At 62.3% G+C, this 66446-nt stretch overlaps 3 protein-coding genes across 3 annotated transcripts; 1 reads left to right on the top strand and 2 right to left on the bottom strand.

Moving 5' to 3' along the window:
* Positions 1-14385: 14385 nt before the first annotated feature.
* PLCH2 (phospholipase C eta 2) lies at positions 14386-41012 on the top strand. The gene is made up of 22 exons (XM_061382990.1): positions 14386-14797; positions 16286-16432; positions 18704-18957; positions 19154-19282; positions 22633-22803; positions 24710-24803; positions 24964-25167; positions 25353-25473; positions 27121-27292; positions 27700-27807; positions 28821-28979; positions 31612-31698; positions 32045-32127; positions 32488-32585; positions 33000-33182; positions 33566-33673; positions 34161-34285; positions 34364-34448; positions 34804-34950; positions 35304-35383; positions 37450-37747; positions 39240-41012. The coding sequence occupies exons 1-22, from the start codon at positions 14674-14676 to the stop codon at positions 40523-40525; spliced, it is 4263 nt and encodes a 1420-aa protein (XP_061238974.1). The 5' UTR covers positions 14386-14673; the 3' UTR covers positions 40526-41012.
* A 2174-nt stretch (positions 41013-43186) lies between these two features.
* On the bottom strand, positions 43187-58781 carry PANK4 (pantothenate kinase 4 (inactive)). The gene is made up of 19 exons (XM_061382988.1): positions 58622-58781; positions 54595-54677; positions 54173-54387; positions 53583-53766; positions 53137-53229; positions 52643-52796; positions 52376-52557; positions 51774-51855; positions 51021-51121; positions 48776-48931; positions 47954-48066; positions 47631-47718; positions 46667-46818; positions 45654-45709; positions 45478-45527; positions 44973-45077; positions 44538-44638; positions 44359-44427; positions 43187-43749 (listed from the first exon to the last, which is right to left on the bottom strand). The coding sequence occupies exons 1-19, from the start codon at positions 58743-58745 to the stop codon at positions 43536-43538; spliced, it is 2322 nt and encodes a 773-aa protein (XP_061238972.1). The 5' UTR covers positions 58746-58781; the 3' UTR covers positions 43187-43535.
* Positions 58782-60678: 1897 nt separating this feature from the next.
* Positions 60679-63059, bottom strand: HES5 (hes family bHLH transcription factor 5). The gene is made up of 3 exons (XM_061382989.1): positions 62122-63059; positions 61865-62030; positions 60679-61641 (listed from the first exon to the last, which is right to left on the bottom strand). Exons 1-3 carry the CDS (start codon positions 62359-62361, stop codon positions 61364-61366), a joined length of 684 nt encoding a protein of 227 aa, XP_061238973.1. The 5' UTR covers positions 62362-63059; the 3' UTR covers positions 60679-61363.
* Positions 63060-66446: the final 3387 nt, after the last annotated feature.

The following is a 66446-nucleotide window of genomic DNA, read 5'->3' as shown; positions in this document are numbered from 1 at the left end:
TTTCATTCCCTGCGTCTGCCTCCTGTGTCCCTGGAGTCTTGCTGGGTTTGAATACTTGTGTGGATGTAAGCTTTGTCCCGCTGGTGGAAAGCTGATTGTCGGCAGTCTCATGGTGCTAGTGGCTAACTTCTTGCTCTGGGGCCCCCTCTCCCGGTGACTGGGGCGGCCCTTGGCCACTGGTCAGGATTTGGTGACACCCAGGGTGTCCTTGCCCACATGCCTACCATGGCTTCGTAGGACCTGGCTTCTCTTTGTAAAGGGTCAGTCCTGAAGGCCCCTTGTGGTCTGTGTCCAGACCGAGTTCAGCATGTGTTGTGGGAAAACTGGGAATCAGGCGGGTACCGCGAGCTTGCAGGGCGCTCTCCACTTGCCTGGAGCCCCTGGGGCTAAACCGTGAGCCGTTCCCTCCTGGCCCTGTCCCAGTGGCCTCACCTTCCCCCTACAAGTCATCAGGACAGACTCCACCCTCATCGTAAATCCTTTCTAATTTGCTTATTCAGTTTTGTGGTTGGAGACGCATGTGCTGGTGCCCAGGATTTTTAAATGGTTTCCATTCTACCAATGAACACCCAGCAAGTGGCCGTCTGGATATAGCAATGGAGTAAATTTAGAAATAATTTGTACATGAAATTGCACCTCCGGGAAGACTGGGGCAGGCAGCTTTTAGAGGACGGTTTCAGGCCAGCGCCAGTGACAGGACTGTCTGTTCGTCCTTGGCGGGAGCGGGGTGGGAGCTGATGGCCAAGGAGGGGTCCAATAACTCCTCCCACTCACCCACCTCCGGCTCCTCTGTGCCCTGAGCTGGATCCTGGGCCCAGAACTCATCTTACTGTGTGAATGTGGTCCCGCTGAAATCTCTGCTTCTGTTCTGGCCTCCTTGTGCCCTCAGCCCCCTCTCTGCCTGGTCTGGGCCCCGCCTGAAGAGCGGCTCCCCACCCCTGTCAGAGGCCCCCCCGCACAGTGCAGTGACCTGTCCTCTCCCAGGTTTTGCAAAAGCTGATGGCTCCAGGGGTCCCCTGCTCTGCATACCCAACCCAGGGCTCCCGCAAAGGGCCTGGGACTGCTGGCCACTCCTCCACCTTCCCTGAACTGCAAGCTCCCTGAGGGTGTGGGCTGCTTCCACTTCACTCATCACTCCCTCCCCAGCCCCAAGCGCAATGCCTGGCACATAGCAGGTGGTTAATAAACATCGGCTGTTGGCTGGGGTGGGGGTCGGTGTGTGGCAGTGGAACAGGTGGGGGGAAGGGCAAGGAAGGACAGCCCAGGGACACGGGTGGCCGAATGTGGCCGGAGCATGGGGATGCGTGCCACCTGTGCCCCTCTGGTCCAGGAGGATGTCCAAGGCTTGCGGGCCTGGTGGCCAAAGGCTGGGCTTGGCATGCACATGCTTCTAATTTCAAAGATGTGTGTAGTTTTAGTCGACGCAAGTGGCCAAATGGCTTTCCATCCCCGTGCTCAGGGGCACATGGGTGCCAAGATGGTGCACAGCCTGGCGAGGCTGAAGGGGATGCCCAGGTCCTGGGGGCTGACCCAGCCTGCTACAGGGTCAATGGTAGGCCGCTTCTGGGGTGTTGGGGGTTGCCTTGGGTGGGCTGGACCGGCGGCTCTGCAGCCACATTTAGCCTGGAAACCAGCCCACTGTCTTGGTGCCTGGCAGCCATGGCTCTGCCCAGCTCTGCATGAGGGCGCAGAATCTAGGTCAGATTGGTGCAGGGCAGCAGCGCCGGGCAGTGAGGGCAATGCTGTTCCCGTGGGCTGTGTCTGGGGGACCGCAGCAGCCTTGGGCTGGGCCCTGACCCAGTGACCTCGCCAGGCCCCTCTGGTGATCTGGGCACAAGGCTGTCCAGGGGAAGGGTTGGGGGAGGTGAGTGGATGTGTGTCGTAGCTGCGGTGCCCTTGCCTGAGTGGGGACTGGGCCCCTGGGCAGCTGGGGGCCTGCACGTGAGGGTGTGGCCTTGGCCATTCAGGCAGAACCTTCTGGGAACTCATCCTTCCTCCCCCATCTGTGCCCTCCTCTCTCTGCCAGCCTATTTTTCCTGCCTCCTCCCACGGGTTGACCTGAAGTTCTAGGGATCTGGCCACACTGGGGCCTTGGCCCTCATCCTGCCCGGTGACCCTCAAGGAGGCTGTGGCGATGGGAACCTCCCTGGTCAGTGAGACTCCACTGCCCCTGTTGCCCTCTGAATCCACCGACCTCAAACCCAGCCCCTCCTTGCTGTGTGTGACTCTGTTGTCCCTCTCCTGCCTGGGGATTGAGCGACGATGTTTCTTTCAAAGGGTCACCTGGCTCTGCCAGGCTTGGGGCCCCAAAAGACAGGTTCATGCCCTTGTAGGGGGCTGGCATGGGGGTGTGGGGGGTGGTGGGGATGCCAGGCCCAGAGCAGCACCCTTCCCACCCAGGACGTCTGTGTCAGGGTCTCCTGGGCTGTTCACCCTGTACCCCGTGATTCTGTCCAGTTCTTGGTTCCTTGGGTCCCATTTTCTCAGTCGTCTTCCCAGATGCTCTCTGGAGCTTGGCCTGAGCTGGCCGCACACCTCACTGCCACCTCACACCCTGCCCCCATCTCCTCCCATGGCCTGTGGTCACTCTGGGCAGCTGTGGTCACTCCAGGCAGCTTGGTGAGGCTGGTTGCCCTTAGTCAGTCCTCTCCAGCCAGGCCAAGTGCTCCTCTGTGACCGCAACCTCAGGCCCAAGCCCTGGGCTCAGCTCATCACAGGGGTGATCCCACGAGGGGATCAGGGCCTGAGGGAGCAGGAAATCTTCACAGGGGGACATCTTGGGGCCCAGACAGAGGGGCTGACCCCTGCCTGGCCTCCGTGTGCCACTTGCCTCTGCCTCCCCAGCTACTTCCCAAGACAGGATGTTGCTCAGTCCTTACTGGTGTGTTGAGTGCGTATATAAGATGGTGGGGTGCATCAGGTCACCCATGAAGGCCTCCCGGGCTTCTCAGTCCCTTTAACAGAAGCCATAACGTTTACAGAACTCTCAAACCAACCAAGAAAGTGACGCTAAATTGGCTTCATTGTTGAATAATTAATAAAACTTCCTCGGTGCCACTGGGCTGTGTTACTCCCAGTGGTGGGGCTGTCAGTACCGCCTTGTTGCCCAAGGGGCCGCCTTTCCATCTTTAAACAAGCGCTCAACTCCTTGCAGAGGTGATTAAGACATGCGTGTGTGCACTGGGCCACGGGGCCCACACTGGAGGCGGCAGCAGGGACCAGTGTGGCTGTTGGGGTGACCTATCTGGAACGGGTGCTGCCTGAAGTCAGGGCCTGGGTCCTGGTCTCTGCTCTGACTCTGCTTGGCCGTGAACCCTGGGCGAGACCCCTCTGCTTGGTTTTCCTTATGGAAAAGAAGAGAGGTTGGACCTGGTGCCTTGAGGGCCCTGCTAACTGGGACATTCTGAAGCAGCCTTGGAGAAGCAGAATCAGGGACCCAACCAGGGCCTCTCTGCTGTGCGCCGGGTCCCTGGTGCCCGTGGAGCCTCGGCAGAGCCTCACAGGCAACCAGGCTGTGGCCACACGCTGGCGTCCTGCAGAGGGTCCTGGGGCACATCTCCCTGGAGGTTCATGTAGGAGTCGGAATCCGGAACCTTGAGGTGCCCCGTGAAGGTTTCTGAGGGTTTCTTACTCCACCAGTGGCAAGGCGATTCCTCAAGGCTGTCTGCTGCTGAGGGCCGTCCAGCTCCGTGGCCGCTGCGGCCCAGGCTGCCAGCTGTCCTGCAGCCCAGGCACTGCTCAGGGCTGGGCTCTTCTCACAGCGGCCCCCACGAAGGGTGTTGCACTTGGACCTGTGGCACAAGATGGCCTGGTTGCAGCTGCGACCCCGCCTGGTGCCCACTGCTCCTCCCTGCCCTCCAGACCATCCGTGGCCTCAGCTGGGGCTCCAGGCTGGCCACCCCCTCAGAACTACTGGAACTTCCTCAGTTACAGATGGGGAAGCTGAGGCCAGAGGATCAGGTACAGGCTGCCACAGGCTGTGCACGGGAGTGCCCACCATCCTCAGGGCACACACACATGCATTCACATAGGCCCTTGGGGGTCCCCTGAACCTGAAGAGACCTTGTCCTGGTCATGGCCCAGGTCTCCAACCTAGCTCAGGGCAGGGCTGCCTGATGCATTTTTGGGGATCAGAGTTGTAGGACCTCTTCTGGCAGGACCACAGGACAAGGGCTGTGCCATCCCCTTTAAGTAAACCATGAAACTCTTAAGTGGGAGTTGGGTTTCAGGCTGTGGAAGGGCTCTGGTAGGTGGTGGGAGCTGGGGACCAGGTTCTGCCCTCTGAGACCCTGGGTGGCCCCGCCCCTCTCCGAGTCTCTGTCCAGCCTTTAGAGGCCCCCATCCCCCGCAGAGACAGAGCTAGGTGGAGACACTGTAGGGTCAGGGGTGATGGCAGTATACACATGTGACACCGAGCATGGCGTTAGCAGGAGGCGACCCCTGGTGCGTGTCTTGGGGGGATCAGGGCCAGCTTAGGTCTGGTCAGGGAGCCTTAGGAGGGGAGGATGGGCTCAACAGGGTCCTGAGGTGGCCCTGGCTATCAGGAGCTGGTAGTGAGTGGCTGCCCCCTTCCAGAGCCTGGTCCTAGGGGCACATGTGCAGTGTTTCCAGTTCGGGTAGGGAAACCAAGGTGACACGTGAGGTCTGCCCAACTTGCAGGCCTGCCTGGAAACCAAGGGCTCTGGGTCCAAGGCGCAGGCTGGCGCCCATGTCTTAGGGCACAGTCTCCTGGCTCCTCCCAGCAGTGCTTGGGAACCGAAGTTTGGACCCAGCTGGAGCTCATGGCCAGATCCAGCCTCAGACTGGCCCCTGCCGGACACAGCGTTTTGAGCTGGGAAGTGGCCCTGCCCCAGAGAGTGGGGTAGAGAGGTCACAGTGCTGGGCTTGGTCCTCCTTAACTGTTCTGACCTGTGGGGCCAAATGCACCGCCCAGCTCTGGGTGTCCAGGTCTGGGCTCCGTCCCCAGGGCTTGGGAAGCCCCTTTTTCCTTGTAACCCCAGGCCTGAGCAAGGCCCTTGGTCCCCCAGTCAACCCAAAGCAGGTTGAGGAAGCCAAGCCTGATCCCAAAGCAGGAGTATCACACATTGGAGGGGGGCAGGGGAGAGGGCAGTGTGCCCAGCCTGGAGGACAGAATTGAGGCTCAAGGGCACAAGACACCCGCCCCAGAGAGGGGGCTCAGGCAGTGGCCCTGTGCCCACTCCCCATCACCTGACTGTCCTGTTTGCTTCTTCAAACAAGAAGGAAATCAAACTCCTGAACTGGGGGCTGGTGGCCCTTCCTCCACGTGCAGTCCCACTCACACTAGCCAGGCCACATCACATGCTCCCAAAGGCAGAATTTTGCTTAAATGCCCAGAAAGGAGATTTAGGAGATCAGAATCTTAAGCAAATTAACATGTGCAGCAGGCAGCTTTTAATCACCGCCTTTAATCGCAGGCCCCAGTAACGGAAATCATCTCGCTGGGCTGAGCTCAGTGGGCGGGGCTGGCGACACCGATGGATTATTCATTAGAACCTGAACTTGAGTTTCATCCAGCTGCTCCGCAGGGGAGGGCTAAGGGGCCTTTGGTCCACTCCAGGGAGACGTGCTGGGCTTTCCAGAGCCCCTCCCCCAGGACCCTGTGGTTCCCCGACACCCCTACCCCCACCCTGTCCCCCACCTGGCGCGTTCTCCATCTCAGGTCTGCCTTTGGTTTAGCCTGTCATCTCCTCTCCCTTGTTCCCCACTTCCTGCCCCGGTTTCTCCCCTTCTGAGAGTTTGGGGCTGTTGGCCCATTCCCAGTGGGGACTGGACTTACCAAGCCCAGGCGTGGCTGCTGGACTGTCCCTCCTCGCTTTGCTCCCTGCCTTCTCATGGGGCTGCGGGTGACGCTGGGCCCTCCCTGGGTAGGGTCCAGGTGGTGGTGGTGATAGCCCACGTGGCTCCATTCCCCATCCGTACTTGGGGGCCTCGCCTGGCAGGAAGACATCAGCCCCTGGGGAGGCAGTGGCTCAGAGAGCCCCGAGGAGCCCCCAGTCCTCCTCCTCAGGCCCTTTGCCTGCCTGGGCCCAGGCCGGGCTCCCTCATCCCTGTAAACCTCCCCAGGATGCCCCTAGGCAGACGGGGTCAGCCCTGCCAGACGGGGCTTCGGGCAGAAGCAGCAGCTTTCAAAGCAGCACCTGAGGGAGAGAAACCCCTTGTGTTGACCTGGGAAGTGTTGTTTCCCTGCGATGGCGCTACAGCAGGTCAAACTGGAGCGCTGCCGGAGAGGCCGGCTTTGCTGGGGTCGGGGCTGAGGTGGGGGCGCTGCTCCACACTTGTCCTCCTGAGACTGTGCCCCTGCTTGGCTCCTGGCAGGGCCTGCCCCAGGCAGCATGCTAGGGGACTACTCTCTGGTACCCCACAGCCCCACCACCTCTCAGACCCCACAGACTTTCGGTAGGCAGGGGCGGGGACAGGAGGGATTTGGATGCTAAGAGACTGGGCTGTCACCAGGGGCTCCTGGACCCCCACTATTGTCATCCTGCACAACCCCCACCAGGACAGCCAGTGAAATGTCACCCCTGAAGTACTGAACCTTCATGGGGGCCCCTTGTGGAATGGGGTGACTTGTCCTGGATCCGGCCCACCTGCCTGGGAGGGGGCTGTTCAGTGATGTGGGGGATGCCAGCTGGGACCACACTTGGCTCCTGGGGCAGTTGCATGCAGCTGCCCCTTCTGGTAGAAGGCCTGGCTCGGAGGATGGGAGTGAGGTCAGGGACAGCCAGGGGTGGTGCCCCGAGCCTCTGCTGGAGAAGTGCCTCCCTCATGCCAACCCCCACTCCAACCCCTGCCTGGGGTGCTCTGTCCCACCCTCTGTGGTTCCCAGCCTGGCCGAGGCAGTGGCAGTGAAGGGTTAAGGCGGGCGGGGCTCCCGCGGGAGGGGCGGTCCCGGCAGCAGCGGCAGCTCTGGCAGCACTCAGCACTCAGCTTGTTGATCGAGTATGGGCGCGCGAGGGGCACTCGGTTCTGACGGACTCACGGGGCCAGCACGCTGCCTGGGGACCCCTCAAGCTGTTCTGGTAGTGGTGGGGGTGGCGCCTGCGGGCCATGGAAGCACCTGGGGACCCCGGCGGGCTCAGCCTGGACCAAGGTAAGGGGTCAGGAGGGGCTGGAGGAAGGCTGTGGTCAGCTCCTTGGGGAGCCTAGGACCAGGTGCTGAGATGCCCATTGGTGACCCTCTGACCCCACGTGGGCAATGTTTGACTCCCACCCACCCCCACTCCGATCGAAGATCTCTGGGGTGACCCCATTCACATCAACACCCACACATCCCTCCCTCTGCTTGCCCCTTGACCCACGTTGTCCCTACTTGTGCTGGCATCCCACTCCCATGGGCAGTGGGAAGAGGTCCCTGGCAGAGCCAGCACACTCCTCGGCCACCAACCTACCCCCGGTGGGCAGAAGCCTTGGTGGGGGGGGCAAATCTGGGGTGTCCTGACCTGAAGGACCCTGGGGCTGAGCCTGTTCACCCCTGCCCCCATCCAGGGTGGTGGGGGCAGCCCCACGCCTCTGTCAGCACCATGGACAGGGCAACGGTAGCCTCTGCCTGAGGGACCTGCCCATGGTTGCTGAACTCTGGCACCTATGTGAGCGATTTCCTGCTCAAATCTGTCATGCTGTGTTGACCTGGGGGCCTGGGCACTGCCCTGGGCAGACAGGACAGGTCAGCAGGGGTGGCAGGAGTCCTCTGGGGCTGCCCGGAGCTGCCTGGCACAAGGAGCTTGAGTGTAGAAGGGTCAAGTGCTGGGTGTCGCGGTCTATCCTGCAGGGATGGGATGGAAAGAACTTCTCCGAAGAGGGTCTCTGTGTATCCCCAGTGCAGCACTTGGTCTGGACCAGGGCTGGGAGAGGCAGGGAGGGAAGGGGGCCAGCCCCACGGCTGCAGCAGGAGTGTCTCTGGCCAGACAACACAAGAACTGGGATTCTAAGTTAAGGGATTCCAAGGACAGCAGGAGCAGCCTTCTGGTGACTTGTCTGGATCCGGTTGTTCTAGACCCAGTTTGTTCTGCCCTCTGATTGGCATGGGCATGAGGGAGGGCTGGGTGGGGGGGAGCCTTGGAGAGCCTGTGTAGAAGGCAGGGGCTTTATTGCCAGCAGACTGAGCATGGGTCCCTGGTGGTGCCTCTGATGAGCTGTGTGACCTCAAGCAAGGCACTGGCCCTCTCTGAGCTTCTCGTGGAAGAGAAGGACAGCATAGGATTGCCCTCATAAGGTGGCCTTGAGAAGAGTGTGCCTGGCCTGTGTGGCTACTCCAGGATTGCCTGTCCCCTCTCCTGCCCCTCCCCCCACAGCTGAGTTACCTTTTATGAATGGAGGACAGTGTGACTGGTGGTACAGATGGAATGGTGATATAGTTCCCGGTGCATGCTCATGCCACCCTGGGAGCACCCACTCCCTGACCGCAGCGCCCAGTGCACAGCAGGGCTCCCATGGGTGTGTGGTCCCTGCAGAGGTCCTGACCCAGCATGTTCCTGCCAGTCTGCCCTGCGGGGACCTCTGGTCTGGCCCAGCCTCCATCAGAGCCTCTGGGTGCAGGATGCCTACCTGCAGACTGTATGGACATGGCGCTGCCACATGGCCCCAAGGTCTCAAGGTTGAGGGAGCCCCGACACGGCCAGAGTATGCCACCAGCGAGGGAAGATCCTGGTCCTTGGAGGGGTGTGGGCTGTCAGCAGCAGGACCCACTGAGAGCCGCCCACCCTCCATGCCCCATCCTCTGGGCAGAGGGCTTGGCCAGCTCAAGTAGGGGGCATGCAGCATGGCCCTTCTCTGCCCTTCTCTCCCTCCCAGGGAGAGAACAGCCTCAAACGTGCAGCCGAGGATGGAGCAGATGGCTAGAGTCTTGGGTCCAGCTTCCATCTGCACAGCTAATGAGCGGATGGCGGTGGTTTGGGGCTCCTGGAAAGTCAGTGGCTCGGCCCCCCTCCAGGAAGTGTTCCTCTCCTGGGGTGGGGGCGGGTGGTTGAGGGACTCGAGGCCCCTCCTGTGCCGAGCCCAGACCGGCTCCACACACTGAGGGCTGTGGTGGGAGGGGCGTTGAGGAGGGGGATGAGTAATCGGAAACGTCTGTTTCTACCCGGGACTTCACTTTCTGCTCCGCTATGTGGGCTCCCACCGGCTGGACAGCCTTCCTGTGTGGTGCAGGCCAGTGGGCGTGGGCCTCCAGGTGGGACAGCCGGCTCCTTCCCCAGGACAGGCTGCTTCCCCACTCCTGGGAAGTGTGGGGAGAGGAAGTGGGCCAGGGTTTCCACCCCCGCCGGGCAGCCTGCGTGGAGGGGCCCAAGGTAGGGCCTTGTGCACCGGCCGGTCAGCCAAGGGGAGAGGTGAGCTGCTCTGAGTCCACCTGCTCCCATTGCACCAGGGCCCCTGGACCCCCCTCTAGCTCTGTGTCCCAAAGGCAGGGAACACAGGCGTGGTGGCCCAGGAAGTCTCCGAGCCATGAGGAAGTCACCCCCCACCAAGTCCCGGGGGGTTTCCTCAGCCTGCTCAGATCCAGGGACCCACAGACAGCTTCGAGGTGACTCAGGGTGGTCTCTATTTCACATTGAACAGGACCCAGCCTGGCCCAGGCCTCGCCTGCCTCAGCCAAGCTCTGTTTCCTTCAGAAACTCCTCCTGGAGGTCAGAGCCATGTGGTGGACCTGCCAGTGGGCCAGGTTCAGTGTCCTCCTCGGTCAGCGAGTGGCATGAATGTGGGGTCCACCGGGCCCCCAGGGTAGGAGGCAGGAGTGGGCTGTTGGGCCAGCCCCCGGTGGGGAGGGTGGGCAGCTTCAGGAAGTCAGACTCTGGGGGCCCACCCGATCCTGGGACATCTTCTCGGTGCCCAGGCCCCAGGGCTCTCGAGGAAGCCACCTGGAGGTGGCCGGTGCCCTGGCTGGGAAGCTTGGCTGGGCTGGGGGATGGGCCCGGGCATCCTCTGTTCTCTGCTCCTTCGTGGCTCTGTGCCCACTCTGCCTGGTGGCCATCCAGCCCCACCAGCTGCTGCGCGGCCTCCCCACGGGGCCTGGGTGGGTATGGGGTTGGGGCAGGACTGGCTCATCAGTACACAAGGACCCCTCCCTTGGAGCTGCCCCCCGCTCCCAGCCCGGCAGGAGTTTCCTCTCCTCCCCCCAGGCAGACCAGGTTCCATCTGGTGACTTTTCAGGAAAGTGCCCCCCTTCCAGTGCCGCTGTGAGTTGCTCTCTCCCCCTCCAGCTGCTCCCGGTGGCTCCCCGGGGCCCATCCTGACATGTGCTGGCCCACATGGCGTCCAGCCTTGCCCAGTGATGCCATGAGGGGACTCAGGAGCACCCAGAACACGGGCACTGGGGTGCCTTTGAGGGCTGGAGGTCATGAACACTGCTAGCGGAGTCCTCTCCCAAAATCTGTGGAATGGGATGAGCGCCATATAGCCAGGCAGGGGACCCGGGGCTTTCACTGTCCCTGGCTGGTGCGAAGCGACCCCGGCTCTGCTGCATGGGCAGAGGAAGGCTGAATGTTGGAAACCCCTGGCCCCTGTGGTGCTCAGATGGCTCCAGGACAATGTGGGGGCACACTGTGTGGGAAGGGGCTTCTCCAGGGGGCAGGTGCAGGGCACTGGACACCCCCTGCCCCAGAAAGTGTCCTGTCTACTGTGTCCACTGCCACAGGAGGCTGTGGGACAGCTGTGGACAGCTTCAACCCCCGTGAGTGCTTCGGCTACATCTCTCTATTAGTCGTTGGACAGAAGGTTCCCACAGGCCCTCCTGGGACTGATCCTGGCAGGAACTTGGGCCACCAGCTGCAGAGGGAGCAGGGTGGTGGGGAGGCTGCTGCTGTCCCCGCCCAAAGCAGGAGCACCAAGGGCCTCTGGGCAAGTGGAAGGGACAAGCTCAGCCCGACTGGCCTGCTGGATGGAGCAAGACTGGCCGTCAGTCTGTCCCCATCCTCTAGGACACTCTCGATCCCCAGCTTCCTGAGATCCAGTGCACAGGCCAGCAGAGGGCGGGTAGTCAGAAACAGCCCAAGATGGCAGAGTAGAGCCTGGCCACTCACCCCCTGCCCCCATGACTCTCCTCACTGCCCAGCTGGGTGAGACACCAGGGCCAGGCCCCCGCCCACCAAAGGCCCCTCTTTCCGCTGCAGGACTGAGCTGCTTGCCTGTGGGAGGGGCCCTGCGGGAGGAAAAGGGCACAGCCTGGTGACAGTGTCTCCCTCCCTGGCAGCTGCCCCTGCCATCAGCCCTCAGCCCTACCCCAGGACTGTTGGGGGCCAGGCCCAGGCCTTGCTGACTTGGCAAAGTGACCTTTCAACTCCACTGCCTGGTGTGGACCCCTCAGGCCAGCCTGGGCTCTATGCCCCCAGGCCCTGGGCACAGCTTCCGCGAGGTCTCGTCTGGGAGGGTGGACTTGAAGGCGCCAGCTCACACTGCCTGGTAAAATAAAAATAGTTGGGGAGGAGGCTCCCAGACGTGCGGGGGGACGCGCTGCTTCTAGACGTTTAAATAATCTCCGCCATATGTGAGTGGGCCCGTCCCTCCCTCCTGGAGGCGCCGGCCAGGGGCTGAGGCCCCGTGGGCGCTGGAGCCCTGCACACTGGCCCTGTCCGCCTTCCCCTTCTCCAGCCAAGCACTGTCTGAGCACCCACTGCGTGCTGAGCTGGGCCCGCCATGCAGTGTGGGGAGAGGGCGGAGGGCTGAGGACCCAGTGGGGGCCTGCAGTGGGGGCAGGGCCGGAGCAGCCTTGGGCCTGTGTGTCCCACTGTTGCTGACCACTCTGAGCAGAGTGGATGCAGGAGTGGCCTGTTCAAAGGTTCTTTAAGAAAGCGCAGAAGCCTTAGAGGAGGGAGGGGCTGGAGGCAGGCAAGCAGGAGGGGAGATACAGGTTTGCCCTCTGAAAGGTGAGTGGATAAGGCAGGTGCCCCGCATGGAGAGCCTGGGTGCCGCAAGGGTCCGTGTGCATGCGTGCGTGTGTGTGTGTGTGCTCGCGCCAGGAAGACTGTGGGTGTAATTTGTGGGTTTTGTTGGAAGATTAAATTGATTTTCCAGTCTTCCCAAGGGGGAGGTGGAGGTGCTGGCTGCTGTGTTAGGACAAGATCGATCTTGGCCATAAAAACAAAATTAAGCCAGAGCTGCCCAGCTTCTGACCGGACTGCGAGGGCACTCCCTCCTTGGCGCAGTGGCCGCCCATGTCCCATGGCCGCCGTCCTCCTCAGGGCTTGGGGAAGGAAGGAGCGAAGGGCTGGGGGCCACCTTCTCACAGCCAGGGGAACAGAGGCGGGGGACAAGGTGAGGCGCCTGAGGCCTCCACTTCCTGGCAGTGCTGTGGCCAGGTGTCCCGGCCAGCAGTCCTGCTGTGGGGCAGCGGCTGAGGCGGGGCGGGCCCCCGGGGCCTCTCCTCCAGGGGTTGTTGTAGGATCGAGGGCACTGTGCTCTCTCCTGGCCTCAAGAGGTGCCCTGCCCCCTGTCTGCTGTGTCCTCTGGCCAAGGTCCCCCAGGGCTGCAGCTGGAGGTGTTGGTGCTGCCTCAGGAGGCTGAGCCTTAGAAGGTTGGACGGCCGGGTCAGATGCTGGCTCCTTGTCACCTCCTGGAGCTGGCTTGGTGGCCTGGGCCCTGTGCCCACCCACACTCGAGTGCCAAGTCCCAGCCAGTGCAGGGGCAGAGCAGGACAGGCCCGGACTTCCTCTCCCAGGAGGTGGGGATTGCAGAGGTGAATACACGCGGTCCCATCAGTAGCTGCAAGGTGGACGAGGAGCCTTGAAAGAGTCCCCGGGGTCACAGGACAGAGGACTCCACACAGTGGAGGGGGTTTCTCAGGTCCTGGGCCCCAAGTGTGACTCAGGGAGTGAAGGGTGGGACTGGCTCAAGCGACTGTGTGGGCATGGGGTCCCAGATGGTGTTGCCAGCCTGGTGCCCTTGTGGGGGGTGAGAAGCAGGGGACCCAGGCCTCCTGGTTTGGGGGACTGAGCCACTTGGGCTTGGGGCCTGTCGTGGGTTCGAGCCTAGCTTGGCGATTAACTGGGGCGTAGCTTTTGCACCTAGTGCTCAGATGCACCATGGGGTGAGGCAGCACTCCTGGGGGAGGCTCCCCTCAGTGCCCTGCAGTCTGGGGCATTCCTGGCTTCGCACAGTGGCTGCAATCCTGTGCCCACCTGTCTCATGGAGCATCAGGGGTGGTGTGGGTCCCCTGGGCAGTAGAGGAGCCCTGGCTGCAGAGCCCAGAGTGAGGCTGGATTAGCCTGACCTCATCTGCCTGGTCAGTGCAGGATTACGGCCTGGGGCAGCCATGAAGATGCAGGGAGTCTGAGATGTGGGTGTTGTGCCCTCTCCCAGGGGCCTTGACCATGAAGATGGGGACCCAAGGCCCCCAGGTGGTGGTAGGAGACCCCTGATCAGCTGAGAGCCCAAGCAGGGAGCCTTGGAAGGGGTGGAAGGGGAGGGCACCCCCAGACTGCAGCCAGTGAGGCTCCCCATTGAGCCAATGAGGACCCCAGCAAGTGTCCCAGGCTGCCTGGTTTCTGGTGCCCTCTGTCCCAGTCTCTGGGGCCCAGGCCTGGCCCTGACCATCTGTGCTGGGGAGGGAAGGCTGACGCACTGCCCAGGAGCCATGGGTTTTATGGCAGTGAGGACTCAAGGGTGCCGGCCCAGCACTGTCGCTGTCCCTGCGGGCCTAGGTGGGGGCACAGGGTAGCTGGGGCTAATGGGCCAGAGGCAGGAGGAACGTGAGGTCAGCTGCAGTGACTCAGTGGGGTTCAGCCCTCCGGCCTGTGCCCCATTGTCTGCCAAAATGGCCTGCCCCGGGAGCCCCAGACACCCAGTGGTCCCTGGCCCACAAGAGGAGGGTGTGCCTCCTGCTGCCCCAGAGCTGCCCACAGAGCAGTCAGCTCCTTCTGGGTTTGGTTGCCCCCAGCTGCCCTTGTCTGGGCCTGAGCTGCGTGGCCTTGACTAGGCCTTGTGTCCGGTCAACAGGCAGAGGCTGGTCCTTCCTGGGCCCAGCCCCTCCCTCAGGACAGGTCGGTCGTGAGCCAGGCAGCTGACCCTGGCCACCCCAGCCGCCGGGGCAAGGCCTTCCGCGTGGGAAGGGTGGGGGACACAGCCTCTGGGGGGCCTGAGAGTGTGCTCCAGTGGATGGTCCCTGTGAGGATCATTGCCCCAGGCCTCGCAGCTGTGTTCTCCGGGTCCCCAGGGAGACCCCCCATCTGTCCTGCCTGTCCCTACTCAGCCGGTTGTAGGGGCTGGTGACTTGGGGCCTCGGACGACACTGCCAGTCCCTGTTGGTCCCCAGCTGGGAGTTCCCTTGGCCTAAATCCTCTGGCCAGCTGGGCCAGATCCAGGCTTGGATTAGCGCAGGGGATTGGGCAGAGGGTGGGCGGGGCGGGCAGCAGCGCTGTGGCTCTTCCACCTCCAGACCCTGGGTGCAGCTTCTCCCAGGACCCCTCCGTGGCCCTGGAAGGGGGGCGGACTGGCACAGGGGCCATCAGAGACAGCGGGTGACAGTCAGGCCAATGCCAGAGGCGCCTGGGAACAGCCCTGCGGGGGAGCTAGAGGCCAGCGAAGAGGGAAAGAGGGAGCCGAGGAGAGAAGGGGGCCCCGTGGAGCTCTGGGGCTGCCCGCCACCACCTGACCCACTGCCTAGGTAGGGTGGGGGGCTCCGGCCCTCCCTGGCCTCCGTGAACCCACCCCGGCCATCATCGGGGCATGTCCGTCCCCTGGCCACTTACCCCAAGCCGGACCAAGGGAACCGTAGCCTGCCTGGCGGAGGCCCTCCTCTGGGTCGGCGGGAGCGTGGCTGTGTCTCCGCAGTGGCAGCTTGGCCCACTAGGTAAGGGGGCTGGCCTGTCTGGTTGGTCTTCTGGGGTGGGGACTGGTCTGCTCCTCCCTGCCAGAGCCCCGCCCAGCACCAGGGTCACTGGAATCAGGAGGGTGGGGCTGCTCCTCGGAGTGTGAAAAGCCTGGGAGCTCCCACCACCCCCCATGCAAACCTGTAACCTCCCGACCCCTCGGTTTCCCTCTGAGGGTCTTGGGGCTCTGACAGCATCCCCTGGTCTGCCTCTCTGAGCCCCCCACCTTGGGGTCTGGAGGCTGAACCCCAGGCGGGCAGTGGGGAAGGAAGGGGTGGGGGAGTCAGGGGCAAGGAGGGGCCGAGGGCATGGTCCTGGTGGATGTGCTGGCTGGACACTCTCTGAGGGGGTCCCTGGTACTTTGGGGTCAGTAGCACCTTCAGCCCCGGTGGGGAGAGGCCAGCATGCTGGGGTCAGACATGTCGGCCCTAAGAGGCCGACAGAGTGGGTGCTCTTGACTGCAGTGAGATTCTGGGGGGGATGGGACAGTAGAGTCTGTCCCAGTGGGGCTGGCCTGTGGAGGGCCCCATTCAGGTTGGTCCGTTCCACCAGGTCTCTGTCCACCTGGGGGAGTGGGGCTTGGCCCAGTTGCTCTAGGCCCCTGGACCATCCCTGTCCTCACCCCCAGCCTCCTCTCTTCACCTGCTACTATGTCCCCGCGGCCACACCATCCCCTCCCCTCCTGGTGTCTCAGTGGAGCCCACCACCCTGTGCACCCGTCCCCACTGGGTGCCCCCGCCCCCCCACAGCCCACCATGCCTGCAGCTCAAGAACAGAGGTTGGCTTCCTCTGAGAAGTTCCCACTGCTTGGTCCCTTGGGGCTAGCACTGCCACAGGCCTCCACACCACCTGAGGGTCCCTCATCAGGGGACCTCATGGGTTAATGACTTGGTGCTTCCCCAGAGGGCACCTCCTGGTTCTGGGCCTTCCATAAGCAGCTGTAAAGGCCCAAGGGGGGCCGGGATGGTCCTGTCCCTGGGACTTCAGGAGCCTGCTACCTCTCCAGCCCTGGGGGCCACTGTCCTGGCCAGTATCCCCTACCCTGGGACATGGGAGATGTGCAGGCTGCAGACGGAGGCTGAATGGATGGAGGAGCGGGGGTTGGGGGGGAGGCAGTTAGGCCCTGTGAGGAAGGTGAGGGCTCAGCACCTTCTGGGACTTCTGCCCTTGGGTGTATCCTCAGCCTCATGGACCTGGCTGGGCAGAGCTGGTCTGAACTCTGTGTGGACTCTGGCTACTGAGCAGGGTCCCAGATTGGATCTGTGACCTGGGCCAGCACCTGGGGTCACAGGCAGCCCTGGAGGGTCTGAGTTTGGTGCCCTGATGGGTGGGGGGTATTCTCTGCACCCCGTGAGCACTTGGGGGTACACCTGAGGCTGTGGTGAGCAGGGAGCTGCCGCAGCACTCACCAGTGCTCCATTTGTCTGTCTGTGTCGGTCTGTCTGTGTGGCGGCTCGGTGGGCCTCCAGTGGAGCGATGTATGAGTGCCATGCAGGCGGGGACGCAGATGGTGAAGCTCCGGGGCAGCTCCAAGGGCCTGGTCCGCTTCTACTTCCTGGACGAGCATCGCTCCTGCATCCGCTGGCGGCCCTCACGCAAGAATGAGAAAGCCAAGAGTGAGTGGGTTGGCCCCAGTGGCTGGGGGGTGGCAGGAGACCCTCCTCATGCAAGAATGAGAAGGCCAAGAATGAGTGGGGCAGTCCTGGAACAGGAGACCCTCCCAGAGCAGCCTCCGGGCAGTGGGAGGGGCAGCAAGACCCTGAGCCCTGAAAGTCCCCAGGCCTGGAACACGGGCTCAGCTGGCCTTGGAGAGCCATGGTGGCCTCTGGATGCAGTCGGGGAGGGAGGGCCCCGGCCTTGCTGTCCACCCAGCAGATCCTCTGGGACTCCGTGGAGACTGGGTAGCACCCATGCCCAGCCCTGCGCTGGGTGCTGGGAGGGGCTAAGAGGCAAAAGGACCTTTGGTCTGGCCCCCTGGGCACTCTGAGGACAGGACTTGGTGCCCAGTGCTGGCCCAGGCAGCCTGGGGCGTGAGCAGCCGGCAGGGGCATGGAGGCTGCAGGGCTGTCTGGATGGGTCAGGAGGGTAATGAGCTGTGAGGATTTGCACAGGGACCTTGCTGGGGGTCCTGGGAGTCAGGGAGGGACACGTGAGCCCTTGCAGGTGACAGAGGGAACTTTGCCGCCCCTCCTCTGGCTCTGGCAGCTGGAGAGACGCAGATGTGCCAGGGCAGGGCCTGAGCCCAGTGGTTGCTACGGGAGCTGCCACCACCACGGGGCCCAGGAGAGACACACTGTGGAGCCCCCTGGGAGGGCATCTTGTAGGAAGGGGCTGGGACTGCTCTGTGGGCCCCGGGGAGGTGGAGTCACCGTGAGCCGTGCAGGCAGGAGCCCCTGTGCTCCATCGGGAGGCACTGTTTCAGTGCTGGGCTTGCTGTGGGAATTTAGCCCACGTGACTCTGGTCTTTGGGTGTGAGGTCGTGATACCACCTGATGGTAGGATAACTTCACGTCATGCTGAGTGACGAGAAGGACACCGGATGGCAGATAGAGGGGAGAGGTGGACAGGGTCATGGTGGCCCCTCTGGGGAGGCGGTGGTAGGTTGAGGCCAGCAGGCTTAGGATGGGAGAGACCAGCTGACTCTGGCCTTGGAGGGGTCCCTGGGAGAGAGGAATGGGGTGAGAGGCAGCTATTTCCTGACTGTCAGCATCCCCTAATCTGGGGGCCCCGAACCCCTGCCTCCTCACCAAGGACATGTGAGCTACAGGGAGCTGGATGGAGAAGCAGTCAGGACAGGCCCCCTCCAGGCAGGGGGTGCAGGGGAAGCAGGAGCCCCCAGGGAGGGGGCAGAGGGGGCAGAGGACAGAGTAGTGAGGCCACCCTTCACAGTGTAAGTCGGGGAGGCCCACCATTACTGCACCAGACACGGTCATGCCCAGAGGGGTGCCAACCCCACCTCCGGGAGTAGGCACTGGGCTCTGGGGGTAGAGGCAGCAGGAGCCAGGCGGAGCGTGTGATGCTAGGGGTCCCTGGCTGTGCCGACTTCAGGGCACCTGCTCCCAGAGGGGCTGCTGGCTACCTGTGCCCTGGTATCTGTGAAAGGACCCTGCCGAGTGCACAGGAACAGACCCTAAGGATGACCTCTGAGCTCATCTCTTCCTGAGGATTCAGTCTCTGAACACAGGCTCCACGGAGCTCCAGACACTGTGGCCAGTAATGAAATTCTTCCTGCAGCCTGATCTGGCACATGCCAAGTGGGACCCCACCACCCCTGGCTCCCACCTGCTGGTGCCAGAGTTTATCACAGAGATCGCCACAGGCTCTCGGCCGTGCTGGCCAGCAATTGCCTTCCCAGGATGAGAGGCAACTGGCCGGAGCTTGACAGATGGAATTGGCTTGTCTGGTTCTCCTCACTCCGGGTGCAGAGGACAGACCCAGGGTGGCTGACTGGGGGAAGGCAGCCCTTCTCTTGGGGAGGATGGACCTCTTTAATGGCCAGAGGGAAGACGGGCAGACCCCAGGGTCAGAGTGGAATGGGAAGAGGCGAGCTCACCAGCCCCAGCATATCTGTGATTTTTCCTTCTCCCCAAGGGTGGGAAAGATTTCCCTGATGCTGGGAAAGATTGAGGGCAGGAGGAGAAGTGGGCAGCAGAGGATGAGATGGTTGGATGATATTACTGACTCAGTGGACATGAGTTAGAGCAAACTCCAGGAGATAGTGAAGGACAAGGAAGCTGCAGTCCATGGGGTTGCAAAGAATCAGACACGACCAAGTGACAGAACAGCAACACCCCAAGGGCCCCTTGAAATGCTCCCTCCCCTAGCCTCAGACAGGAGGGAAACCCTGGGGAGGGCCGTGACTGTGCTGCACCCCCCTACCTCTGCAGTCTCCATCGACTCCATCCAGGAGGTTAGCGAGGGGCGGCAGTCGGAGATCTTCCAGCGCTACCCTGATGGCAGCTTCGACCCCAACTGCTGCTTCAGCATCTACCACGGCAGCCACCGGGAGTCACTGGACCTGGTCTCACCCAGCGGCGACGAGGCGCGCACCTGGGTCACGGGCCTGCGCTACCTCATGGCCGGCATCAGCGACGAGGACAGCCTGGCCCGCCGCCAGCGCACCCGGGACCAATATCCTCGCGTGCGGCGGGCGGGCGGGCCCCAGGACGCACCCTCGCTGTCCACCTCGGTGGGCTCCCCGCCCCAGCTGGCTCATGTGTTTGGGGAAAGCGGCACTGGGATGGGGTCCTTCACGCCTTCCTGCCCGGGAATGGGAGGGGAGGGGAGGTATGGCTGGCCCTGCTGGACCCACGTTGGTCCCTAACTTGGCCCCAAAGTGGCTGAAGCAGACATTTGACGAGGCCGACAAGAATGGGGACGGCAGCCTGAGCATTGGCGAGGTTCTGCAGCTGCTTCACAAGCTGAACGTGAACCTGCCCCGGCAGAGGGTGAAGCAGATGTTCAAGGTAAGCCCAGACCCAGGTATGTGTCGGGAGCAGCCCCACCCTGTCCGAGCTGCAGAGGGTCCTGGGCTGTGCCATCAAATAGCGAGGCAGCAGCTGGTCTGGACCTTTGGGGGGCGATCAGTCAGATACCCCAGGTTGCTGCCTCTGGCTGTGCTGGTTCCCTGCAGCAGCTCCCGGGGCCCCCCCTGGCCGATGGACTGGGCACGTGACAGGTGCCTGGCCAGCAAAGGAAACCACTCACAGGGCCTGTACCCTCATCCCACCCCACCCCATGACTCCCCAGCCCCGATGGGGGGCAGAAGCCCTGCCTTGCGGGCAGCAGTGCTGGTCACCCAACGCCTCCCCTGTGGTCTGCTGCCACTGCTGTTAGCAGTTATGAAAATGCATCCTCAGCTGAGCGGCTGCCTTTATTGTCTGTAATGAGTTTCTCTCTTTCCGGAACCCCTGCTGGGTTGGGGGAGGAAGGCAGGTGGTGTCAGTGGGTCCTGGTTCTGGGTGGGGCTGGGCCAGCAAAGCCTGCCCTCACTCAGGACTCGCTGTCTCACTGCTGCTGGGGAAAGGGTTCTGTGAGGTTGAATGAGGTGCCATGCCCCAACATACATGCACACACGCATATGCACATGCACACAGACACACAAACACACAGAGACACACGCATGCACACACGTGTACACATGCATGCACACATGCACACACATGTGCACACTCAAACACACATACACACACACACACACACACACACAGCCAGCTACCTCTCCAGGCGCAAGCCCTGGCGGCTCCCTCCTGAGCTCCTGTGATGGACAGGAAGTCATGCTTGGCTGGAGCAAGGGGAGCTGGCCAGCTCAGAGTGTGTGGGTCTGTGTAAATAGCAGGGGTGGGAGGGGGGCATGGTGAACTGGATGATCTCAGATTCTGGTTGAGGACTGGGGGTCTCACATGGCCCATCCTGAAGGCCCAGCGGGGATAGAGCCTGCCTGGGCAGTGAGGAACTGGCAGGTGGCTCAGGCTTGCAGAGCCATACCCCGACCCCATTCTCTGCCTGCTCTGTCTCTGGGAGCAGCTCGGGGGTCAGCAGTCCCTTCCCGAACATGAAGCTGTGCCAGGGGCCAGGCAACAGGGCTCAGATTGGCCTTGGAGACAGGACAAAAGATGAGTGCGCCTCATGGAGTGGGCACAGGCTTCTGGCACCTTAAGGTCAAGTCCTGGCTTGAAAATGCCCCCACTGGGAGCTCCAGGGAGCCCACATCCCCAGCCCCTCTGGGAGCAAGAGGGGCCCATGTGGAGCACCCTGAGCACCCCCAGGCCAGTTGGTATCTGGGCACTGGCTAGACCACTTCGAGAAGGACTGGAGAGGTGGACCGACAAGAGAGAAGGACTGGCGAGGATCTGGAGAGAGTCCAGTGGGGGCTGTCACCCGGAATGCTGACCTCAGACCCTGGGCAGCTCTGCCCCTAGTGGCTGCTGTCCCTGGTGTCCTCTGAGCACCTGGGCCTCCTGGCCCATCTGCATGGGGCCTTACGTGGGCACTTGGGGGCCCAGGGAAAGAGGGCTGACCTCCAGCCAGGCAGAGCCCCTCTGATAATTAACATCAATTTTATTGTCGAGAAATCTCAATATTGTTTCTACTGCCTGGAACTGCCCTAATCAAAGGATAGATCTGTCTGGTGGGTAAAAAGAGGCTTGAGCATAATTTCATTAAGTCTAAAATAACAGTGGAATGTGGGCAAGGCTGGTGTGGCCCCTGGGCCTCCTGCATGATGAGCACCTTGGGTGGCTCCAGGCCTGGCTCAGCAGCGTGGCTCCGGCCAGTGTGTGCCTTCAGCCACGGCAGTTTCCTTTTGTGGAGAGGAGAGCAACCACGGGACCACATCGGAAGGAATTCCTTGGGCCCAGGGGTTGGGGCCATCCCTTTGGGTCCAGAGGGCCTCATCATCCCAAAGGGTTTCCAGTCGTGCCTTAGGTGTGCTGCCCAGCTCAGAGCCCGCAGGGAGGCCAGATGACCCTGTGGGTGGATGCTCAGCATATGGGCATCTCTCCCAGCTTCAGTCTCAGCCCCAGGAAGGGCTCCCAGCCTGGCTCTGGGAGCCAGGTCCCATCCTGGTCCCCAAGAGGCCCTTTGACCTGCAGGGCGTGTCCCGCCAGCTCTGAGATGCAGGGCCGCCCTCAAACCGGGCAGACACAGGGTCCTCACTGGCATCTGCTGACCTCAGCACCGATGACTCTGGGCTGGGTCCTGTTCCAGCCATGGCATGGGCACCCCACCTGGGTGACTGGTTCTGGATGGACACAGGCTGGCTGGGTGCCCACCTTGGTGTCAGGCCACAGGGTCAGGAAAGGCAGGGACAGACTTCCCGAGAGCCCCACTCTCTCTGGACTCGGGGACTTGGGGGTGGCTGTGGCCCCCTGGCTTCTGGGTGATTCTCCTGATTCAGAGGGGCCTCTTTCCAGCCATCCCAGATGGTGTGGCCATAGGAGAAAAGACATGCAGACTGCGCGCAGGGCTGGCGAGTACTGCTGTCCATGGTGCTGAACCTGGTGTCTGTTTTTGCCAGGCAGTCACCTCCCCCACCCCATCCCCACCCCCACCCCAGCCGACAGGCCAAGGACCTGACCTCAGCACTTAGGGCCTGACTGCCCCGTAGCACCTCTGGCATCTTCTGGGCAGCCTAGACTTCGTTACTGAGTGCCCTTGTCCTCTGAGTCTGCCCCTGGCCTTGACTCTTGGTGTCCCGAGTCTGACATCTCAGTGCATCCTTCCTGAGCTAGTGGATTCACGAAGGAGCCTGTGGTCTCATTAGCAGCCCAGTGGGCTTGCCTGGGGCAGGGGTCCCTGTGGGTATTGTGTGAGCTGTTCGCTGAGAAAAGTGAGGACAGTGGCTGAGATCAGGGGCCTGTCATCTCTGCTTAAGAGATGCTGATAGAGGCTGAAGTTGGGGATTTCTGCATGCCTGGCGGCCCTGTGCTTTTCTAATCGATGGACGACCAACTGTGATTACAGATCACAGCCCAGTATGGGCACTGGGTGGATGTTGTTGGCTGAAGGTGGGGGTACATTGCCGGGTTCAGGTGCTGGTTGACTTTGGAAGGCTAGGAAAGGGGCAAGTAGGGTGAGATCTGTATTAATGGATCATGTGGTGGCTTCTTGGTGGGAGAGGCAGAGTGAGGCTGCTGCTGTAGGACTTAGGGAGCACGATGAGCCGCTCCACGAGCCTGTGATACAGGCAGTGATCTTGAGAGGGGGAAAGGTGATTCTTGACTCAGGGTTGCCTGAGGGATGAGGGGCTTGAAGGCCCCCTCTCAGTCAAGGTCCAGGATGGGACATGAGGGGATGCAGAGACATTGCGTTACAGGAGGCGGACACGGATGACCACCAGGGGACACTAGGCTTTGAGGAGTTCTGTGCCTTCTACAAGATGATGTCTACACGCCGGGACCTCTACCTACTCATGCTCACCTACAGCAACCACAAGGACCACCTGGACGCCACTGACCTGCTGCGCTTCCTGGAGGTGGAGCAGAAGGTGAGGGTCCCCCGGCAGGAGCCAGGCTCCTGGTCAAGATGGCCTCCCCTCAGCCTCCCTAGGCATTTGAGTCTGTCCACAGTGTGGGAGAAGAGTGGGCACCAGCCTGGCATTTGAGGCCCATATACTGGACCAGCCCAGGCTCTCATCAGCCACCCCACTGCCAAGCAGGTGGGGGAGGAGGGCAGCTCAGCTCTGACCGTGCCCCAGCCCAGAGCTTGACCACAGCCCCGACTTTAGTGTCAAGCATCTCCTGGCCTAGGTTCCATGGCCCAGCCTTTCCACCTGGGCTCACACCCCCAGGGTTCTGTGCCCATTGCCAACTCACTCAAACATTTGTCCAGCAGATGTGTGGGTGCCTATGGGGGCCAGCCGAGTATGCCTGCCCACTGTCCTAGACCCCAGGCAGCTCCATCGCTCCAAGAGGCATTGCCTAACTGAAGCTCAGGGTCCAGAAACTCAGGGGTCTGGGTGGAGGCCAGGTGCTGCCAGCTCTGGTGGACAGAGGCTGGAAGTCCATGGAAGGGGAGGGGAAGGTCAGCAACCTCTGAGGAGACAGCACTCACCAAGGGGGTGGGGAATAGGGGTGCTCAGACACAGACTGCATAGGCACTGCCCCCAGGCTGTGGGAGAAGGCCATGGGGATCAGGGTCCAGGCCTCTAACTTCCCGGGACTCTTGCAGAGCCACTTTTGGGGTAACCTTCAGGCCCCAGCTGCCTTGCCCTTCTGGGGTCAGACTCCCTGGCCCCAGGACTTCTCAGGGCCCTCATCCCACCTGCCTCACGTACAGTGTCAGCTCATGGTGATGGGCTGGGGGTGACCACCACTGGGAAGGGCTGGGGGCTGGGTATTGGGAACCAGGAGTGGCTGTGGACTTACCCTGGGTCTGGGTGGTGGTCACCTTGGACCTCTTACCAGTGTCCTGACCCAGGGAGCTGCCCCCGCATTGTGCTCTTGGGTCCCCTCCCCCCAACTGCCATCATGCGGTTTGCTGGGGCCTCCCTCCTGCCTTGCTGATGGGGACACTGGGGTTCGCCCAGGCAGGAGAGGTGGGTACCAGGCTGGCTGTGGGCAGTGTTGGCACAAGGCTGAGGGGCAACTGTCCCAACAGCTGGCATACTTGGGGGTGGAGGGAGGGAATGGGGCCCAGTGTGGGAAGGGCAGCACTGACCCCTTGCTCCCTGACCTTTGCCCTAAGCTTTCCACAACTCTCCCTATAGTCTGGGGCCCAAATCAGCTGGGTGGTTTGGCCTCCTGGGTCTGCAGCTGCTCCAAGCTCTGACCCCATCTGTCCACTCCACTATTTATACCTGCCCCAGATTCCTGGGGGTGTCCAGGAAGCCCTGCTGGTGGGCCTGTCTCCAAGAGCTGGGGGTTCCTGGGGGCTGCACTGTGGGGCCCTAAGAATCGCTCAGCCTCTGACATGGGGCCACCTGGGCTTGGCTGTTGTGTGCAACTTTCTTGAGAGGGACTTGGGCAGATGGCAGGAGGGGCCGGGTGAGCCCCCTCCGCTCCTCCAAGATGGGACACAGTCCTGGCCCTCCTGCACTTTCTCATATCAGGCCTCACTCCTGCTAGCCTGCCCTGAGACCCCCAGCACGGCGTCAGTGGGGGATGGCCCAGCTGATGAGGCCAAAGACCCTCCCCCTGGCAGGGATCCTTAGCCAGCGCCAGCTCTTCCAAAGCCAGGGGACCCTCTATCTTCTGCTGGCCATCGAGTCCCAAGTCTTGTGACACTAGGTGTGGCCAGTGAGCCCCCACTACAAGGACCAGAGTCTCAGCCCCGCCATGTCGGCCCCTGGGCGATGCAGCAGCCAGAGCTGGGGTGGGAGGGTTGGCCGTGGTGGAGGAGGACAAGGGGCTGCCTGAAGCCAGCTTGGTCTCAAGCCCCCTGCTCTGGCCTAGATGACGGGCGTGACCCTTGAGAGCTGTCGCGACATCATCGAGCAGTTTGAACCCTGCCCAGAGAACAAGAGTAAAGGGGCAATGGGCATTGACGGTGAGTGGGTGCCACCCTGGCCCAGCTGTGCTGCCAGGCCAGTGGGGTGCCAAGGGGGCCACATGCCATGAGGGTGGGTGGTCTTGAGCTGAGACCAGCACGGGACTGGCACATGGGGGCTGAACCCCCGCTGCCCCTCCACCCACGCTGCTCCCCACAGGCTTCACCAACTACACGCGGAGCCCTGCCGGCGACATCTTCAACCCGGAGCACCGCCTCGTGCACCAGGATATGACGCAGCCGCTGAGCCACTACTTCATCACCTCGTCTCACAACACCTACCTCGCGGGCGACCAGCTCACATCCCAGTCGAGGGCAGACATGTACGCCCGGGTCCTGCAGGCCGGCTGCCGCTGTGTGGAGGGTGAGCGCTGGGCGCCGGGGCCCTGCACCCCCGCTCGGCCCCGGGGGCCTCCCCGAGGAGCCCTGTGTCTGGCAGGGGCTGGCATAGGTCTCTCTTGGTGTTAACTGAGGAGCAGGAAGACTGCCTCCAGTTAGAGCCCATGGGCTGTGGGTCCCTGGAACCCACTGAGGTCTGCCTGCCTGCAGTGGACTGCTGGGACGGGCCTGATGGGGAGCCCATCGTGCACCATGGCTACACGCTGACCTCCAAGATCCTCTTCAAAGACGTCATCGAAACCATCAACAAGTACGCCTTCATCAAGAATGAGTGAGTGACTGGGACTGGGGGGCTGGCCCCGGGGGGTAGGTGGGGGAAGGAATCAAGGCGTTCTTCCTGCCCCTCCCCCACATCCTTTCTGGGGAACAGTGGTTGTAGTGGCCGAGGTGCTGGTTTCGGGCTTTCTTGTTGAGGATGAGGGGCAGGGAAGGGGTGGAGGAGGGGAGAGGTGGTGGGTGCAATAGCAGCACGGGCTGGGAGGGGTGTGTGTGGCAGAAACCCCACCCCCACACACCCGGTGGCGACGCCAGGTGTCAGACGCCTCCAATAGTGCCTCTGGCGCTGACTGTCCTTAAGAAGCTACTCTGCGTCCAGACTCACTTTGCTGTCACTCAGCTGTGGCTATAGACACTATTGAACAAAATCCAGTTTAGTTTCTGAAAATAGAAGACCGCCTCCCCACACTGTTAGTTACCCCAAATCAGCGAGGCTCGCAGGCGAGGGAAGAGCTAATTGAATGAAAAGGAGAAGGAGACTGACTTAAGAACTAGAAACAGAGGGGTTCCTCTGGGAAGACCTGGCCCAGGCTCTGTCTCGGAAGGGGGTGGGCATGGGGGCCCTCTGCAGGACAGCCTGGCCTCTGGAACTGCAGGTGCGGGGGCATCCTGGGCAGTGGGGCTGGGACACACAGGTCTCCTGAATCTGCCAAAGAGCCAGGGGCCTGCTGGGGTCTCGGGATGGGGCTCACACCTCCCATGCCAGCATCATGTTTACAGGCACTTGGTTCTCGCCTGAGGACTGAGGCGAGAAGCACCTTTGCTCAGGCCCTGCCTCCCTGCATCACAGGATTCAGCCACCTCTTGGTCCAGTTTGTGACTTCTAGGCTGGGGTCACTTACATTTTCTAAAAGGATTATGTTGCCTTTTGACAAAAATCCAAGTAACTGTGCACGTGACTGAAAAGAATAAATCAAACAACTGAAGAGCCTATTACAAAAATGCCCACACTGCTCTCCTTACCCGCACCACGCAGGTCATAGCTGTGCCAGGCTGTATCTCCCTCCTATTGGGCCAACACTGGGCCCCAGGGCCACACACTGGACAGTGTCTCCAGGATCTCGGTGGTTGGGAATCTTTCTCACAGTCTGTCCATTGCTCCACATTGCACCTCAGTTCAGTCCACATCATTTTTTGACCCCATTTTATGACTTGCTTGAACGTTTCCTTTTATTTTTCCTGGAGTTTCTAATTGCCTTTGATTTTTTTCTTATGAGGAGAAGAAGTACATGCCTTCTTTACCCACCCTCAAGGTCTCCTGGTTCCTATCCTTCACACTCAGTTGCTTTTTTAAAAAAATTTTATTTATTTATTTTTGGTTGAACTGGGTGGATTCTCTTATTGCAGTGCAGAGGCTCCAGGGCACTCAGGCTTCAGTACTTTTGGCTTGTGGGTTTAGTTGCCCCAAGGCATGTAGAATCTTCCCAGACCAGAGATTGAACCCATATCCTCTGCATTGGCAGGTGGACTTTTAACCGCTGGGCCACCAGGAAAAGTCCTCACCCTCCCAGAGTGGCTGGCAGCCACATCTCTCCTGGGCTCCTGTGAAGATCCCCCCTCCTCATGCAGTGCTGCAGGTGACCTGTGGTGGGACCTAGCCTTCCCCCAGCCTCATCCTGCTCCTTCCGTCTTGGGGCCACAGGTACCCAGTGATCCTGTCCATTGAGAACCACTGCAGTGTCATCCAGCAGAAGAAGATGGCCCAGTATCTGACTGACATTCTTGGGGACAAGCTGGACCTGTCATCAGTGAGCAGCGAGGATGCCACCATGCTGCCCTCTCCCCAGGTGCTCAAGGGCAAGATCCTGGTGAAGGTGAGACCCTGCCTGCCCTTCCTGGCACCAGCATCCTGCTGAGCCTCTGACCTCCTACCTCTGACTTAGGATCAGGGCAGGGCAGGGCCCTGCTCCAGACCAGCTGGGGTTCCACACCATCTGTGATAGATTTGAGGGGTCAGGACAAGACCTGCCCCTGCCCTGGCCTCCATCTCCCCAGGGAGGTCCATCAACCTGGGGCCTTCGGCATGCACACCAGGGCATGTCCCTCCCGTGATGCTGCTGCAGGGCTGGCCCTGCCCCTGGCCCTCCCCTGGCCCTGCCCCTGGCCCGAGAGCCACAAGCAAGCTTGGGAAAGGTGCCCACCCTTAGCTGCTGCTCCTGTGGGTACTGGCCTCTTAGCAGTTCCCGCAGGGACCCCTCTCATGGCCCACCTGCTCCCCCAGGGCAAGAAGCTCCCAGCCAACATCAGTGAGGATGCTGAGGAGGGCGAAGTGTCTGATGAGGACAGCGCAGATGAGATCGATGAAGACTGCAAGCTCCTCAACGGGGATGTGAGTGAGGAGGGGGGACCTTCTTCCCAGATTGGGGAGCCACAGCCCTGAAGGGCCAGCTCATGGCCTGGTTGTGGGATGGAGGCAGCAGGGACAGAGGGGCATGGGGCAGCTTGAGGGTAAGTTGCACAGCTGCCAGGCTGCTGGGCATGCAGTTGGCTTGGGCCACAGGGGGCCCCCCTGCCCAGCCACCCCCCCCCACAGGATACAAACCCCGAGTTCCCAATGAGCAACTGTCACCTCTTCTCCAAGCTCGTGAGGCTGGGTCAGTGCTGAGAGGCTGAGGAGTCAGCACCAGCGTCGAGCAGCAGAGGAGTGGGCTATGGGGAGGTAGCCATGGGGAGGTGGGGGGACCTCTAATTAGCATCCTCCCTTTTCTGGGCGCTGCTGAAGTATTATTTCTCCCTGAGGGGCCATCGGATGAGAAAGCAATTGTGTAGAGTTCTTGGACCTGCTGGCTAATTGTTTTAGAAAGCCCCGAGGCAGTGGACTCTTCATGCTCTGGGTGGGCCTGTGCATTTCCCTGCCTGGCCCGAGGCAACAGTAAACCCTACATCTGCACTGGCCCCCTTGCACCCACTGTACCCTGGGTGTGGGGGTGCCCAGATACCCTGGCGCACTGGGGCTACCCCCACCCCCATTCATCTCCTCCAGACACAAAGTGGATGGTGGTCGGTTCCCGATCTTGAGCCGCCCTGAGCGCATAGTGGCAGCTGGGTGCCCGTGACTCATCTGCGGGTCCCAGGGCAGCGTAGTGCAGCTGAAGGAGGCGGGCGTTGGAATCAGATGGGCCTGGGCCTGTCTGGGGCCCAGGACAAACTGCACACCTACTGTGCACCCCAGGGGGAGCAGGGGGGCGATGGGGACCAGCACAGTGATGCAGGAGTGAGCCTGTGGTCAGTGCCAAGTGTGAGAGGAGGGGGGGTGGCGCTGGCCCTGCTGAGACCCCGGATGCAGTCCACACTGCTGCCCGAGGCGGGGGACGGAGGCCAATGATTGGCTGCCTCTCGCAGGCCTCCACCAACCGGAAACGTGTGGAAAACATTGCCAAGAGGAAACTGGATTCCCTAATGAAGGAGTCCAAGATTCGGGACTGTGAAGACCCCAGCGACTTCACCGTGTCCACGCTGCCCCCACCTGGCAAACTTGGGCCCAAGGCAGAGGCCAAAAAGGTGAGAGCCCTGAGGCCACGAAGGGGGTTGCCTGCAGCTGGGAGAGGGGCTGGCACGTGAGGTCTCTGCATACGCACATACACACCTGCACACACACCTGCACACACACACCTACATACACCTGCACACTCATACCTGCACACACACACACCTACATCTGCACACACACACTGCCCCTGGTGCATATATTCACCCTGGGGCCTCCAGGAGCTCACACCTGGCTCTTCCGAGTCTCATCTTGAGAGACCTGCAGCCGTCAGTCTCACAAGGCAGATGACCACAGTGGGGCCGCCCCATTGGTATGGCTGACAGTTTGTCCCCAGAGGTCTGTGGGCAACTCCTCTAGCCCCCATCCTCCCCACCTGTGGGCAGGAGCGGATGGCAGCCCCCTAGGGACCTCCAGCTCCTCCTAAAAGAGAACTTGGGCGTGGCCTCGGGGGTCTGGTGGTGACTGGGAGGGGTTCAAAGCCTGGTAAGTACTGGCAGCTGTCCAGCTGCCCCCTGCCTGGAGGCCCCCAGCCTCACAGGGAAGCGCGGCTGAGCTCTGGGAAGTACCTTCACAGGGAGAACAGTGTGGGGGCTGTCAGGGCAGACATAAAGCCTGGGGGCCAGGCTGGGCTGGCCAGGACCAGCGGCTGTGGTGCCGTCTGGAGGGACTGGCCGACACTGGAGGAGGGTCACATCAACAGAGTGGCCTGGGGGGAACCCCGTGGGGGCTGTGATGGGCAGGGAGGCTGGCCTTAGGGATAGGAGGGTGCCAGTTGGTCCTGCAGACCCCATTTTGTGAGACAAGACACATCCGGCTCTGTGTGCTGGTGGGAGGGGCTGACGTGGCCCTGCTGCCCACACCCCTCACCGCTGAGGATGGAGAGGGGTGCTGTCTCCCTGCCAAGCTGGGATGCCAGGGGAGGGGGTGGGTGACAGTGGATTCTGGCCCTGGCCGCAGCACTTCTTCAGGATGCTGGGCCAGCACGTACCTCTCTGCTCTGTACCTAGATTCAGGAGGACTGCTGTGCTGGGTGACCATGGGGTTTCAGGCAAGGGTTAACGAGTCAAGAGGTGTGTCAGCCTTGCTGGCTGCAAACACTGTGAACACAGATTCCCATGCCTCTGCCAGCTCATGGGTTTCCTGAGAGCCTCCGTTACCCAGGGTCTGTGGCTTGGGCTTTGCACCAGCGCCCCTCCATGTAGCCTGCCAACCAGTGGGAGACAGGACTCCCCAGAGGGTGGAGAAGGGGACTGGGGTCAGGAGAGCAGCGGAGTTGGTTGGGGGGTGACTCCTGGGAGCTTCCTGACACTGCAGGCCATGTCTCCAGCCAGGTGCCCCTCTCTAGCACGTGAGCAGAGAAGGCATCCGGGGGGATGGGCCTGTGGCTGTCCCTGCCCCTCTTTGCTGGGCCGAGGGCCTCCTGTCCCTCGCTCCAGCTCCAGGCTCCCTGCCTGGTGACCAGAATCCAGACCTGAAGGGTTCCACTCATCTGCTGGGTGAGGCCAGGGGACTGAGGGAGGAGCATGTGCAGGGGTGCCCCCAGCGGTGTGTGTACAAGCTCACACACAGGGTGTGTACGTCTTGCTGAAACCCCTCTCCGACAGGGAACGTCGGCTGCAAAACCAGCTCCTGCCATGGTGTGGTAGGCACAGCCTGAACAAAGCTGGGAGGGTTGTAGGGGCATCTGTGGAAGGGGCTGGCGGGGGCAGCTGGTGGTGGCTACAGCGAGTGGCCTCAGGGACACAGGCACAAGCTTCCAGCCACTCCAGGAGTGTAAATGAGCTTCAGCATGGGCTTCCCTAGATGTCTCAGGAGATAAAGAATCCACCTGCAATGCAGGAGACCTGGGTCTGATCCCTGGGTTGGAAAGATCCCCTGGAGAAGGGAATGGCTACCCACTCCGGTATTCTGGCCTGGAGAATTCCATGGGCTGTATAGTCCATATTGTTGCAAAGAGTCAGACACGACAGAGTGACTTTCACTTTTATGGATGACAGCTTTGGGCTTCAGTGACAGATGACAGAGGTGGACAGGCCACAGTGTTGCCAGGACCGGGCCCCCTCCTGGTGAAGGGGGCAGGGGCCGGGAGGGGAGCTGCCCATACGTGTGTTCTGTAAATGATGCTGAGGAGGCTCGGTCCTGTGGCTTCAGGAGACTTGCTGTAGCCCCAAGTGCAAGCAGTGGACAGCCACAGCCCTGGGGACTGTCTAAAGAGGTAACACCTCCGCAGCTGTGAGAAGCAGGTCAGGGCTCCTGAGCTTGGGATCCTCAAACGAGGATTACATAAGCAGGCACTCCACGGAATATTCCAGACACACTGACGGTATTCATTATGCAATCACCATCCATGGGGAAGAATCAGAACTGGGCACTTAGTGAGTTTGGAGTGGGACATTGTGGGGAGCTGATTCGGCCAGGCCCCTGCTCCTGGCAACCACCTCTGTGTACCCCATGTGGGTGGGGACTGTGCCTCCTGAGGGCCTGGGGCAGCGGCCAGCCCAAGGCCCAGCTACCCCATTCGTCCAGGCCCCTCTCAGCTCCCCCTGTTCCAGGAAGGAGGCACTGGGAGGAGCTTCCTGCCCATGCCCCTTGGCCTGGTCTGAGGCTGGGCTCACTCGGCCCCCTGTCTGTCTCTGCTTCCAGTTCGAGGAGGACGTGGAGATCGGGGAAGAGGCCGGAACCAGCCGCCGGAATAGCCGGCTCCTCATGGGCAGCTTCTCCAAGCGCAAGGTCTGCCCGGCTCCCAGGCAGGGAGCCTGCCCCTATGTCCCCCAGCCAGAGGTGGGGCGGGGGCTTCTCCAGCCCTGAGAGTCCCTGGGATTCCTGGCTGCCTTCTCAGGCTATAGGTGTGGAGCCTTGGTCAGGGCTGGATGGAGCAGGTGTCTCGATGGCTCTCCCTTGGTCGACAGTGGCCAATGCCCAGAGCTCAGGTCCTCCAGGGCCCAGGTTGAGCAGGGCACTGCAGAGGAGGGGCAGGCCCAGCTGAAGCGTGGGCGCCAGGACCCCAGGTCAGCAGATCCTTCCTTCCCCAAGCCTGAGACTCCACCCATCTTGACTCTGCCCTCCTTCTGCACAGAAAAAGAGCAGCAAGCTGAAGAAGGCGGCCAGTGTGGAGGAGGGGGACGAGGACCTGGACTCCCAAGGCAGCCAGAGCAGGGGGTCAGTGCCCACCTCCATCCTCGGTCCTTGAAGAGATGGCTGCGTGGAAAGTGCTGAGGCCGTTGTTTTGGCAACAGCAGGCGTCAGATGTGCAGGCTCAGAGGGGGCATGGAGGCTCGAGGCAGCGACCCCAGGGTGCAGGGCCGGCAGCTCCCTGGGCTCCTTTCCTTAGGATTGGTCAGGGTCGGTGCTCTTCCCTGGGTTCAGCACCTGTCCACCCCCAGCGTCACCTCTCAGTACATCCATGTGTGACCCGAGCCCTGGAATACACGGGCACAGTTGGCGCGTGATGGACGCTCCCCAGAGCTTCAAAGGGAGGAGTGCTACCCAGGTCCTGACCCCAACAACTCCCTCCTGCAGGGCCGCTAGGCAGAAGAAGACTATGAAGCTGTCTCGGGCCCTCTCAGACCTGGTCAAGTACACCAAGTCTGTGGGCACCCACGACGTGGAGACGGAGGGTGAGGGGTCGCTACAAGTGGGGCTCTGGGAGGGGCGGGGGCCATTGGGATGGGGCCCTCAGGGACGGAACTGGGCCAATGGGGCGGGGCCGTGGAGGGGGTGGGGTCACTGAGGGGCAGGGTCATTGAAGGCAGGGCCTGGGGAGGGGAGGGGCGGGGCCTTGGAGGTGGGCGGTGCCACGGAGGGGCAGGGTCATTGGGGGCAGGGCCTGGGGAGGGGAGGGGCGGGGCCTTAGAGGTGGGCGGTGCCACGGAGGGGCAGGGTCATTGGGGGCAGGGCCCAGTGAGGGGCAGGGGCATTGGGGGCAGGGCCCAGTGGGGGGCAGGGCCCAGTGAGGGGCAGAGGCATTGGGACGGAGTCCCGTGGGGGTGCTCCCAGACCCGGTGCCCTGACGATACCCGTTCGGCCCTCAGTGGCGTCCAGCTGGCAGGTGTCCTCCTTCAGCGAGACCAAGGCTCAGCAGATCTTGCAGCAGAAGCCGGCGCAGTACTTACGCTTCAACCAGCACCAGCTCTCGCGCATCTACCCCTCCTCCTACCGCGTGGACTCCAGCAACTACAACCCGCAGCCCTTCTGGAACGCCGGCTGCCAGATGGGTGGGTGCCTGGGCCCTGGGTCAGCAGAGGCGGCTGGGCGGCGAGGGAGATGTGGCTGGTTACTCCGCAGTCACTCCGCTTAGCTCTCTCGCCCCTGACTCGGGAGAATCTCGGAGGTATCCAGTCACCCTCACCAGGATGGCACTGGTGGGGGCCGCGGGGGTGGGGGCCTTAGGACCCCAGGGTAAGGTGGTGAAAGCCCCAGTCTGGCCAAGCTCTGCCCCTGTGCAGGGGCCGCTGTGCAGGCTCTAGGAAAGTCCTGCCGGGTCGCAGGGCCCTGGTTGTGCCTAGTGTGACCCTAGCGGACTTGGGCTCACTAGCAGTGCAGAGGTGGGATGCCTGCACCCCCCACTGACCTGGTCACCCCGCGTCCTTCCTGGCAGTCGCCCTGAACTACCAGTCGGAGGGGCGGATGCTGCAGCTGAACCGGGCCAAGTTCAGCGCCAACGGCAGCTGCGGCTATGTGCTCAAGCCTCAGTGCATGTGCCAGGGTGAGGACGCGGCCCCGGAGCCCCGACCCTGCCGGGATCTGGAGCCCCTCCCCAGCCCGCCCCTACACGAGGGTCCCCGGGTGAGGCGCCCTTGAGCGAGGTTGGCTGGGCACTTGCTGCTCCTTCTCAGACCCTCAGCTTCTCCCGTGTGTGCTGAAAGCAACTTGTGGATCTTTTCCTGCTGTCACCCTGGACCCTATCACCGGGCACCCAGTCACCCATCCAGAGGCAGTGTGGCCTCGCACCCACACTGAGCCCCTGTGGTTCACCCATGAGGAAACGAGCTGGGTGCACATCACGGGGGTCACAGAGGTGACCGGCCCCTCGGCACCCCTGCATTGGAGTGCTGCCTCTCGTCCCCCTCCTGCACCTGGGACTCCCGTCCAGTCAGTGGGGGAGAGGTGGGAGTGGGTGCCTTGGGGCTGCCCCAGCCAGCCAGTGGGGGGCTCACCCTGCCTGCTCATCCTCTTGCCCCGGCCCCCCACAGGCATCTTCAACCCTAACTCTGAGGACCCCCTGCCCGGGCAGCTCAAGAAGCAGCTGGTGCTGCGGATCATCAGTGGTCAGCAGCTGCCCAAGCCGCGGGACTCGATGCTGGGGGACCGAGGGGAGGTAGGTGGGAGGGCCTGGGCGGGCGGGAGGGCCTGGCTGTCAGCCTGGCCTGCGGTGCTACTCTGCCCTGTGTACCAGATCATCGACCCCTTCGTGGAGGTGGAGGTCATCGGGCTCCCGGTGGACTGCAACAAGGAGCAGACCCGGGTGGTGGACGACAATGGTGAGCATGTGGGTGGGGTGGGGGTGCAGGAGGGGAGTGGGCACCCAGAGGCCAGCCTGTGCTCCCAGGCCCCATCACAGCTCCTGTGCTGGTGATGCTGGTCTGACCAGGTAGGGAAGGGCAAGGGCTGCAGCCTGTAACTCACATAACTGCCCAGGCTGCCCCCTCAGTGGGGAGCCCAGTGACAGCCACCTGGCCTTCCAGCGTTGCTTCTCTGTGCCAGCGGCCAGCCCAGGAGAAGCTGCTGGGGGAGGGTGTGGGCCCAGGTGGCCTCCGGGTTGGAGCTGTGATGGGGACGGCCTGAGAGGTGGGGATGGGACAGAGGTGACAGACACCTCCTCCTGGCGGCCTCCAGGATTCAACCCCATGTGGGAGGAGACCCTGGTGTTCACGGTACACATGCCTGAGATAGCGCTAGTACGCTTCCTCGTCTGGGACCACGACCCCATTGGGCGTGACTTCATCGGCCAAAGGACGCTGGCCTTCAGCAGCATGATGCCAGGTGCGCAGGGGGCCAGTGAGGGTGGGGGAGGGCAGAGCCTGGGGCCAGTGCCCCTACTGTGCATTCCCTGAGGGCCAGGAGGGGGCGAGTTGGCTCCTGCCTCGCCTGGGCCTGGGGACACCAAGAGCGCAGAGGAGGAGGGTTCAAGGCCACAGCACTGTGTGGTTGGATGGGGGAGGGGAGCTCTAACCTCAGCTCCCAGAGGAGGAAAAGATCCTTGCAGCTGAGGCAGTCCTGGGAGGCTTCCTGAAGGCAGCAGAGTCCCCAGGACCCGGCTCGTGGGTTGTAATCAGGGCCTTGGGACCTTTAAGTAGAGTGTGGGGCTGGGGTGAGCCTGCCCTCTGCTGTTTCAGGCTATCGGCACGTGTACCTGGAGGGGATGGAAGAAGCCTCTATCTTTGTCCATGTGGCCGTCAGTGACATCAGTGGTAAGGTGAGTGCCACCTACAAGGTCACTTGTTGTAAGGGGCATACCAGCTCCACCCCACCCCCTCCATTCCTGTCCCTGGTGGATATCTTGATGGGCCTGTGTCTCCATCCAGGAAGGGGCTGGCGGGGCTCCTGATGCCCCTCTGCCAGTCCTGCCTCCGTGTCTGCCAGGATGTGGGAGCCATGGGCCTTCCCAGGCGCCCCTGATCCCTCCCGTCTCCCCTGAGCCCCCCTACTGCTTGGGGTCCCCGGTTCTCTGTCCGTCCTTGAAGGCGTCTGCCTGGCTTTGCCCCCGTCTCCCTCTCACCCCAGCACATTTACCCCAGGAGAGGGTCTGCTCCCACTTCCCCAATGTGCAGAGCCCAGGGGTCCCCGGTTCTGTGTCCGGGGCCCAGCGGGGCGTAGGAGGTGGTCTGTCAGGCACACACGGGGGTCCGCGCATCTCCCGGCACTAACCATCTCTTTCCTGCCTCGCTCCTCGGCCCCGGGTGCTGCCGGCGGGGGCCCCCACTGGCCTCCCAGCTCCATCGTGCGTCCGTGGTCGCCCTGTCTGTCCTGTGTCTCCGTCTCCTCGCTGCACGCCTGCTGTCGGTGTCTCACGGCCTCACTCTGTCTCTTTGGTCTTGCAGTGGGCTTCTGTGTGTCCAAAGTCTACTTTTAGAAGCACAGCTCTGTTAGGAGCTCGAAGGTACCCCAGCGCGGGGGCGGCGTGGCCTGCCCGCCCCCACCTGCATGCTCAGGCCACCCCGTTAGCATCTGTGATTCCTGGTAGCATTTTGCAGACTGTCAGCTCATGTGATGTGGGTCGGGATGTGGTTCCGGGTCCCCTGGGCCATCCTCAGGCACAGAACAGCATTTACGAGGCAGGTCCAGGACTTCAGCCAGGCCTCCCGTGTGTCTGCCCCGGGGTCCAGCCCGTCTCTTCCTGCCCCTCCCTAGGTCCTCTAGCTGCCAGCCCTCCTGGCGCCTGTGCTCTTCCCTCCCCCTCCTTCTGTGTGCACCGCCCCCGAATGCCTGTGTGCCCCTCTGATCTCTCTGTGCCTCGGTGCCCCGTGCTGGGGGTGGGGAGGAAGGGAGAGGCCCCAGGGACCAGGAGCTCTGAGCTTGAATTCTGGACCTTCCTCTAAATGACTTTCTCGCTGACTCTGACCAAATTGCTCTGGATTTGGGATCTTGAATCAGGCAGCTGATTCAAGTGCTGGCCACTAACACCTCCACCCTGAAGGGCCCCGTGTCATGGGCACCGTGACTGTTTGCAGGGTCTCTGCATGCGAGGACCCAGTCGGCCTGTCCGGTGTTGACTGAGACACTTGCCAGCTGGTCCTGGGGACCCTGGCTGCCCTCCCCAGGCAGGGAGGCTACGGGGAGAGGCCTTGCAGGGACTTCCTGGGCCCAGCTGCCCGGGAAGGCCCTGGGCCAGCATTGGTTCAGGGAGCACCAAGCGAGCGTGGGCCCTGCTCCTGAGGCCCCGTGACCAGAGAGCAGGGCAAGGCTGGAAGCATGGCCTGGCAGGATCCCGGAAAGGCCTCCTGGAAGAGACAGCACCTCCAGGCAGTGGGCCGGGCAGGGGCCTGGGCGAGAGCACGGGGCTGCACCTGGCTGTGCTTGCTGCCTCGGCCACAGTGCCTGGGGTGGGTGAACGGGACCGGGGCTGCTCCACTGGGTTCTCACCCCGCTGCGCTCTCTGCACCAGCCCTGTGCCAGCCTGCCCTCAGAGCTGGGGGCCAAGGGCTGGAGGGGTGGAGTGTGCAGTGGGCACAGGGCTAGAGCCCAGGTCTCTGCTTAGGAGACCCTCCAGCCCTCCCTGGGACACTTGCCCTGAGACCTGCAGCCCCTCCGCCAGCGCCCACTCACTCCACCCGGTGCAGGCTGGGTTGAGGCCGCAGATGCAGCCGCCGCTGACCCTGGTAGAGACACCCTGGAGACCCTCCTCCTTAGGCTCGGCCCCGAGTGGTGCCTCAAAACGAGCTGGTCCCTAGGGCTGTACCCTGTGGAGCTCAGCTGGATGGGGCTGGGCGGTCTCCAGCCCCCGGTGTCTGGCTGTCCCCTATGTGTCTCCTTCTTTTGCAGGTCAAGCAGGCTCTGGGCCTAAAAGGCCTGTTCCTCCGAGGCCCAAAGCCCGGCTCCCTGGACAGTCATGCTGCTGGGCGGCCCCTGCCCCGGCCCTCCGTTAGCCAGCGGCTCCTGCGGCGCACGGCCAGCGCCCCGACCAAGAGTCAGAAGCCAGGCCGCAAGGCCTTCCCAGAGCTGGTCCTGGGCCTGCAGGACACCGGCTCTGAGGGGGAGGCTGGCAATGTGGCACCCTCCAGCCCTGGCCCCATCCCGGAGGCCCCAACCCGGGAGGAGCCAGGCAGCCGCAGCCCCCGAGGTAAGGCACCAGCGGAGAGGAGTCCAGAGCAGGAGCAGCCCCCGCGGGTGCCTGTGGGCCCCGGGCCTGCTGGGATGGCCGCCACCTGCATGAAGTGTGTGGTGGGCTCCTGTGCCGGCGAGGATGCTGAGGGCCTGCACAGGGGGCGGCTGCCCAGCCCGGGGCCCGAGGGTGGGCACTCGGCCATCAGCCAGCAGCCCCGTGCCTGGGAGGACTCGTTGGGGGCCCCCCACGCTGCCCCTGGGAGAAGCAGAGGGGCCCCCAAGGGCTCCAGGGCCCGGCATCCCGGGCCGGGCGGCAGTGGCTCCATGTCCTCGGACTCCAGCAGCCCGGGCAGCCCCGAGGGGGCCACCCGCTGGCCCGAGGGTACCCGCAGGCAGGCAGGGGCCCTGCAGAGGGAGATGAACGCCCTGTTCATTCAAAAGCTGGAGGAGATTAGAAGTAAATCCCCCGTGTTCTCCACCGGTAAGACCAGACGCTCGTTGGCAGCGTCCCTGTGCTGGCCCCGCCCCATCCCGCATGGCCTGGCCGGCGTCCCGCTGCGCTTCCATGTCCAGAACTGTGGCCTTCGTGTGCTCTCTGTGCTCCATCAGCTAGTCCTGCAGGCCCTGCTGCCCCCAGCTCCCTGTGTGCCCATGACGTGCCCCGCGGGCCTGACACCTCTGAGGCTGGGAAGTGACCCCAGGGTGGGGACTGGGGAGTCTGAGCTGTGCCCTGCTTGCCAAGGCCTGGAGGCCCAAGCGTGGCTTCTGGAGACTAGCTCCAGTGCCAGGCCAAGCCTCCCTCCTTGGCCTGACTGCCAGGACCCGGAGGCAGTTTCCAGGTCTTCCTCCCGCCTCTCCCCAGCCCTGGCCTGCACTGCAGTCCTCTGGGAAGACTGGCCTGGGCTCCTGGAAGGGGCTCAGAGCCTTGACACCAGGGCTTCAGCTTGCAAAGTATGAGGGGAGCAGATTGCAGGTGACCCTCATTCCCAGGGACGGGGACACACGTGTGAGCAGCTCTGCTTTGGACCCTCCCCTTGCCTCTGCCCTCAGGGGTGGTCATGACAGACCTGTTTGTGGCCCCTGCTCACAGGGAGTGGACCCTGGTCACAGGGAGCGGACCCAACCTGGGGAGGGTGCGCTAGAAGCTGAGCCTCTCTCCTGCACGTGCCCAGCCTCCCCTCCTGTGTCCATGGCCAACCCCACACCTGCTGACCACCCTGTTCTCCTTTCTGTCCCCACGCTGCCTCCCTAGTTAGGAACTGAGAGCAGCCGAGTGCCAGGTAACGGGGCCCGGCCCCCGTGTGCCCTGCTGCCCTGGCCTTGGGAGGCCCCCTGCCTGTGGGCATAGAAGCCAGTTCCTTCCCCAGCAGCAGTAGAACCAGAGGGTGGGCTGGAGGGAGTGGGGTGTGGGGGCAGCTGTATGCACGTGGAGGGGCCTGAGTGCGGGCGTCCTGTGGGCATGAAGCCCCGGGCCACCCCCGACACAGGCCTCTCCCTCTCCCCCACAGAGCCCCGCCCCTTCTCCATGCAGAGGTCGGTCTCCTCGCTGTGCAGCCTGGAAACCATTGCCGAGGAGCCAGCCCTGGGTCCCGGCCCCCTACTGCCAGGGGCAACCCCCCCCAGCCATGCCCCTGGAGGGCCCCAGTGCTCTACAGGGCTCAGCACCCTCTCGGCGAGCCCCCCAAGGGCGGCTGTGGAAGCTCCCAGGCCCCTCCAGCTCCGGACAGGGAGCCATGCGAGTGCTGAGCCAGCCCCGGGAAGCAGGCAGTGGGCATGCAGCACTGGGGGCCCTGCTGGGGCCTGCAAGGGGGCCCCCAGCGGCCATATAGAAGGCAAGGGCCACCCCCGGGCTCTGGGCCACGTGCCCAGAAGGGCCAAGAGCGAGGGGCAGGTGCCCTCGGAGTCTCTGGGTGGACGGTGGCCCCTGGCCGGGCCCTGCCCCACCGTGTCGTTGGACGCCACTGGCGGGGACCGGCTATGGCAGCGGCTGGAGCCAGGCAGCCACCGCGGCAGCGTGTCCTCGTCCTCCAGCCTGTCGTCCAGTGACACGGTCATCGAGCTCGCCCTGCCGGGCCTGGGCCTGGGCCTGGGCTGCGACAGCCTCCCAGGGACCCTGGCAGGACGTCTGCCCCTGCGGCCCTGCTCGGCCCCAGTCGCCTGCCTGGACCCACCCGCTGTGACCAAGAGCAAATCCAACCCCAACCTGCGGGCTGCTGGCCAGCTGCCTGTGGGGCCGGACAGGCTGCAGCCCCTGCCCCTGGCCCCCGGGCCACCCTGGCGCCGCCTCCCCCTGGCAGGCCTCCCAGACTGCACTGTGGCTGCCAAGTCTAAGAGCCTCGGGGACCTGACTGCAGACGACTTTGCTCCCCGCGTGGAAAGCCTGGGCCGCGGCCTGGGCCTGGCTGGAGAGAGGCCGGCTGGGCGAAGGGTGCGGCCGGATGCCCTGACAGAGCAGTTGCGCTGGCTCACGGGGTTCCAGCAGGCTGGGGACATCACTTCACCTACCAGCCTGGGCCCCACCGGGGAGGGGGTGGCAGGTGCCCCGGGCTTCCTGCGGCGCTCCTCCTCCCGCAGCCAGAGCCGTGTGCGTGCCATCGCCAGCCGGGCCCGCCAGGCTCAGGAGCGGCAGCAGCGGCTGCGGGGTCCATGGGGACCCCCGGAGGAGGAGCGGGGCACCCCTGAGGGCGCCTGCTCCGTGGGCCAAGAGGGTTGTGGTGATGTGCTGGCCCCCTCCAAGGGCGCCACCCACCAGCCCTTAGGTGCTGCCGCCACCGGCCTTCTGCTCCGATTCTGACCAGCCTGGGTGCCCACCGCCCCCCACCGCTCACTGCAGTCCGGGCCTTGGCAGGCCAGTGTTTGCTCAGGATGGGAGGCTGCCTGCCTGTCCCTGGCGTGGCTGTGCCCTTTGGCCCCCGCCCCTCCTCCCAGGGAGGAAGGGACCCCCGTCCCAGGATCAGGTAAAGCTTCCATGACCGTTTAAGATTTACGTACACATTGAGGGATATTTAAATTTTTTAGAGACAAAAGCTTCTACAATATGAAAATGGTGCCGTGTCCCTTCCCACTGTTCCCAGTCTCAGCCGTGTGGCGTGTGCGGGCGCGCGTCTGCCCGGTCCTGCTGTGCCAGGCCTGGTGTGCTTGTCAGGCGCCCAGGGTGACGAGAGCATGGCCATCCCCACAGACTGCTGGCTGGCTCTGCACAAACCCTGCTCTGTACGGGACGTTGTATATGCTTGTAAACTCCTGAACACAACTCCAATAAACACATCCGTGCTTGCCCACGTGGGCTCCTGGCTCACTCCCTCTCTGGCCCGTACAGTGTTCCTGTTCCCTTACCTCTGTCCACGGATGGTTTGGCTGGACTTTGCCCGGGGCCAGGGCCACAACCCCAACTATCCTGTAGCCTGCCCACCCCACCAAGCCCTGCTTGTCTTGTCGGGGGCGGACGTTGGCCCTGCCTGGGACCCCAGAGAAGTTCTGTGCGCACACTTTCAGGACTACCCATCCCTGGAGAAGCTGGGGAGCTGGCGGGGTCCTAAGGAGGTCTGTCCACTCTTCCTGCTGAGAATCTGGCTGGCACAGGAGCCAGCTGAGGTGTCAGGGGCCACTCCAAGCCCTTCTGCAAGGGACACTGCTCCTAGGGTACTCCCCGCCCAGGCTCAGCTTGGGGAGGCCACGGGCCCGCACCAGGACCAGCTCTGCGATCTGCGCTGAGGCCCTGGAGGCCATGAGTGCCAGGAACAGTGTCTGAAAGGCTGGAGGCTGGTGGGTGTGGATGACCTGGGGTGGGCGTTCTCTTGCCATGTCCCTTGTAGGCCCCAGGGACCTGTGCTGGTCACTTGCCCACATTCAGCAAAGGCCTGGGGGTGGGCAGCTGTACTGGCTCCACTTTCCTCCCCCCAGGCCCCCGGGAGCTGGCAAGGCTGCCTCCATCCTCTGGTCAGTCAGAGGGGCTCAGCCTGTGGAGCTGGAGCCCAGCCTCGGGAGGCAGGGCATCTGGGCTCTCAGGGTCTCTGGAACAGTGGGGGTGTGGACATGAGGGACACAGGCTGGGCGATCTATAAGGCTTGTTCAGTCCCAGGTGGGTGCTGCCTCTGTGGCCAGTTAACTTTCAGAGGCTGGCCTCGGCTCCTGGAGGCCCAAGGCCCTTCTGCTCCAGCTGAGAAAGGGAATGGAGGTGGCAAGAGGAGCAATGGGCGGGGCAGGTGCTCAGAGCCCTGAAGCCCTCTCACTGTGCAGCCCCTCAGGCTGCCCTGGCCTGTCCAATGATGCTCAGGGGCCCAGCCGGACAGGCGGGAAGACCTGTGAGGGGTCATGACCCAGGGCAAGTAGGGCTCTGATCAGACCCCTGGAGCCCTGCTGGGTGTCTGGGCTGGGCGCCCTCTGCACAGGGAGCCCCAGACCAGCCAGGACAGTGCTGCCTTCCCACCAGGGAGAAGGGGAAGACAAGGGGCGGCCTGGGCAGACCTCAAAAAGGTAGCCACAAGAAGCTGAGCCGTGCCAGGGGTTGAGGGCAGTGTTGGGGTGGAGGTGGAAGAGCCCTGGAGGAAAGGGCCTCTCAGTCAGGGACCACACAGTGAGCAGGCCTGGCTGGGCCCTCTGCTCCCCCTGGCGGCCACTCACAGGAAAGCCGGCCCTTCTCTGCTGGCCCAGTAAGAGCTCTGAGATCCACCCAGGAGCAGGGCCAGTACTCAGGTCACCCGGGGTGGCTGCTGAGGTGCAAGACATGTCGCACACCTTGGGGTTCGGTGTAGGTCCCAGACCACCGAGCTGAGGCTCCTGGAATGGGGTACAGGGCCCTGGCTCCCCAGGCCCGGCAGCACAGGTGTGAGGGGGTCTTGGGGAAAGAGGACCAGGCCCCGGTCCCTGCAGGGACAGCCTCGCTGGCCTTCCTCAGCCGGCTTGTCCTCATGTTGCTGGGTTCTCCAGCGGCCCCGGGTGCTGGGCCGTTGGTCCTTCCCAGTGCAGAGGGCTGTTCTGAGGCTGGAGCCGTGGTGGCAGGGCCTCACGTAACTCCTCACTCCCGAGACCCTGGCACACGCAGGCAGCCTCACAGCTCCTGCACATCCACTTCTGCAGCGACCCAACATCTGCAGCTCATGTCCGGCGCAGCCTGAGGGACGGGTCCGGAGGGAGAGGAGTAACCTCCAGAGCCGGGCAGGGCTCTGAGCCTGGACGCCCACGTGGTCAGAGGTGCTCTGAGCAGGAGAACAGACCCATCACTAAGCCCAAGGGCCCTTGAGGGTCCTCGAAGCCAGGGCGTCCTCTCAGCAGGCTCTTGAGTCAGGACAGCTGCTCAGAGCCCAGTCTGTCCCTGGGGCCATGGAGGGCAGGCGTGGGGGGAGGTCTTCTCCAGACACTCTGGAGGCCACCTAGGGAGAGACCCCACTGCCGGGCTTCCCAGGAGGGTAGACAGGCCCCCGTCACAGGAAACAGCAAAGGCAGAGGCACTCCATTCTCACTCTGGAAGCTCTATTTGCTGCGCCCCGACCTCGGCATCCTGTCAGAGGCGGATATGTATATATATTTATATATATATATGTATATATATATAAAAGATTATTTAACAGTTAAATAGATTCCAATACGAATGTCTCATGGGACAAAAGTTGTGTCTCCCACCACGAACACGGCAGCATTAAAGGAACACTGAGCCCAAGGCCATGAGCACTGGGCCCACCCCGGCGCACCCGGCTCCGAGTCACTGAAGCACAATATAAATATTTTGATTTGAACACGGTTCCCTGTTGCAGTCGAAATACATTCCTGACGCGTGACCAGCAGAGTAGCCCGGGGGCCGTGCCTCACTCAGCTGGGACCTCATACTTGAAGATGACACTGAAGAGCTGGCCGCCCAGCCGCTCAGCCAGCCAGGAGTTCTTGATGACAGCCAGCTTCAGGCTCTCGCAGCACAGCGCCGCATGGTAGTTGGTATGGACGGCACGGCCCATGCCCTCAATGACCACCAGGTCGGCACCACGCTCCCGCACCAGCACGGCCAGCCCCTTGTCCAGGCGGCTTTGGGGAGGAAGGAGGCAGTGAGGGAGGTGCAGGCAGGGGCCTCGAGCCCTGCACTGAGTCACACCCCGCCTCCTGCCAAAGGCAGTGACCCTGAGCTCACCAACTTTGTGGGCCCTGAGTCCAGCCTGCTCCCCAGACAACCAGCCAGGCAGCCGCCCTCCCAAGACCTGGGGATCAAGGCCTCGGGGACTTGCGGCAGCTGTGCTCATTTCTACAAGGCGGCTTGTCCTGAAAACTGGGCCTTCGTGATGCTTTTCTATTTGCATGGGGTTTTACTGTCCCCCCCACCCAGGGAGGGATGAAGTCGACACCAGAGAGGTGTCACAAGAAGAGACGGAGAGGCTGACACCCAGAGTCCCATGTTGCCTTTACATGGGTGGCGCCACCTTCTAGGAGCCCTGGATGGAGAGCTCTATAGCCATGAACTGATTATCTGAGAGCAACTACCCCCGGTGGGGAGATGGCCCTGCCACTTACAGGGGGACAAAGGGCCCCTGCTCCCTCCACCCACCCTCGCAGGTCCCCTGCCACAGGGCTGCGGCCGGCCCTGCTGACTTCTGCCTCGCCCAGGGGGCCCAGGAGGCCTGGGAGTGGAGGGCTACCTACCTGAGGTCCAGGCATGGGGAGCTGGAGCCTGTCTGCACCAGCAGGAGCCTCTCTTCTCTGAGCGCCGAGCTGCCGAGCATAGGGGTCGGCACTGTGAGGTGACACCCCAGGAAGCTGCCCCCCCGCGCCCCTGCCCCTGCCCCCTCAGGGTGCCGGGCCCAGCCTCCCACACAACTTACTGGATGACGGGGTCCATGGCTGCAATGCGCTCGGCCACAATGAGGGATTCGCTATAGGTCACGTCGTTCAAGGCGGGTCCTGAGTTGCACGCCAGGATGACCTGTGGCAGGATGCCCAGCTCTTTAGCAACCATGATGGTGCCAGGCCAGCCTGGGCTCACCTGCCCGCCCCGCACCCCTCCACCCTGGGGGCGCTGCTGGCCAAGAGCATGGCTTCTGGCGACCTCTCACGGCCTGGACAGCTCTCATGTCAGGCTGACCAAGGTCAGGCTGACATAAGCCCTGGAACCCGACACGTGGGGTGTCTTCCTCTCCTCCCACCCTGCCGCGGCCTCCCTGGCACCTACCTGCGCACGGAGGAGCCCAGGGCAACGCCAACCCCACCGGGCGCAGGCGCGTGGGGCAAGGGTCCTGCCGTGTGGCCCCTACACTCACCTCCGTCCCTCTAGAGAGAAGCTCCCTGACAAAGGGGAAGACTCCCAAAATGACGTCTACTCCACTGTTATCTGCGAAAATTAAGGCACATTTGTGAGGGGGCCCCTGTAAGACAAAACCAGGACGTTCAGTTGGGAACAGGCGCGTCCAAGCGTTCCAGACACCTCCACAGTCCACTCCCCACAGCTGGGCAAGGGCTGCCAGGTTTGCCAGCGCCGGGGGCATGGGGCAGCCCCGGCCTCTTCCAGAACAGCTGGCCTGAAGGACCTCTGAGCTGAGGCCAGCGGCCTGATGTCTGTCCTGTGGGAGTCAGGCTCGGAGCAGGGAAGTCACCCTGTACTCCCAGCTTGGGGGCGGGGGAGACTGGTGAGCCCTTGGCTTACCCCGGGTCCCCCCTGGGCAGCTGTGCGTCCATCCCCTGCACTGCCGCCCGTCCTAGGAACCCCGCTCAGCCCCCTGCCCCCAGGCCCCGAGGGCACAGGACAGAGGTGTGGCGGCTGTGTACCTTCAGTCTCTGCAGCCATTTGCTGTAGGAGTCCACGAGCCAGGGCCGCTCTGTGGGAACAGGGACGAGGTCACCCACTGCCCGTTTCTCACCTGCCCCCGGCTTGGTTGGGACACGTGGCCCCCGCTACTCTCCCCCGAGTCTCCAGACCAGAGGCAAGCCCTGGGTGCCCCTACCTTGCAGCTTCTTTTTTGCCTCCTCGAACCCAAACTGCGGGTCAGACTCAAGGACACTGCACGGGGAGGAAGACACAAACAGTCACCCAAAGTCCAGACCTTAGCTTAGCCCTGACCTCAGCCCCCAGTCTCAGCTCCCTGACCGTAGCCTCTGACCTCAGCTCCGCTCCCTGATCTTAGCTCCGACCTCAGCTCCCTGACCTAAGCTCCCTGACCTTAGGCCCTGACCTTAGGCCCCAGACCTCAGCTTCCTGATCTTAGACCCTGAACTCAGCCCTGGCTCTCACACCCCCGACATCAGCTTCCCTGACCTCAGCCCCGACCTCAGCGCTGGCTGCCTGAGGCCCCGAGCTGGACGAGCGCACGGTCACCATCACTGCTGCCGCGTCCACCGGGGAGGGGGAGGTGTACAGGAGCCTCCGTGCTGCGGCCATAGGCCAGGCCCTGGGCAGTGCCGGCCACCAGCCTCGCCCAAGGGGTGGCAGGTATGTGGGCAGGAAGGGAGGTGGCGGCTCTCCGAGGAGCCCGGGTCCAGAAGCACCCAGGGTTGGACCGGGTGAGGCCCCTGCATGGCAGTGCCGCTTCTGTGGAGACGGAGGTGAGCCCAGGGAAGGCACTGAACGGGGGATGGGGGTCCTGGGAGGCGCACCCCGTGACCCAGGGCTGCTGAACTTGGTGAGGGACATGCTTCCTCCACACACCCTGTACCACCTCCATCTACTCTACATGGCCACCGTAAACGTGGAGTTTCCCACTGAAAAAACTCACACGCCTGCTCTCCTATGGATGGGAAGGCTGACCCCCGTGCCTGTCCCGTCCACTCCTGAGGCCACAGGTGTCCAGCAGGGCCTGAGCTGTACCCCATCTGCTGAGACCCACTGCTGGTGGGCCAAGCTGAGCCAGCTGAGGCAGGGGTTAGGGCCACCCAGGGCCACATGTGGCCAAGGGGTTGCGGCTCTGAGCCTGAGCTGGAAAGAGGGGGCGGGACAGGCCAGGGGCGGGGAGGCACCTACTCAGAGACGGCTTTTGCACCCCAGTCAAAGACGTTGCCAGCCAGCAGCCCCTTCACCAAGGCCAGCTGCCTCTCCTCCCAGTCCAGTGCGTCCAGGGCACTGACCACCCTCTGGAAACACTTCAGCGCCACACCGTTGTCCTTCTGCTTCACCTGCGGGGAGACACATGTGAAGACACGGGCCAGCCTCCCCCAGCCCCCAGCACCTTGCTGGGACCTGCAGGAATACCACCAACCGTGGGCCTGCTCCCTAGGGGACAGGAGACCCCAAGTGCCGTCATCACAGGAGACCAAACAAACCCAGGCCACGTCAGTTTAAAAATGGCACTGACGCACGGCAGTGGGGGTGGGAGAGCCAGGGGCGCTGGTGTCGGTGCAGGTTTCAACTGCACCCTGAGGGCTGGGGCCCAGGGGTGACTGTGCCATGGCCAAGGGCAGGGCAGAGCAGAGAAGAGCCAGGGCGGGGGCCCAGATCCTCATGGGCACTGCTGATCTGACCATGAAACCCTCAGCACACAGATCCCGTCCCAGACCCCTGTGTGCTGGGGAGGGTGGTGGGCAGAAGCCTGTGTGTCATGCTGGCCCTTGACCCCTCCCACTGCTCCTGGGCATGTGGCCTCCTGGTCAAAGAGCCCAAGGAGGTGCCTCCAGGCCGCCCACCATGCCCTGGAAGGCCTGTCAGCAGAACAGACATCCTCAGGCACCAATTCTGAGCGTCCAGGCCGACCTCAGGAGGCGCCATCACCCACAGCCATACCAGCTGCTCGTCAGACCCGCGACTCTGCTCTGCTGAGATAGTCACCATGCTGCCTGCGATCGATCCACAGTTGATGCTGCTGACAGGCTGCCCAGGGCTTCTAGGGGATGAGGCCTCACCAGGGCGACTCTAGGGTACAGCCTGTTGCCAGGACCCCGCACCTCCCCATAAGCATGCACCCGCTCACCCACGAGAAGGCAGTGCTTACCTTGGAATAGGGGTCTGGGAAGTTAAACTCGTTCAGACAGTGCTCTCTCGTGTCCAGGAGGCTGCGCACAGTCAGGGTCCCATAAGCGCTGGGGACAGAGCCAGGTGGAAAGTGGCTCAGTGGGCTGGACAGCCAAGTACCTGCCCATTGCGCCCTCCACCTCCAGAGATGTCCTCAAGGTGTCAGATGCCAATAGGAGAAGCCCAGGAAGCCAGTGGGTGGTGAGGCTGAGTAGGCACCGGGCTGTGCTTAGGGCCCCCAAGCGTGGGGGAAGGGCACCCAGCTTCCGGAACCTGGCCTGGGTGGGTGCAGGGGCCACTCACAAGGGCTGGTGCCGCAGCGTCTGCAGCTTGTTCCAGTACTTCTGCCGGAACTTCTCGGCCCTCTCGGCTGCGTCCACAGAGCCCGGTTGGCTTGCCACAGCACGTTTTACGACCTATCAAGGACAGGGTGGCCAGAGGTGCTTAGGGCAGCCCCAAGCCCATGGATGGCAGGCTCACCCGCCTGCCATGGCAGCCACTGGGGGCTTCCCCTGCCATTTGGAAACGGGGTCGCCACTGCCCTGACCCAAAGCTCATGTTCATGTCCTCCGATATGATCCCCGGGGCCCACCGGCCACCAGCTCCCATCTGGCCAAGGGGACAGGCAATTCTGGACCATCCTCCGAGTCCGTGTGGGCAGGGTGGGACCCTCACTCTGAGGACAGATCCCATGGGCCTCTCTCAGGGGCTCCATGGAGGAGGTGCTCCTAGGGGGCTCTGTGGCCTTGAGACGTGACTAGCCTGAGTCCCAGGACCGGCTCCTGCTGCTCCTGTGCCTCTGCAACCCGCCTGCCTTCTCAGGAAACACGGGTTGCCAGGCGAGCCCGTGAGGATGAGCTTCGCTGACACCATGTCCCAACCAGATACGACGGAGAGCCACATTTCTGAACTATAAACAATGCTGCAAATAAACATCTCCTGGAAAAGTCCCTGTCCTTCACCATGCCTCTAGTGACCCCTTGGGAACCCGAGGCATTCAGAGATGGCCGTGTTCAAAGGCCCACAGTCACCTTTCCTGACGGTTGGGTGTCTTACTCCTGGGGGGACGTCCAGCTCTGTCCCCATCCCTCACCCCACCCCTACCCCACCAGCTCTGATCCTCACCCCGTCCAGGGCCTCCTCAAAGCAGGTGAGCCAGTACTTGCGGGCCAGGGCGTCATCCGTGAGGTCAACTGTGTCGGGTACATAGGAGGATGGGTCCAGAAGGAGAGGCAGGTTGACCAGTGGCCTCTCCAACCGATCCATTTCCAGCAAGTCGAACTGGAAGGATGAGAAGCAGGTAGGTCCGTCAGCCATGTCTTTTCAGAAAAATCAAAACCCGCTCCTGCAAGTTCAAGAACCGGCTTCTCTGCACAAAGGGAAGCTGTCCCATGGTAAGTGGACAGCCCCATTCCCCCCATCTCTGGGCCCCTCACGTCCTCTCTCAGGTGGGTGTCCCCTCCACTTGTCGGGCCTGAGCCTGACGCCCTGACCTCCTGGACACCCTCTGTTCTCCTGCTGCACCCTGTGTGCTGTGCTCTAAGCTCGGGACCCTGTGCACACAGCCACCTGCCTGGTCCTCACCTCTCCTACTGGGGGTGCCACTGCCACCATCCTCACTCCCTGCCCAGGGGGCCCGTCCTGCAGCTCCTGCCCAGAGCCAGTTCTCCAGCAAGGACACACTGCCCCTCCTGAGGTCCCAGTGCCAAGCCACTGCTCCCACCACGCTGAGAGGGCCTGGACACTCGAGGCTGACGCCAGTGTCATGGGAATAAAGGGTTCCATGTACTCGGCCCTGACCTCAGATGAGAACTGGGGTGGGCAGCCATTCCAAGGCCACAGGAGCGAGCTCGGGCTCGCCCGCCAGGTGCCCCCACAACCCTCCAGGGAACTGCCCCCCTAGGAGTGCTTCTGACGGGCCCACTAGTGGGTTGGGGCAGCAGGTGTGCTTGGAGCCAGGGATGGTCGGGATGAGAAGATCCACCCCATGAGGGAAGGACTGGTTTCGAGGATGCCCCTGAACGTGTGTTCAGCAGAGTGAAAGCTGCCGTGTTCCCAAGGGGGTCAAAGGTGGCGGTCTCCAGCTGGGCCGGCCTGCAAGGGCTCCCCCACCTCCCTGATGGGTGGGAGCTCAGATCTGAGCTGGACCTCATCTAGGCCACGATACTCAGAGAAGCATCTCTAGGACACAGTGGGGATCCCCACACCCACCCGAAAGGCTGCAGGGAGCCCAGCACACCAGATGGGCGCAGGTCCTAGAGGGTAACTGTGCGCACGTTAGGGCTGGCTGAAGGGTTTCTAGCCTTCCCACCTGCCCATTTAGTTTTGCAACCTGTAGAGCAGGGATCTGCATTGCCTGCCCTCCGAGAATCAGAAACGGGGCCTGGAGGATGTTGGGCCTTCCTCTGAAAATCAGTCACAGCACTGACCAGGCCTGGGCCTCACCACCCCTGCCCTAGGCACCTGCACTCAGAAAGGACCCAGCTACCCTGCATGGCTGGGCTGGGTGTAAAGGACGCAGCGTGGAGCATGGGCCTCGCCTGGGAACCAGGGCTGCCACATGTCGGGGGCTCCCCCAGGAGAGAGACATGGATGATGCACATTCTCACCATGTTTATGCCAACTTTTTAGAAACTACATCCACAAATGAAAAGCAGTCATTCCTCCAAACAGCCCACAGGCTTGTCCTGAAGGAGGCGCCCCGACCCGCAGGCCCAGACCCGGCTCCTGCAGGCTTGGCCTGTCCTCCTGCCCCATGTGGTTCTCACAGCCGCTCCTGGGCTATTTGGGATGTGCTGTCAACAAGCCAGCAACAGCGTTCAAACAGTGCCCTGGGCCAGGGTGGGTCATGTGAGACTGCCCAGTCCCACCTTAAAGCCCCACTCCACATCAGCTTCACAGGCCTCCTCAGCCCAAGGGGAGACTGAGCAACAGGCAGTATTTCCCAAGGACAGCAAGCTCTGCACGCCAGGGACTGCCGGGGAGCTGTCGTGCAGAGAACATGACTTAAGAGAAGGGGTCCCACTGGGTTTTCACTTGATTGTGCTGTAAATGGGCCAGAGCTCTGGAGAGAGATCCCCAGCCTCCCTAAACTTTATCTTTGTTCTGCAGACACGGGAAGGACTGCATGGCTCTGGGGCTCCAGCTAAATGTCTGTAAAAGCTGAGATGTTATAGAAGGAAGGAGGAAAGTCAGCTGCAGGTACAAACATCACTCTTCAACCCCCAGAGTATGTGGTTTGAGACCGGCCTGCACCAGGAAGGGGCAGGATTGAGCCTGGCTGCAGCAACACAGGGCCTCTCTTGGGGGACCACAGAGAGTCCACAGAGGTGGCGCACGTGGGACCCAAGGCCCCTGACTCCGTACTCACAGTGCCGCTCCTTGCCCTCTGGGTGGGGCAGAGCTCGGGCGATGAGCTCATGAGCCCGGAGCTGCCGGCGTAGTTTTCTCCCCAGCTGTACTGGTTTGGGTCTGCAGGACAAGAGACCCAACGTCAGGGGGCGAGCAGCTCGGCAAGCTACAAGCCGGGGATGGCTGGGCCACATCTGGAGGACCAGCCACTGAAGGTCTCCCTGGTGCCAGGCTGTTCTGCTGTGCTATTTCTCATGGGCTCAGAGACCTGGCAAGATAATCACTGAGACCTTTCCAAGCTTCTGAAAGGCCTCCCTGGTTTATCTCATCTCACGTAAGAAACTGGACTCAAGGACACGGTGAGGTCAGCCCATGCCACTCTGATCGGTGTTGATCCCAAAGAAGCCTGCCTTGCGCTTCTGGGGACAGAATCACACCTGCGACTCCTTCACGTGTCCTTCAAAGAGGACAGACCAGAAGCACATCTCAACAGCTGGAGAGATGGTGGCAAGGGGCCAAAGGGTGCAGGAGGGCCAACGTCACGTGTGTGGAGCCTCTGCATGAAGCCCGCCATGCACGAGGATCCTGTGGGCTGATTACATGGCACCCATGTGAGTTGGTTTCCACTGGCTCCTCAGCGATCACAGGAAAAGTTCCTGCCACTGCTGGGAGGGGCCCATGAAGCCCCCACATCCCACTCACAGCCTCCCTGAAACCTCCCCTTCTGGCATTGCTGGACACGGGCCAGGACCCATAGCCGGGCTGCACTCACTGTCTTGCTCGGCTCCTTTGAGGAAGGCTCCGATGGCGCCCAGGTAGCCTTCGTGCCTCAGGAACAGTGCCTGGACCTCCCCCTGCCACAGAAACAGCCCTGAAGCCAGCCTCACACACACAGCACTTGGCCCAAGAACACACATCCACCTGAGGCAGGAGGCCTCCCTCCCAACACGGTGAAGCCTGCCCACAGTGCACTGGCCCCCGGGACTGTACGCACACATGGAGTTTAAAAGCCTACCACCTAGAGCATGTGGAGCGTCTTCCACAAAAACAGATAGCCACCCAGTTTCCTGTGCCCACCAGGTACAACACGCCCCCGCAGCACCCCAGCCTCAAAGCTCACCCAGAGCTCTGTGAGAGGCAGTCCCTGGACCTCACCCTTAGCAACACACCAAACTCAGGGACGGCCACGGCGCCCCAAACACAGGACACCCAAAACTAGAGGGTGGGAAGGGGCTGCGGGCTGGTGTTTGGGGCACTCAGTTTCTGGTCCTGCCTCGCTGCCCCCTCCCCTCAGGCCTGCTAGTTTTAGAGACACGGTAGAGGGGAGGCTGGGCTGAGGGCGGGCAGGGCCAGGAAGGCAGTGCAGCTTGTTACCTTGGAGAAGAAGTTGATGCTGTAGGTGATGGTGCGCATGGTGACCGGATGGCCGCGGATGAAAAAGCCGCCAAAGTACACGCGGTCCAGGCAGTGGAGCCTGGCGTAGAGGCAGGCGAGCTGCCCGATGTCATTGCTGATCATGTGCAGCAGGCTCTTGGCCATGTCCTCCTTGGAGAACTCTGGGGGACGGAAGCAGTGCGCTGGGCAGGCAGCCGGGTGGGCGCTGTGCACCGCGGTGAGCGAGAGCAGGCGCAGGGCCAGTACCTTGGTCCGCGGTGGCAGACTTCCCGAAGCTGCTGGCGATGAGGTTGCCACTTAGCCCCAGGGTCTCGTGGGCCCCTCCATAGATGTCCTGAACCAGCATGTCCACATTCGTGTGCTGGCCTCTGGAGGCCAGCTGCAGCAGCTCATCAAACTTCTGGGGGACAGAGCAGATGGGGCTGTCAGGGACCGCGAGCTGGCGGAGCTCCCCAGCCAGCCCCACAGCACGTGAAGGATGCCAGCCGCCAACCGGGGCCATCTCAAGACATGGCCCTGGGGGCGCGGGGCAGGGGGAGGTGGGCATCCTCTTTGGAGCACCCAGCCGGGTGATGCTCTGGCCATTCAGATGCCCATCCTCCTGAGGCTAAGTAACAGGAAGAGACCAAGGGGAGAGCCACTTGCACACAACCCCCGCCAAGCACAAGCCCCAACCCCACAGCCTTCCCTTTCTGGAGGGAACTGGAGCCAGAAGCATCCAACCCTAGTAGCCAAAATACCTTTGTCTTGGTGAGCAGAGCCCCAAGCCCCCAGAAGGTGCCGCCCCCGATGGAGCTGCCGCCAATCCACTCGAACCTGTCCTCTGTCTCCACCTGGAGCAGAACAAGGGCAGATGCATCAGCAAGCAGGCCCCCAGCCACCGGCCAGCAGGTCCTGCGGCCAGCAGGTCCTGCGGCCAGCAGATGTGGCGACTCGGGGTATCCCCTACCCGTGTTACAGCCCTCTTGGAGGCCAAGTCTGGGGACGCTTGGCAGGTGCTCATGGTGGGAGTAGAGATGCTACCTCCCACAGCCAGCTGGTGTCCAGCACTCTGCCTGTGGCCCATGAACACCAGAGCCAGGCCCAAGTGTGCCCGTGTCCCTATGCCTAGCACAGCTCTGACACATAGTCAGGGCTCGACACGCCACTGTGGAAGCCCCGCCCTCTTCCACAAGCCAGGCCACACCTTCACGATAGAGACCCCTGAGCCGATGTTAACCAGGAGATATGGGAAGATGTTGGGGTGGTTCGTCTGAAACCGGAACTCAGGGTCGGAGTCTTTCTGGTACACGAAGGCTTCGTGTGGGATGTTCTTCAGCACAAAGTTGCAGCCCTTGATCAGGCAGGTCATCACATCCTCCTTGTCAACCCTGAGAGAGAAGGGCCCGCTCACTGGAGCTGGTGTGCCCATGGACCCCAGAGCCTCCATCCAGTGGGCCAGGGAGCCTCATGTCACCACGGGAGCGGGCAGACTTGGTCTCGGGGTTCCCCTCCCTTTCAGCCCTCGCCCCCCCACTCCCCTGCACAGTTCCCTTCCTGAGGTTTGGCCACCCAAATCCCACTGCAGCTGGCCCAGAGCCTGACCTCAGGCCCATGGCCCCTGGCAGCTCCCCAAAGTCTCACTGTGGTCGTGGGGTCTCAGGAATCCCCAGAGCAGGGAGGAGGGGGTATATAGCAGCTGGGCCACTGTGGTCATTACTTCAGAGCCCGACCCATGAGCCGAGGCCAACCAGCCTCTGAGCTCTCACCGCACCCCATCCCAAGGTCCATACTTACTTCAACTGCAGCTTTTCTTCGATGAGGTCTTTGAACTTGTATGCCCCACCCCCAGTCGCCTGGATGACCTTGGTCTCAGTGTTGACGAGGTGGTCTTTAATGAAGTCCAGGCAGGCTTCTATGTAGGTGTTTTCAAACTTGACAAAGTGCAGCCTGGCGGTTACCTCCTCTTGGACTGAGATCTCATAGGGTGGCTCGTGGTCCTGCTCTGTGTCCTGGGGAGAAGTTGGGGGACCGCGTGTGTGCATTGCCTTGGGGAGGGGGCAACGCTGAGACACAGCCCCAAGCGCCCACAGCAGTGCTGACGCATGTGGGAGCCAGGGGCATGAGCGGGGGCAGAAGGGGAGCTGAGCTAGGAGGCACAGAGGGGTGTGAGCATTCAACAGTGCCAGGGCCTGCCCAGGCCCCTCCCATAAGCTCACCTTGCCAGAGTAGTCGAAGGACCGCACCTTGGCGACTTTGTGCTGCACGGTGGAGTAGTAGGCCAGCTTGGTCAGTGACCCGCCTGCGGGGGAGACACGGACGCGGCAGATTCAGGAGCGGCTGGAAGGGACCTGAGGCTGCCCCTCCACAGGCCCTCCTCTGCCAGACCTGGGTCCTGCCCACGAGGTGTTTGGTGCTACTTGAACTTGAAAAGCCTGCAGGGCACCAAACAGAGGAAGGGAGTGAACTATGAGACCCCAACCCTTTGCCTTCCTTGAAAAGAAAGGTCTGTTCTTCCTCAGAGCCCAGCTGAAGTGGTAACTGTCTGTCTCTCCTAGAGGAGCAAAGAGACAGGGCTGCTTCTGGGTGACCTCAGTGACTGCTGGTGGTTTAGGAAAATTCGGTTTCAAGCTTTGATCATGAGGATGAACCAAAGGAAAAAGTTGATGAATCTACTGTTTTCACTGAAAAGCACACCCTTGACAGTCCATGGAGAAGCGGTGGAAGAGGCGCTAAAAGGAGCATTTATCAGAGTGGACAGGTTGGGGAGGGACTGTTTTCACCAGGAACATGGAAGGAAGGGCCCCGGGAGCAGCCACCCGAAGCCTGGAGTCGCCAGGGAGATCAGCAGCAGGACTCGTTAACGCCCCTGGCATGTGACCGAGAATGGAACATCAGGAAGCAGATGAGGCCTTTGGGCAAGTTAAAAAGATGCCCAGAGTGGTCCTTTCTGGAGTCAGAGAGGAGGCATCAGGGAGGCTCCAGGTGATGCAGGGCTGTGAAAGCAGCCAACCACACACAGAGTAGAGAGAGGCAAAGGCTCAGCTCTGCAAAGCGACTTCAGAACAAACTGTGCTTCTCAGAAGGCCCGACAAAAATAAGGAGGAAGCCCTCGTCATGAGAGGAAGGTTAAAATCATCAACAACCATTGTTTTGTGACACAACACCAAGGGAGCATACAGGAAATGCTCAAGTCACAACACGCATCTGGAAACACCCCTGTACCCGAGGGCCACGGCTCTTCCAGGTAACAAAAATCAAAGCCCCATTTCTGAGACCAAGCGCACTGTCCTGGTTGGAGCCGCCCACGTGGCAGCGTGGACAGGGCCTCCAGAGACATCCTGTGAGCCAGCCTCATCAGGCACGGAGGGGCCCACGTCCAGTTACTGAATCCACTGTCCTGGGCTTGCTCCCATCCCGAGGCCATGAGCTTAAGACACAGAACTTGGCTTTAAGCCTCCTTATCCCTCCTCCCTGCCCCCAATCCCAGCTTGGCCCGCAGCACCTTTCACTGAAATGCCTGTTGCCGGATTCACCTCTATGAACAAATCCTTTCCTAAAAAGAGGCAATACAGGACCTCCCTGGAGGTCCAGTGGGTAAGACTGCTCCCCACCCGCCGGTTCAATCGATCCCTGATTGGGGAACTAAGATACTACATGCCACATGGCGTGGCCAAAAAAAATCATGCACACACCGGCAAATGCAAAGGGATGAAGACCTATCTGACAAGCTCATCAGAAGTTACTATCAACAGACTCTCTGGTCACAGAAATCCAACTGCAGATGGTGTGTTCTCCAGGTCAGCTACATATCACAGCCATGACTGTGATGGTTTGTGGGGGACCCTGGGGGGTGTGGTTAGCTGGGTTCTGTGCACTGCACATCATGTGCACCAAGTGGGAGAAGCCTGGCCCTGCCCAGACTTGTCACCCAGCCCTGCTGAGAGCAGCAGAAGGGGTCAGTGGTGTGGGTGCAGCCTTTGCTCTGTCTGAGCCCAGATATGCTCACAGGGCAGCATGCAGGAGCCCGCGGGGACCAGGAGATCCCGGCTGCTCTCAGGTCCCCTGGGATTAGACTGCACGTCAACCTGTCCTCCCCCTGGCTCCACACGCCACAGCAGACAAGGGCAGTGACCAGGTACACCCACACAGCACTGTGCTCTCTGGTGGACACCATGGGCTCTCCAGGCCTCCTGCCCACCCCACCCTCCCCACCTTGGGGCCCACAGCATCTCTGACTGATGGGAGGAACCTGAGCCAAGACCCGTTCATCCAGATCCCTGGGGGCCTGGGTGCGCAGTCCCTCCTCTCTAGGCACCCAGAGGTGCAGGACATCGTTGCACACATTCTCGCCCTGCGGCCCCTTCCGCTTCACCCAAGGAACCTTCCCCCGGCCCAGGAGAAACCTGGAGTCAGAGCTTCCCTGGTGGCACAGTGGATAAGAATCCATGTCTAGGAGACACAGGTTCGGTCCCTGGTCTGGGAAGGCCCCATGTGCCAAAGAGCAACTCAGCCCGTGAGCCACCATGACTGAGCTGGGCCTCTGCAGTGAGCTGCAACTAACTCCTGAAGCCTGAGCACCCCAGAGCCCATGCTCTGCAACAAGGAAAGTCACCACAGTGAGAAGCCTGCAACTAGACAAAGTCCGTGCAGCAACACAGACTGAGTGCAGCCAAAACTAAAACAAAACAAAAAGCTGGTGTCAAATCAGCTTCAAGTATGTGTTGATACAAAGCCTCCCTGAGGCTTTTGAAGCAGGGACTCCACCAGCAGACAGGGGTGCCCCACCACAGAGAGGAAGGGGCTCTCTGAGGACCCTGCAGCTGAGCCCTCCTGGATGGAGAGGCTTGGGGAGGGGAGACAAAAGAGGGAGCCTGCTTATAAACCGAACACTGACAAGCACTCTGGCTTTGCAGATTCCTGGCTGAGGACCACTGCCCCAAGTGGTCCTTCAGCAGCTAGCTGCACTAGCAAAAGTCAGTCCTTACTAGCAATGAACATGTCCTTAACAGACAGAGGACCCAGACCGGAGGTGGAGGGCGGCGGGAATGGCGGATTTCAGAGAGGAAATAAATACAAACACTGGAAACATCCCTTTGGGTCTGCCAAGGAACCTTGATTAGGGAGGACAGGCAGGCACTCCTCCCTTTGCAGAGACAAGCTGGGGCCACACCAAACAATCGAGGTAAGACCTGTGGCCAGGAACTTTTTGGGAGCACTTCAGAAACCAGTTAGGTGCGGCTGGCTGGAGCAGAACTCCCAGAGCTAGGGCAGCAGCAGCACCAAGTTTAGAAGCTCAGAGCACAGGACCAGTGGATTGGGGTCACCTCCGGAGTGAGCAGGGCTCAGAGGACAGCGGTAGGGCTCAATCGAGCCCCCAAGCTGGGCCTCCGCTCACCGTCTTCCAGCCCAACGTCCACGAGGGCATCGTTCTGGCAAGTCTCCCCCAAGGAGGACGAGCTCCCGCTCACAGAGCTGCCCATGCCCGCCCTCTGCTAGGCTCCGCCCGGCTTCGCGCTTTGCAGGTTGGGACTCAAGGCGCTCCCCACTTCCCTGGATGCCTTCCACCCAAGCCCCTGATTCCAGGGACTCCCAAAGACGGGGGGCGGGGCGGCCCAACCCCTCCGGGGAGGATCGCACGGTCAGTCCCAGCGTTTACTGAGCGGCCATGCCTGGCCAGGCGCGTGGGGGTCCCGGGCGCTCAGGCTGAAGCCTGGACTGGCCACTGACCAGCCGGGTCTCCGCGCCTCAGCGACCACATCTGAGAAATCGATCGCCGGCAGGCGTCAGCGCGTCGGGGAGGGAAGAGGGCCCCGTGGGGGTCGTGTCCTCCAAAACCCTGGCCCCAGATACTGGGTCCCCGATCTCCCGCCAGCGGGGAGACGCCCCGCGCGGCGGCCGAACCCCACCCCACCCCCGCTCCGAGGCGGAGTGCCAAGGCGGCCGCCCGGCTGCTTCTCCCTCAGGACTGCGAGCCCCGGCATGCCCTGCTCCGGCCACGCGGCGCCTGCTGGGAGCTGCAGTCCGGTCGCCGCGGCAAGGGCGCGCGCGCCGGCAGCCCACAGACTACAAGGACCGAAAGGCTGTACGCGCCAGCCGTCGTAGACCACAAGGCCCGACAGGCCGTGCGGCACCAGCGGCCCGCGCCCCGCCCTTCGTCCTTGCCACCACCCCGGCCCTCCGGCCCCGCCGCCCGCACCCACGCCTGCCCACGCCGCCCTTCTCCCTGTGCCAGCCCGCGGCGACCTATGTCTATGGCGAAGCGCTTGGCGTTCTCCAGGTTGCGGAAGATCTCGTCGGGGGGCAGCGTGATGCTCTTGTCCAGGCTGTCCCCGCTGCTCCCGCTGCCGCTCGCTCCACACTCCGCCATTTTGAAAGTGCCCGGCCAGCCTCATCAGCCATGGAGATATATGCGCATATATTTGACTGCTAAACGCCTCCCGCGCATAGATTATGCTAATGAGCGTCCGCGCCGGCCCCGCCCCTCCCGCCGCCGCCGCCGCCGCGGTGAAGACTGGAGGGAGGACACAGGCCGGCGGGCGCGGGTCTTAAGAGGGAAGACAGCGAGGCAACTGAACGCAAAACCTCTGGGCTGTCGTCGTCTCTGTTCTTTCACTGAGCTAGCTGGCTGCTGACCTCGTGTGATATGAGCTAGTGCAAAGAGGGCACCTGGAACGTGCAGACCACCAGAGAGACCAACTCCTGCACGCGAAGGTGCTTGTGACCCCACCAGACTGGTTCCCTAGGAGCACAGGCCCGTCGCTGCCAAAAATCCCATGCAAACGGGGAGAGTTGGGTACCTTGCTCTCTAGGGCCCCCTCCCCCACCCCACCGGGGTGGCAGATACCCTTGCAGCTGGACAAGTGTGTTTTGATGGCGAGATCCTCAGAGTGCAGGGGAAAGCATCTTCCTCGTGGAAGATGGAGTCTGTGGGAGTTTGCAGGGAACAAGCTGAGAAAGCTCCCAGATGGTGTTGGGGACAGACTTCAGGGCCCATCTCTGGAAACCCTGGAAGGCTTGGAGACTCTTAAGGGACGTGTACCCCTAAAAGGCAGTGGGAGCTTTGCGAAGGAGCCCAGGGTTGGAAGCAGACAGTATGTCAGGTACCTTTGGCACCTGCCTCCTCGGTGCCAAACTCCTGGGCCAGTTACTTTGGGTTTTGACCTCAGCCTCTGTCTGAGCATACCACAGGCTGCCTGGCAAGGCCCATTGGAACACAGACCTGTGAGCAGCACAGACTCAGAGCTCCAGGGTGATTCAGGCAGGGCTTCAGGAGAGGGAGGCAGCCTGGCAGGCTGGCCTGGCCACCAGGCTGGCCTGGAAACACACCCACAGGGATGGTTCAACCACGTGTCTGGCACACAAACAGTAAACTTGTGGGTGTGGGAGGGGCTGCTCCCAGGGCTCAGCAGGGACCCGAGGGCAGAGCAGCACTGTGCTCCTCTGGAAGGGGTGCTGTGGACCTCCCCTCCAGAGTGGACAGAAAGGGTTGGAAGGCGGGGCCAAGAGAGGTGCTGAGGAGGTAGGAGGGCCGGCCGGCCTGGGTGCTTCTGGGTCTCTGCAGACTCAACCAGCACCCTGTGCCTGCCTAAAAATAGACAGCTGCCCTTTCTGAGGCGAGGGCTGGCCCTCCTGTTGCCAGCACTGCCTGTCTCAGCCCTGGTGAGTGGTCAACCTGCAGGGAGGCAGGCCAGCCACCTCTGGGCTGGCCAGGAAGGTGCCCCAGGGGCTGGTCCAGGGACACAGGGGCTCCAGATGTGTGGGGAGGACCGTGGAGGGGAATGTCTTTCGTGTTTGGCACGACTAAACCCCTTTGACTGCGGTGAGAGTGCTTCAGGCTATGGGGTCCCTTTTAGCCTCCACTCTCACCCCCACCTGCAGAGAGCTAGTGAGAGGTCTAAGGCAGGAACCCAGGCGCCCCCCCACGCCCCCTTACTGCACAAGGGGACCCAAGGTGTTCAGAGACCCTCTCCCCTCCAGCCTGCCTCTCCCTTGCTTCCCTGACTCCCAGTCATTCCGGCCCCACCTACTTGTCCCCTCACTCCTCATTCCCAGCTTCTCTTCCCTCCCTGCCGGTCAACCCTGCTTCCTAGCACCCCTGCTTCTCCTCTGCTTCCCCCTCCTCCCTCCCTCCTCAGCCGGAGCCCAGCCCTTCTTCGGGTGTCCAGGGGGTCATTAGCAAGGACAGCGCCCACCTGTGGCTGCATATATCACAATAGTGCCTACTCCTCTGCATCCCTGCCAACCCGCCTGCCTGGTGGCTACCAAGGACATGTGTGCGGCACAGAGACAGATCGCGAGAGGGCTGAACAATCAGATTTTATTATCAGTCTCCAGAACAGCCCTGTGGTTCCCACATGACCGAGAGTTCAAATTCTGAGTACAAAGTCGTGCCCACGTGCACCCACCCACACAGAAATCCTTTAAGGATCATGGCGGAGACCCCCACCCGCCCCACGCAGCCCACTGTGAGCCCCGACCAGACAACCAAGCAGATGTAGGGCCTTTTGGCCTGGCTCTGCCTAGCCCCACGCCCATCCTGGCTGACGCTCTCCTTCCTATGAGGATACACCGTGAGTTCCGCCTTCACAAAAGGCAAATGCGGCCGGCAGCACCGGATCTGAGAAAGCCCTCTACACACAGCTCGGGGCGCCGGCTGGCCGAGCCCCGCCATCTACAAATATCATAGAACCCCTGCAGTGGGGACTTCCCAGAAGTCACTTGCTGAAATGCAAACATAGAGCAACCCCATAGGGTCAGACATTTGGCAGAAGACGGGCCCGATTGTCCTAAATGACAAGGACTCTGCACGCATTCTCTGAGAATGACTCTCCTGCTGGCCGGCCAGCCTGGAGAGAGAGAGCCTTCCGGAGAAGGGGTGCATCCAAGCCTGAGGCCGCACAGCCGATGGGAAGGCTCTTCCCCTGCCAGAGGAACGCCCCGGCCCTCTTGTCCTCGGGGCTGGGCGGCCGCCTGCGGTCTCGCTGGTCACCAAGGCCGCCAGAGGCCACAGACGGGTTGTCGAGCAGCGGCGGCAGTGGCGGCCTTGGCCGGAGCAGGCGCAGGCGCGGGGCTGGGCGCCTTGGGCTCCTTGGCGGGCGCAGCGGTTGCGGCCGGGGGTCGCTGGAAATGGTACAGCAGCTTCATCTGCGTATCGCTGGCCGCGTGCAGCGTCAGGAACTGCACGGCCTCCTGCAGGCACCACGAGTAGCCTTCGCTATAGTCCTGGTGCAAGCTCTTGGGGCCGGCGGCGGCGGCGGCGAAGGCTGCGGGGAGCGGGGACCGCGGTGAGCGGGGGCCGGGGCCCGGGGACAGCGGTGAGCAGGGACCGCGGTGAGCCGGGGCGCGGGGAGCGGGGGATTGGGCAACGGGACTGGGGGCGCAGGGAGGTGGGCAGCGATGAGCAGGGCGCCGGTGAAAAGGGTCAGGGAGCGCGGGGCGGCGGTGAGCCGGTCGCGCGGCCCGACTCCTGGACGCAGGGCGGCTCACCTTTGCTGTGTTTCAGGTAACTGACGGCCATCTCCAGGATGTCGGCCTTCTCCAGCTTGGAGTTGGGCTGGTGGCGCGCGAACTCCTGCTCCAGCAGCAGCTTCAACTGCTCGATGCTGCTGTTGATGCGGTCGCGGCGCATCTTCTCCACCACCGGTTTTCGCAGCTGCAGGCGGGAGGAGGGGGCGTCAGCCGGGCTCGGGCCACGCCAGCGCAGGGGTCGCGGGGACCGCGCGCCAGACCGGCCGCGCACTTACTCGGTTTTTCTCTTTGGGGCTGAGCAGCTCCACGGCCACGGTGCTGGGAGCCATGCCTGGCGCGGGGAGAGGCGAGGTGGCAAGGCGGCAGGGAGCGGAGCTGGCGCGTCCCGGGCTGGCGCGGATCCCGGCCCCTATATAGGCGCGGGCGGCGGGCTGGCGCCTGGGGCCCGGGTGCCGCGGCCGTTCCCACACTCCGCGGCCAATGACGGCGCGGGCCGCACAAAGGCGCCGGCCCATTAGCGCACGCTAAATTGCCTGTGAATTGGCGCGGGCACAATGGGCGCTCCCCGAGGAGCAGGTGGGCCGCGCGGCACAATGTCCGGGCTGTGGGAACGCGCTCGCCCTCATTAGCATCCCGGGGCCTGATGCTGGGAGCCCCGCGCCTCAATATGCTGCCTTTTCCCAGGCCGCAGGGACGAGGGCGGGGGGCAGGAAGGAGCGGCGCCCTCCCCGCCCCTCGCCTCCCCAGTCCCCCTCTCTCCTTACAGCCCCCTCCCCAGCGACTCCGCGCTGCTGGCTTGCAGAGGACAGGAGCGCAGATACGGAGAGAGCTCTAGAATGTACAAGTGCGGCAGCTTCCAGAGGGATGGACACCCTCCCAAGCAGGGACCTGCTGCCCTCAGGGGAGGGGTAACGGAGGAAGCAGATACAGCCACCTCCCTCTGCTCAGGTGGAAGGGGGGCTCTCAGCATCAGACCTACTGGCATATGTGGCAAGTCCCCAGGCTGTCACCTGGGACATGTGACTTAAGAGCTGGAAAATGGGCCGCTGCACCTCCTAGGCTGGGCTTTGGGTAGCTTTAGGGAGCCAGAGTCCCTGAGATGCCTTCCAGGAGCTTCTGCGCCCCCTCCTCTGGGGAGCTAAGGCTTATCAGGCTGTAGCATCTGGGGTGCTCTGAACCAACAGGTGGCCAGCGTGGCCCCACCCCACCCCCATCTGGCTGGCCGTCACAGTGGCTCCAGGCATGCTCCTTACAGGTGTGTGGTCACTGCTCCTGTGGGACGGGGGGAAAGCCTCAGCCACGTGCTGTCCTATTTCAGCCCTGGGGGCACCTATAAGGTCTGCTGTCCTTAAGCACTTTGCCAGTGGTGGGGAAGGGGTGCCAGGAGGCAGATATGAGGCCCCGGCCTGGAGCTCACACAAATGCTGTACCAGCTCAGACCCACTAGCGGAACCGCTGATCCTGGTCCCTGGTCAGCCCAGCTGAGGGCCAGTGACAACTTGGGGGCCAGCCCCACCCTGGGTCCTAGGGGAGTGGCTGCTTGGAGCACCCCTCCACCCAGAATAGTCACTGTCCTCTGATTCTCTGCAGCCAGGAATCCCGTTCTGTAGGGACTGAGCAAGGGGGTGGGGCTGGGCCTGCCTTCTAGGGGCAGGGCAGGATCCAAGAAGGTCTAAGGGGGAGCAGGGCTTCAGTCCTGGGAGCCAGCAGTTGGCATCAGGGCACATTAGCTGGAGTTCAAATCCAGGAGCACAGTTCCCTGGACAGCAGCCACCTCTGAGTGCGGCTGGGAATCGCAGGGCCCTAACAAAGGTCTTGGCAGGGACTCGCAGCTTTGAGTGGCCTGCTTGGTGGACCTGCTCAAGAAGTACGTAGCACAGGAAGCCTTTGGTGACCCAGAGAGGGCCCTGTCTAGGAAGCAGGAAGATAGTGGGCAGGCTTGGCTTGGAGTCAGCCCAAGACAGCCCTGAGAGCCCCTGGTCACCGCTGGGATGGATTAGGTGAGGGGCTCTGGGGGTGGAAATGTCAGATGACTTTGGATCGAGATAGAAGGCAGCCCACCTTCACCCTTTGGCACTTGCTTCTCCCCTGAAGCACCTCTCCTGAAGGGGACACAGGCCCAGGTTGGCTGTGGGATGCAGGTGACCCTGAGGTTCCTGCCTTGGGCCTGGGCTCCTCTTTGAGCAGGGGGACCCCTGCCACAGATATCTGGCCATATCTGGTTGATGCCAAAGGGCAGAGGGTACCTGGGCAAAATGGGGGTGGGTGTGCGGAGGACAGAGGCTCTGTGCTTTGCTCCACAGTCCATCTGGCAGCTCCCACAGGCTACAAGGGGGACCTGGTGACGCTCAGCCAAAGTAGGGCTTGTGCTGGGCAGCTGGCCTGCTTATGGACTCCCTGGGGGCCAGGCTGTGGGTGGAGAGCAGAGTGGCTGAGTCTCCTGTGTCCCCATTCCCACACCCTGCCAGCCCAGCACCCGGTGCCAAGGAGGAGCTTGGTCAGGAAAAGGGAACGCAGGAGTAAGGGGTGGGCTGTGGCTGCAGCCCCCACCTGAGCCCACATATGCCTGACTGTCCGGCTGCTGGCAGTGGCGCCCCAGAGTCCTGCCCAGAACTGAGAGCAGCACCCAAGCTGGGACCTGTCCCCTGCCTCCTGGCTTTGGAGGGGCAGTTGTCTGGGGGTGTGTGCCCTGCCCTGGCTGCCTCCCCTGAGCCAGCTTTTGGCCCAGAGGAGACACGTGCCAGCAGAAGTGGTCCGGCCCCCACCACCCCAACTGTATGCCCACCTGCAGTGGGCCGGGGTGGAGGTGAGGGTGGCGGGTGGTCTGTGGGGGAGATGCCTCCTCCCTCCCTCCACCCCCTCCCCCTGACAGGAGCAGCTTTGATCCAATTTTGAGTTGTGGGAAATATGAAATGAATGGTGTTAAATCTCAGCCCGGCCGGATGAAAGGCTCGCTGGCTCCCTCCCCGCGTGTGGGCCAGATGGCAGCGCGGCCTCCGAGGCACACGCCTGGCCTTTGTGGGCCGCTTAACACTGTGAATGGGGCCAAAGTGTGGGAAAGTCGCTGGGCTCCCGGCTCACACGTCCGAGGTGAGTGGCCCAGCAGCCTGGGGGGGCTGCCGAGGAGGGAGGGTTTGGGGGCAGGGGGAGAACCCAGGGCTGCTCCTGGCTGGCAGTCTTAGCGCAGAGGCAGCCCAGGGTGTGGAGGGGATCAGATCCTTTGCCTCGGCAGCCCCCAGCAGCTGGGGAGGAGAGAGGGGAGCGTGTCTTGCCGCCATCCTGGAGAGCTCACTAAGTCTGGGGTGGGGTGTCTGGGAACAACCACTGAGGCACCTTGCTGTGGATATGGAGGCTCAGGCCAAACACACTAGCTGGGTGTGATTATGTTAGAATTCGGTAATCTAGGACCACAACCCATTTCTAAGTAACCCACACCCCAAGTCCACCCCTCCCAGGCTGACTGCAAAGCCAAGAGCACCATGGTGGGGGTGGGGGCGGCGCGTGCTCCAGAGGCATCTGCTCCCCGTGTCCAGGGAGGTCTTCTTGTTGGGAGGGCAAATGGTGCAAGTGGTGTGGAAAACAGTGTGGCTGTTCCTCCAAAGTTAAACAGAATCACCACGTGACCCCGCAATTCCACTCGTGCTCTGTACCCAAAATAATAGAAAGCAGGGTCTCAAGGAAACCCTTTGAAACGTGTTCACGGCAGCATGTTCACAGTTGCCAAGAGGCAGAAACAACCTGTGTCCATCAGTGGGTGAACGGGTAAGCAAAATGTGATTCATCTGTATGACAGAATATGGTCCGGCCTGAAACGGAGGAGGTCCTGACACCTGTTCCAACGTGGATGGACCTTAGGACACGAAGCTCAGTGAAATAAACCAGACACAGGAGGACACATCCTATGTGATTCCACGTCTCTGAGGTCTCTGGAGGAGTCAAAGACACACAGGCCAAAGCAGGAGCATGGGAGTCGGGGGAGGGGGAAGGTGTGGGGATTGAGTGAGTGATGAGGACAGAGCTTTGATCTGGGAAGGTGAGACCATTCTGGAGACATAAACAATGTGAATGTGCTCAATGGCACTGAGCTGTGCACTTGAAAATGGTTGAGACGGTACTCCACTGTTACGTGTGTTTCACCACAGTTTAAAAACATATATAAACAAGGAGGACTGCTTGAAGAAGAGCCACACATTCACTCCTGCCCAGCCTTGCATTTGGCCCCAGGCGACTCTGCCCCGGACCTCCCAGTGCCCTGCAGGCAGGACTGGTCTGGAGGGGACACTGCCATACCCACTGGCCTCTGCCCAGCTCCAGACTGCCTTCCACCCTGCCTGGGGCCAGATTCCCTAACAGGCTGTGCCGTCCACAGGGCTGTATGAAGCCCCAGTGTCTCAGGTACAGGAGGGTTTCCTCCTTGGCATGTGGGGCGTGGGCAGGCTGGGGCAGGTAAGGAACAAGGCTGGTCTTCTGGGAAAGCAGGGATTCCACTATCCACAATGGTGCCCCCACATCCAGGGCCACCACAAGGACCCCAGGCTGTGCACAGGGCAGAGATGGGTGCCCCCGGGGTTGTTCTGTGCCATGGCCCTCGCCCTGGGCT

The sequence above is a fragment of the Bos javanicus genome, chromosome 16 (assembly GCF_032452875.1).
Source record: "Bos javanicus breed banteng chromosome 16, ARS-OSU_banteng_1.0, whole genome shotgun sequence".
Lineage (NCBI taxonomy): Eukaryota > Metazoa > Chordata > Mammalia > Artiodactyla > Bovidae > Bos > Bos javanicus.
The sequence above is the reverse complement of the archived record's forward strand: the minus strand, read 5'-3'. Positions and strand labels throughout refer to the sequence as shown.

Coding starts and splice junctions, on each gene's coding strand:
- PLCH2 (XM_061382990.1), top strand. CDS start 14,674: ATGTCCGTCCCCTGGCCACTTACCCCAAGCCGGACCAAGGGAACCGTA. Junction 16,433..18,703: donor CAAGAATGAGAAAGCCAAGA/GTGAGTGGGTTG, acceptor CTACCTCTGCAG/TCTCCATCGACTCCATCCAG. Junction 34,951..35,303: donor CTTCAGCAGCATGATGCCAG/GTGCGCAGGGGG, acceptor CTGCTGTTTCAG/GCTATCGGCACGTGTACCTG.
- HES5 (XM_061382989.1), bottom strand. CDS start 62,361: ATGGGCCGGCGCCTTTGTGCGGCCCGCGCCGTCATTGGCCGCGGAGTG. Junction 62,031..62,121: donor GCCCCAAAGAGAAAAACCGA/GTAAGTGCGCGG, acceptor TCCCGCCTGCAG/CTGCGAAAACCGGTGGTGGA. Junction 61,642..61,864: donor TTACCTGAAACACAGCAAAG/GTGAGCCGCCCT, acceptor CGCTCCCCGCAG/CCTTCGCCGCCGCCGCCGCC.
- PANK4 (XM_061382988.1), bottom strand. CDS start 58,745: ATGGCGGAGTGTGGAGCGAGCGGCAGCGGGAGCAGCGGGGACAGCCTG. Junction 48,932..51,020: donor AGAGGGCAAGGAGCGGCACT/GTGAGTACGGAG, acceptor TCATCCTTCCAG/TTCGACTTGCTGGAAATGGA. Junction 45,710..46,666: donor GGTGCAAAAGCCGTCTCTGA/GTAGGTGCCTCC, acceptor CTCCCCGTGCAG/TGTCCTTGAGTCTGACCCGC.